The sequence below is a fragment of the Triticum aestivum genome, chromosome 5A, assembly GCF_018294505.1.
Source record: "Triticum aestivum cultivar Chinese Spring chromosome 5A, IWGSC CS RefSeq v2.1, whole genome shotgun sequence".
Lineage (NCBI taxonomy): Eukaryota > Viridiplantae > Streptophyta > Magnoliopsida > Poales > Poaceae > Triticum > Triticum aestivum.
Window position 1 is genome coordinate 96,460,195 of NC_057806.1, and position 72,089 is coordinate 96,532,283.

General features: G+C 45.5%; 4 protein-coding genes across 4 annotated transcripts; 2 read left to right on the top strand and 2 right to left on the bottom strand.

Annotated features, from left to right (window-relative positions):
* The first annotated feature begins 5,759 nt into the window (after positions 1-5,759).
* On the top strand, positions 5,760-8,727 carry LOC123102470 (uncharacterized). Its single transcript, XM_044523840.1, has 3 exons — positions 5,760-5,965; positions 7,521-8,375; positions 8,478-8,727. Exons 1-3 carry the CDS (start codon positions 5,947-5,949, stop codon positions 8,522-8,524), a joined length of 921 nt encoding a protein of 306 aa, XP_044379775.1. The 5' UTR covers positions 5,760-5,946; the 3' UTR covers positions 8,525-8,727.
* Positions 8,728-10,131: 1,404 nt separating this feature from the next.
* LOC123106655 (osmotin-like protein) lies at positions 10,132-12,300 on the top strand. The gene is made up of 2 exons (XM_044528755.1): positions 10,132-10,266; positions 11,182-12,300. Exon 2 carries the CDS (start codon positions 11,349-11,351, stop codon positions 12,054-12,056), a length of 708 nt encoding a protein of 235 aa, XP_044384690.1. The 5' UTR covers positions 10,132-10,266; positions 11,182-11,348; the 3' UTR covers positions 12,057-12,300.
* Positions 12,301-13,850: 1,550 nt separating this feature from the next.
* Positions 13,851-17,141, bottom strand: LOC123102471 (ubiquitin-related modifier 1 homolog). Its single transcript, XM_044523841.1, has 5 exons — positions 16,791-17,141; positions 15,816-16,105; positions 15,646-15,724; positions 15,462-15,544; positions 13,851-14,122 (listed from the first exon to the last, which is right to left on the bottom strand). The coding sequence occupies exons 2-5, from the start codon at positions 15,836-15,838 to the stop codon at positions 14,005-14,007; spliced, it is 303 nt and encodes a 100-aa protein (XP_044379776.1). The 5' UTR covers positions 15,839-16,105; positions 16,791-17,141; the 3' UTR covers positions 13,851-14,004.
* Positions 17,142-66,894: 49,753 nt separating this feature from the next.
* LOC123102472 (rubredoxin) lies at positions 66,895-67,874 on the bottom strand. The gene has a single exon (XM_044523842.1). It carries the CDS (start codon positions 67,771-67,773, stop codon positions 67,153-67,155), a length of 621 nt encoding a protein of 206 aa, XP_044379777.1. The 5' UTR covers positions 67,774-67,874; the 3' UTR covers positions 66,895-67,152.
* Positions 67,875-72,089: the final 4,215 nt, after the last annotated feature.

The window sequence follows — 72,089 nt, forward strand, 5'->3', positions numbered from 1 at the left end:
ATACATCAAACACAAATAAGGCACATTAATAGCATAATCCAGTAACACAATTAAATTCAGCACAATCACAATTTCAGTACAAATGTCTTCCAATTTTAATGCTACAAATAGCAGATAGTACTACAACAACATTAAATCATTCATCAACTATCTCCTTGATCTTCCCGATCTTCTCCTTGGTGGCCTCCTTCTCTTTGAACAGAGCACCCATGGTATACTCTAGGTGCCTTTTCTCTTGCTTGAAGTTCTCCCTCTCCTCCAACAACATGTCCCTCTCATGCTTGATCCGGTCCATCTCTTGCACCAGCTTCACCTTCTCTTGCTTCTCTTGGTCTCTCTCTTTCTCTGCTTTGGCCCTTAGCACCTGATGGATGTTAGTGTCTGCTTTGTCAGCCAAGTTCTTTTTCTCAAGATCTTCCTTCAGGTCACAAAGAGCTAGTGGTGCATTGCCTAACTGGGTAATTGCATGCTCCTTGTCAGCCACCGTTTTGGCAAAGTCAACTTTTAAAAAACCTCAGGTTATTTTCCATCTTCCTCTTATTTTGTAGGACCTTGCAGACTTCTTTGGCATTAACTATGTTCCATCTCAACCTCATCGTCACCTCCTCCTCATACATAGTCCAGATGTTATTGCTTCAATGGGATTGGCCACTCAGGGTCAATCCACTCCACATAGTTGCACTTGGGTCCATCCTATGAATGTGTGAAAAAAGAAAATAACATTCAAACTAATATAGAACCAATTTACTAAAAACAATATAAAACCACTTAACCTATTTAATTCTTCTAATGTTCTACTTGTACAAATATACTATAGAGCTAAAATACTATTGTTGTAATATCAGACATATAAAAATAGAGAGCAACATTACTAATAAAAATATACAGCAACAATAATGATAAATAAAAGCAAAAAGAAGACTGCATTGGCTACTACTGATAAAAAATATAGAGCTAAAATACTTATAGAGAAGAGTTATGGACATAGACAAATACTTTCATATCAAGACTAATGGCCAGAGCATAAAAAACTAACAACTCATACACTCCATCGGCTACTTATGCATTTGGTACTATTGTTATATCAAGAATTATGGCTGGAGCATTATACTTTTAACATCCTAATTGCAGAGCATCAGAAAATCACTAAAACAACTAATTGCACTGCTCACTTACCTTTTTTGCACAGCCTAGAAACCTCCTGCCGCTATCAGTGGATTCAAATGCCACCAACTCTTCACACGGGGCTCGATGCTCACAATGAGCAACATGATTCAGAGCTAGGGTGCTCCATTTCGTGCACTCCATGGTCGTAGGTGGCTAAACATAAGCAAAACGACTTCAATTTTGATCGGGAACAGAAATTCCCCTTTATCCCTAGAACCCTAACCCTAGATTTGGTTCAAAGGAGCATATGCTAACCTGACTTGTCATAGATTCATTGTTAGATGACATTGGCAGATTATCCCAAGACATCGTGTCTCCCTTCCGTCGGTAGTGCAAAGCCCGTCGTGGCATCGGATGGCGGCAGCTGCGGTGCGAGAGGGAGGGGAACGGGCAGAGGGGAGAGCGGTTGGATGAAATGCCCTCCGGCCTGCGACGAAGACTTAATGAGCAGTGGTAACGGCTGCCTGGCCTCGGCCGTTTTCCCTAGCCATGTGGTTTCGACAAGTGGGCCCAAAATGTCAGATTTTCACTTAGTCGTGGCTCAGAGCTTGTTTAGTGCATTTTGTTATTTACTTGCCACGGAAGTTGCGGTCTTTCATGATTTTTGGCAAAAAATAGTAGTTTTGCTATACACTAGCCACAAATGTAGTGGTTTTTAGCAATTTACTCCATGGGCAACGCTGGACATGGGTGGGGTTTGACGTTGCCACATAGGAGCGGTGCCTCCATGTCGCCCCCGTCTTGGGCGACTCGGGTGGTGCTCCAAACCCTAGCTGTCAGGCCACCCACTTCACCCTCTTCTCCCTTAGTCGCCGTCGGAGGACACCAAGGGACTAATTCCGGTGGCCGATGGCGGGGCACTACTTCTTTAGCTAGCGTTGGTTTTTTCCTTGAAGAGGAAAGGATGATGCAGCAAAATAAAGATAAGTATTTCCCCCAGTTAAGAACCAAGGTATCAATCTAGTAGGAGGAACACACAAGTCTCCAATAATTACACCTGCGCAAACAAACAAATACTTGCACCCAACGCGATAAAGGGGTTGTCAATCCCTTCCCGGTTACTTGCAAGGATAAGATCTGGTAGTGATAGATATAAAAGATAAGTAAAAATGCAAAATAAAATAAAAGTAAATAAATTGCAGCAAGGTATTTTTGTGTTCTTGATTTTGTAGATCTGAAAATAATATGATAAAAGATAGATCTGAGGGCCATAATTTTCAATAGAGGCTTCTCTCTTTAAAGAAAGCATATGTTGGGTAAACAAATTATTGTTGAGCAATTTATAGAAAAGCGCATAGTTATGATGATATCCAAGACAATGATCATGTATATAGGCATCATGTCCGAGACAAGTAGACCGACTCCTGCCAGCATCTACTACTATTACTCCACACATCAACCACTATCCAGCATGCATATAGTGTATTAAGTTAACAAGAACGGAGTGATACCCATCTCGATCATCTTTTGATTCACATTTTGCCATGTATAGTTTTAACATTTCAGTATGTAAAACACAACATTTCAATGTTTCAGCATGTATATTTAGTATTTCAGCACATATATACCACATTTCAGCACATATATTTCAGCATTTAAACATATATATATTAGCATTTCAGCACATATAAACAACATTTCAGCATTTCAACACATATGTTTCATCATTTGAGCACATAAACATGTCGCATTTCATCATTTGAACATAAATTTCAGCATGTCAGCGCGCGCACTCACACAGTCATTTTAGCCACTTAAAGTTCGAGACACAAATAAGTTCAACAAACATATAAGTTCAAGACCACAAATAGGTTCAACACTCAAATGACTAATTGGTTCAACATCTAAAAGCCACTCAAACATAAGTTTGAGACCAAAAATAGGTTCAACATCTAAAAGGCACTTCAACATCTCCAAAATAACACCAAATGGTCCAAAGCAACTTGATTAGCTTTCATCTTCTCTCCACTTCATGAGCCTTGACATCTCAAAGCGCCGAATCCTAGTAAATCGGCACTAGGGTTTTCATTTTTTTAGTGAATGACATAAGGGGCCTACTTGTTAGAATGAATAAGGATATGGGTATGCGGGTACGTGGGTATGGTATTTCCTTCCCTTACCTGTGCCCGACTTCACGATGGGTATATTTATTTCTCATTTATAAACCGATGGGTAATTATTTTTCCAAAGTCCTTATCCTAATAGGGTTTTTACCCGTCGGGTTCGCGGGCAATGGGTACCCATTGCCATGTTGAAGCCATCGGGGCATACATCTTCATTGCTTATAGCGGGCCTCCCTAATAGAGGCGAATGTCTTCTTTGAACCAGAGTCAACTATAGCGGGACACTCGACCATTGAGAGGACGTGCATGCTTCAAGAAGAAGAATGATGGCAGCTGTCCAGAAAAATTAGAAGTGCAACCATTCCTCTTCGGAGATGGACGAGGATGAAGATGATGATGGTGATGGAGAGGAAAGGGTGCCTAGAAGTCCCACTCCGACGTCTAGCAGGTCAGCCCGACAAGAGTGAGAGAGGAAATGAGGAGTTAAAGACAGATGGAGAGGTGGAGGCGATGAAAGAAAAACATTGATGTGTTGCTGAGGATAAGGAATGAGTATATAGAGAGAGGGAGCAATAAAAGATGGAGATGGAGGAGAAGAACTAAAGAAGATCCAAGATAAGAGAGTGAGATGAGATGCTATGCAAGAGAGCAGGCAACGTCAGGAAGAGATGGAGGCACGGCTCGAAATTCAAGTGCGTTGGGCGACAATTAAACGACTCAGGGGAATCGTTTCATCATGTTGGATGCGAACTCTACGGATCCATAGGCGTGAGAATTTTGGAAGAAAATGTGAATGCCGATCATACGGTGTAGGGACCTTAGACGAGGGGACAACGCACATGTCGGAGAAGTTGATGGTGCACATGCTGACAACATGTGATTTGTACATATTGCTGGTTAATGCTTCATTTATGCAACTTTCTAAAACTTATGTGCATGTTTTCTTGATGTGTTAAATGTTTAAATTTGAAGGCAATCGAAGTGTTTGAACGAGAAAAATAATAATTGATGGCGACTCTGAGTTTACGCGTCGTCCGGCTAGTCTCCAAATGCATATGGATCACATATGCATTGTTGTGACTACAAATAATATGGCAACTCTGCGAGAATTTCTCTTTTTTTGACCGGATGCAAGAGTTGCTCTTAGAATTGGTACCATGCATTATATAGTTCGTGGCGATCTGTTTGGGCCTCCAAACTATTATCTTTTGTGGAATTGGTTGCCATTTATTGATATACTATTATAGACGGGTTGCTTCCTTCTTCGCAATTGCTTTCGGTGTTTTTCTTGCTGTCACAGATATAGATAATGACTTGGCTTCTTATTACTGTATTTGAACTAAACAAATTAATTATGTGTACAATATCCGTGTCCTTCAGCCATTTTTAAAGGGGAATTTTGCTTCCAACTTTAAGATGAACTCAACTATGAAGCATCATGCATTCTGTTAGGATGCACTAATAATCGTCGTAAGGCATGGAACTGTCTTATACCAACTGAATATCGATTAATTGTATGTTCCTAAAATTTCTACCCTTGAGCAAAGAACCAAGAGCGAAAGCAACGAATATGATCAACATGATATTATGAAATAATATGGTGGTTCTGACTAATCCATTGTTCACTTGACATACTCAGATATGCAACATGCACTCCATTTTATTTTTGGTTAGTGAGAACGCTAGTACGCCACTTCCGAAAGAAGCTAATGTAACCGCCTGGAAGAAGAAGATAATGAATCTGCTCGACAAGGAAGCACGCAATCTCCAAAACAGAAGCCACTCACCGTGATTCAGGCTCTCCTTTCCTTGTAATCTCCAGAATAGATGGGTTGCTTCCCTTGTTGTAATTGCTTTCAGTGTTTTTGGTCACTATATTCGTACATTGCAACGGAACATAAATATACTGGCATTGCAACAGGATAAAAATATTCTATTATGTTAGCTTTTGATTTATCAGTCCATATTAATGTGATTGTGTAAATATTTCTTTTGCCAAATCCTGTCCGTGATCTACCTTACAGTTTGATGAGAAATTCAATAAGTAAATTAAAGTAAAATTGAATAAAAGTGAACTTGGTTCAGAAAGTAAGTAAATTAAAGTGATTGATTATCGTAGATGGAAATTCAGTAAGTAAATTAAAGTGAACTTGGACGAATGGATGGTAAGAAAAAAAGTGAAAGATGAAACTTTACATTCTTTTTAAGCAGTAGAGATAGATATAGACCAATGAATTGTTCTCTTAGCTTTGAGCTGTATTTGAACAAGACAAATTAATTATGTGTACAAGTTCAGTGTCGTTCAGCCATGTTCAAAGGGAATTTTATATCCAACTTTAAGATGAATTCATCTATGAAGCATCATGCTGTTACAATTATAATGTGATCAAATGGTCAAAATGTTAATTACCACAAGTTAATATGGGCCCATTAATCAATTTCAGGATTAATACCAATTAAATGGCAATTAACAAATCGGGCCCGTGATTGGGGGGGCTGAATTAACGCTAATATGGTTAAGGTCCCACGGTCAAAGCCAACGCATTATATGAGCAGACTTGCACATACGCATCAGTCCATCGCATTAGCCATCGTCTACTCCGAAAATCACTCCTTTTCCAATCAGGAGAGCACGGTTCATTGACGTGAATACTTTCCATTACTCCGGCGAGGTGCCGGAGACGTTGTTGAGTTCTTTGTCCTCTCTAGACCCGAGATGGCATCACCAAACAGAGGTATAATCAATCTACTGCTCCTAATTTCCGCATCAGATCAAATTGTGTAAATGCATATTAGGTACGATCCGATTAGCAGTTGAATAATCTCAGTAATTATTTCTAACATTTGGTATCAGAGGCCGGTTGGATCTAATTACATGAACCGATTTGATATTCCGCAGTAGACTAATCCTACTGAGCAAACGAATTGATCTTGTCAACTTGCCTGAAAATCGTGCATTTAGGCATCGCCAGCGCACCTCAGGGTGGTGGGTGGTGCTCCTGCCGCTGTGTGCCTCAGGGTGGTGCTGCTGTCGTTGAGCACATCAGGTCGTGCTCGCGCCGTCACGCATCAGGAGCCGCTGCGCACCTCAGGCCCCGCCGCCGCCGCGCGCCTAAGATCGGTGCTCCCGCAGCAGCGCACCTCGGGGTGGAGCTCCCGCCGCCGCCGCGCGCGCGATGCCTTAGCGCCGAACCCCGGCGCATCAGTGCCGTTCCCGCATGGATAACTCACTCCCTTAACTGCCGCTTATCAGATCCTGTTTTCTCCTGCGAGTAGCGGCGGCGCTGTAGGAAAGCTAACTCGGTTAGGGATTCAGTATTATGCGTATGTCATGGGCTTTGCATATAACTGGGCCGCACGGGGCATAATTTCTGTTTACGACTTGGCGATGGCAGTAGGCAGCGAAATGACAAAGTTGACTAGTATAGCCCAGTAACCCTGTACTAGTATGCGCAACTCATTTAGTGCAGAGCCTTTTTGAATTCTGTTTATTACTTATGAAACAGTAGGTGGGTGTTTAGTTATTTGTATGATTCAGTATATTTTATGAATACTTTTTCCCCTCCTGGATGCTGCTTCATACAATTACTTCCTTAGCATGTGCACTGCTGTACTTTTGATAGGTTGCACATGAATCAGTTCTGTTTGCTGTTGGTCATTAGTTAATTGCTACTGCTTTAGTTAGGCAGCAGTGCATGATTCATGGGCTACACTGACGTCTCCTCCGCTGCACAAGTTACGCTGCCATTTAACCAGCCAATGTTTATTCTTTTGTTATAATTAAATATGCTGATTAAATGCACGGTTGATTGTTTTTAGTGTGTGCATTCAGAAATTATTTATGAGCATCAGTGTTGAATTAGAATGGAACCAACGAGAAATTTTGATTTAACACCGCTGTATATTCTCACGATAATTGTGATGATTAATTTAGTACTGCATGGTTACATACTGACCAACGTTGTATGTGGTCATGATTATTTTCCGACCTTTTATCTAAGGCTACTACATATCTTGGGATAATCACAATAATTAATTTGTATGACATGTGATTATATTCTAACAAAAGTTGATTATGATCATGATTTCTAGAATTAATTTCCCAATAAAGATATTTCATTTTGTTCCTTTTCGTTACTGCCCAACGGTGTTGCGAATAAGGATTCTATTAAATTTGACATGTTATTAATCAGACCAACGTAGGATTAATATCATGCATTAAGTTTCCTTATATATGGATATTTTCATAATTTGTATTTTTGATATCCATGTTATTTATGTTTTATTCAGCTTTGAACCCATCAGTTATTTCTGGGCTCCTGAACTCAATTGAGCACCTCAATGGGACTAACTTTCCTACCTGGAAGGAGCAGATTTTGATTAACCTTGGTGTCATGGACCTTGATTATGCACTTAGGGAAAAAGCTCCAGTTCCTTTGTCCTCTGATGATGAAAACCTTGCTGAGAGAACTAAGGTTTATGAGGCTAATAAGGAGAAGTGGGAGCGCTCCAATCGCTTGTCTATCATGATCATGAAAAGCACAATTACTCTTGGGATTAGGGGAGCAATCCCTGATTCTGAATGTGCTAAGACTTATCTAGCGTCGATGGAGGAGCAATTTAAAGGCTCAACAAAAGTCTACGCTAGTACGTTGATCATGAAAATGCTCACCACTAAGTATGATGGTAAAAGCGGCGTGAGAGAACATATCATGACTATGAATGATATGGCCGCAAAATTAAAGGGCATGGACATGGAGATTTCTGAGGGCTTTCTGGTTCACTTCATTATGACTTCTCTTCCTATGGAGTATGGTCCCTTCAAGATTAATTATAATACTCAGAAGGAGAAGTGGACCATGAGTGAGCTCACATCTATGTGCGTTCAAGAAGAAGAGCGGCTTAAGGTTGAAAGGATAGATTATGCTCATCTTACTTCCATAAACTTAGGGAAAAGAAAGTCTCAGGGTGATGGGAAAACTAAGAAGAAGATGAACTTCTCTAATATTGATGCAAGCAAGCTAGGGAACTCTGGCACCAAGGACATCGCTACAGAGCCTAAGGGTCCTAAGTGTCGTTTCTGCAAGGAAGATGGGCATGTCATGAAAGAATGTGATGGCTTTAAGGCATGGCTTGCTAAGAAGGGTAATGAATCAATTTCCTAAGTTTCGGAATACTTTATTTATTTTCCCCTAAATAAAGATGAGTTGACTCAAGTGCCACTTGCACATTTCGAACTCATTTCAGGGATTCCATTTCGTGAGGACGCTGAAAAAGATGGATCAAAGCCTTAGATTTCCAAGTGGCAAGGAGACTGATGAACAAGGATTAGTATTTCTCCTTAAGTATTGGTGATTGTTCATCCTCCGTCTTAATAATACTCTTATGTTCCTAGCATGAGGGACCTTATTTTGTTTCTCTATGATATGATGGATTTGTTATTTTGCGAACAAATATTGTGTTATTAAGAGTTGTCATGATGGTTCTGGTTGTGTTATCTCTTGTGAATCCTTGATGCATATTATGAGTGCTCATCGAAATGATGACACTATTATTTAAGCCATATTTCGAAGGGGGGAATTAAATACTCTCATTAAGAGACACCTTCATCTACTTGCCTTACCTGATTTAGGCCACACTATTGGTTATATTAAAGTAAATAAGTAAAGAAAACTAATAAATGAGTTCTTTACGGTACTTAGGATTTGGAATTAATACGCCAAAATGAGTTCTATTCCCTATTGGTTATATTACTCTTTTATTACCTTCGTCGCTAATTATTTGCATCAGCCCATGTTCTAGAAGAACAACGTTTTCAATATTTGTTACCCGATGTTGTTCACCACTGTCAAACACTCTTAATCTTTATAGAATGTTTGCACCAGTGGGAGCTATATACAAAAGGGCAATGGAAAACTAAATTTGTTGGGTTCATAGAGGAAATAAGAAGGGAATTACATTTTATGCTAAGATGAGTGGGAGCTAGTACATCACGTTATGTACTTTATGGTACGATACATATAAAATTAGTTTTCCACTACTAAGCCTACTATCTAAGTTGACAACAATGCAATTTTGAATTTTAGCTATGTTGTATACAACCAGGCAAGCCTTGTGGCTTAACAATTTTACCTGGACTTATACTGGTACACTACATAACTAATATTTTTGTGCGATAAGTAATCCACACATTAGTTCACTAGTAGCAACAATTAAGTGAGTATCATGTTGTGAAATATATTGTCGAAGACCAAATATTAAAATTCAGCATATATGTACTAAGTGCATGATAGCTGATCCCCTAACTAAAGGCTTACCACTAATTTTGCTAGCATAAGTATAACTCAAGGCCTCTAATTGTCGCGATAATTATATAAATGAGATCTCAAATTTTGATCTGGACAATAAGAAAGTTTGTTTCGCTAAACAAGTGCACATGATGATTAATAAAGAAACAAACTACTAGGACCATAAGTAGGGAGTATGCCTGCATGCACATACAAACTCCCAACCATGAATAATTATCCGTGTCAAGATGGAGTATTGTGCTTAAGATAATGGGGTTCTAGTAATAACTATTCGATTACTATGAATACATTACCTTGGTATGGTATTTTGTCGAGACATGGACTAATGATGATTAACCATTTGATCAAGTGGGAGAATGTTACAATTATAATGTGATCAAATGGTCAAAATGTTAATTACCACAAGTTAATATGGGCCCATTAATCAATTTCGGGATTAATACCAATTAAATGGCAATTAACAAATCGGGCCCGTGATTGGGGGGGCTGAATTAACGCTAATATAGTTAAGGTCCCACGGTCAAAGCCAACGCATTATATAAGGAGCAGACTTGCACATACGCATCAGTCCATCGCATTAGCCATCGTCTACTCCGAAAATCACTCCTTTTCCAATCAGGAGAGCACGGCTCATTGACGTGAAGACTTTCCATTATTCCGGCGAGGTGCCGGAGACGTTGTTGAGTTCTTCGTCCTCTCTAGACCCGAGATGGTATCACCAAACGGAGGTATAATCAATCTACTGCTCCTAATTTCCGCATCAGATCAAATTGTGTTCATGCATATTAGGTACGATCCCATCAGCAGTTGAATAATCTCAGTAATTATTTCTAACACATGCATGCTGTTAGGATGCATTAATATACATCATAAGGCATGGAACTGTCTTATCTACCAACTTAATATCGATTCATTGCATGTTCCTGAAATTTCTACCTTGAGCAAAGAACCAAGGGGGAAAGTACAGAATATGGTAGTAGTTCTGAATAATCCACTGTCCACTTGACAATGCCCAGAGATGCACCGGGCTCGTACGCCATTGCATTTTTGGTTAGTGATGAACGCCAGTACGCCACTTCCGAAAGAAGCTAATGTAACCGCCAGGAAGAAGAAGATAATGTATCTTCTCGGCAAGGAAGCACGCATTCTCCAGAATGGAAGCCACTCACCGTGATTCAGGCTCTTCTTTCCTTGCAGCGTAACAGCTGCGTGATTCTATTACACATACGACAGCTCGCACCGGGTCATGCTACTGCAAATAGGAACACTGCATCGCATGTACGCAACTGAAGCCTCTCAGCAGTTATGAACTCATGGACAGAATGAAGCAATTCCACTCAGTGAGTCCGATGCCAACCAAATCAACCGCACAAGTCCTCTCAGATAGATTAGTGGAATGAACAGTACTAGCATTGTGAGTTTTGTTTCAGAAATTCACTGCAAAAACAACTGGCTGATAAAGTGACAGGCTTGGTGAATTGAACCGATGCATTCTTTTCCCGTGAGTTTGGCATTCAACCGTGTGCTTGTTCGTTCGATCAGGTGCTTAATGGTAGCAAACCGTGAGCAATATGAAAAGACACGGTGCGGTGCCTCTGTTTTGAAATTAGCGGTGGGTGGACTCACTTTGCTTTCTCGTTTAGGAACAGAACAGTAGGCATCAAAGCTAAGTAACGCTGACCAACTTCAGCACTCACGACGAGACGAGTCAGACGACGTCGCCTATATAAACAAGCTAGCCTGCACGTCCGTTGAACGTCAAAGTAGCGCCCTGCAGTGCAAAAGCCAAGAAACAAGTAGCGCAGAGACTATGGCTGGCATGGGCGAGCGCCTCGTGATCGGCGCCCTGCTGGCCGCCGCCTTCCTGGCGGCACCGGCGGCGGGCACCACGCTGACCCTGCACAACCTGTGCCCGTACCCCGTGTGGCCGCTGGTGACCCCGAACACGGGCTTCCCCTCCATCTGCGGCAACGACATCCGCCTCGAGGGCAACGGCCACGGGCTCGTCTCCTTCCCCTTCCCGGCGACCTTCTGGTCCGGGCAGTTGGTGGCGCGCACCGGCTGCGCGCCCCCGCCGCGCTGCGAGACGGGGAGCAAGCGGCCCGCGGGCGTGGTGCAGCTGACCGTGCACTCGGCCGAGGGCGCGCCGCGGCCGGACCTGGCGGTGTACAGCGTGAGCCTGGTGGGCGGGTTCAACGTCCCGGTGGTGGTGAGCCCGCAGGTCATCGGCGGCGACGGGCCGTGCCCGGCCCTGGGGTGCGCGGCGGACCTCAACGCCGGGTGCCCGCCGGCGCAGCGCGTGGTGGGCGCGGGCGGCCGCGTCGTCGCGTGCAATGGGCCGCCCGGGTACTTCAAGCAGCGGTGCCCGCTGACGCGAACGACGCCAGTCGACAGGGAGCCCGTGGAGCAGCACTGCTACGCGCCCGGCGAGCTCAAGGTCGTCTTCTGCCAGCCAGCAATGGTCGACGTCGACGCCGACGCGGCCGCACAGCCGGATGTTGTCGTCGCCGAGAACTAGGTAGCCGGCCATTAACGAGTGATGTTGAGACACGTATAAGGTGTAGTGAAAATAAGGATGGCACGTATCATGTGTGCCGCCCGGACGTGTGCCCCTGAGATGCATATGATATCGTCGTAATGGAATCGTCAATGATCCGTTATTATCGTACACACCCGTTCTTCGCGTGCATGTTTGTGGACAAGTAGCGCTGCGCTCCACCGTTGTACACTTGTGAGCGTTCGAGCTACTATGTGGAGTGAAATACGTTTTTCTTTTTTCTTTGAGAAGAATAACGAGTCGAGTACAACAAGACAGACGCCCCGCAGAAGAAAGGAAGAAAGAAAAACGAGAGAGAGGCGTGAAAAAAAAATCGAGTTAAAGAGAAGCATGGCCCGTTCGTTCGTTCTCCACGGGGGCTGCACGGTAATGAAATGCTGGGCTGGCATGGCAACGAAAATCTGGGCCTACTACAACCTCGCGATGGGTGGCTTAATCAGCAGGCCCACTGCTAAGATCGACAAAACAAATGTGATTTTTTTTTGAAGTTCACAAATGTGATTTCTTTGTCTCAAAAAAATACTCCTATGTGATATCTTCTTCTCTTCCCCAAAAAACAAAACTGTGACTATAGAAATTTTTCAAAAAAATGTGTAACTGGAGACGCAGGGAATCGAACCCCGTGCCTCTCGCATGCGCTCTACCATATGAGCTACGTCCCCGTTCTGCATTTAAATTATATTTTATGTTTTAATAAGAATAGGAATGTGCCCTGAAAGGCCGCTGCAGAGGAAAAGAGCAACGCGTTCCATTCGTGTGTGGGTATAGACGATCTTTCATTATTCTTCGTGATATTGACCAAATTGGTCCTCATTTGCATTTCATGAGAATCATCTTAGTAAAGCAGTAGCTTCAGGTGCTCGATGCGCTTTACTTATCCTGGACTCCTGCTCCAGAAAATGATTGCCTGAATCATGCTCCTTATTGCGGTTCTAACCACCTGTGCTTTGCATGTTTGACCACTTCATACTAGTATTTCGAGACGAAAAAATGCAGAGTGCCGTACTCCTTTCGACCAGAAATACAACACCTACACAACTTTCAAAATCAACAATTTTCCCAATTATATGTGGATTATCTGATACGGAATCGATACAATTGACAAGCGCTTAAACAGATCATATTTATTTGTATCACACAACCGACATAGGTTTACACATACTGTTGGACAGAGGGAACTAGCGAGTCTTTTTCTCTATGAAAGGATACATCCAGAAATCTTATCCTGATCTTCGAAATTTGGCATGATATTCGTAACTGACACAAACATGGAAAGCATACTTCTGCAGAAAAATAGAATCGTCCAATTTAACTGAGAAACAGGATGACCAGTACAGACCATGGCTCTGAATCTCATCTCTGAATTAATAGGCATCACTCATCTGAATTTCAAGCGATATTTACATACATCACCAAACTTTGCTCAAGAATCTTCAAGAGTTGTGGAATGCAATGCAATGGCAAAATAAGTAAGAGGAAAGATAAGATTCGTAATTTAGTAACGAACTTCAAACATTGATTTCGACTTGAATCCTAGATCTTATAATGATGGTATCAAACACACTACTGCACTGAACTTGCTATTGCGATGGACAATATAATGGTACTGCCCATTTTACAGTACCGCCAGTTTGCCCATATGAGATTTTCTAATCAGTTTCATCGTCCAAATAGTTTTCCCACTGATGGTATTTTACACATCTTCAGGTACCTTAACTGTTCCAAAACCATCACAAAGGGGGAGGAGCATCCTGGTTATAGTAGTAATGAGTAGGTCCATAATAACCAGTTGATCCTTCACTTAGATAGTGAAACAAGGAGAAGGTTACAGTGACATTGAAAATTACAGTGCATTTAGTTTCTTTTCCACAGATCGCAATACCATCGGTAGCCTACAGTAGAAGTAAAATTAACCACCGTGCAGTGTGGAGATGAAGACAACCACGTCCTTATCTTCCAACTCTGCATCAAGGCCTCCACACAACTCCCAGTCGCAGTCATTTATAAGGACAAGAACCCCAGGCCTCCTGCAAGCATAAAGGTTTCAAACCGTGAATCTAATTAAACGGGCTATTACACCGACAAAGCACGCACTGTTCAATAAGAAAAATAACTAAGCAACCTATTCCCAATTTTCCTTAGTGATGATGTACTCCCTCCATTTCTAAATATAATCCCTTTTACAGATTTCAATATGAACTATATACGGGTGTATATAGACGTATTTTAGAGTGTAGATTCACTCATTTTGTTCCGTATGTAGTCCATATTGAAATCTCTAAAAAGCCTTATATTTAGGAACGGAGGGAGTAACATGTAACCCCTTTAGCGGTGGTCGAAGTAACCTATATAGCCCTTCCAAAACATTAGCAAGTAAAAATAACTACGCCATCGTTGAAAAAGGTTTCAGTTTTCGTGAATATTAGATTGATAAATAGCTTAGTCATGTTATCAAAAAGTACAGAAAGGACATGATATTTTTCAACTCCATAGAAATGGTTGAAGCTTCTGCCATGAAGTAGTTGAATCAGCGTGTGTTTGGTTTGTGCCCAAAACGACCACCATAGTGTTTTCGTAATGAGCAGGAATTTAACAATTGGTTGGATTTTTGACCTTTTTTTGTGATAGCTATTGCCGATTGAACTTAGGTCACTTCCTACGTATTACCAAACTTGAGCAACCAAAACACTGCAAACCTCCTAAAGAATCAAAACTTCCACCAAATTATGGCTTCGGTGTCAACGGTTTGGCTCCTACAAACTAGAATCACCACATGCAGTGCAAGTTGCGGTTCCAGATATCATGGCTGGTTTAGGCTGTGTTAGGCATTACAGTGGAATACGATAATCTCACTTTCTCAAACAATTTCTATCTATTTCAGATTTTTTTGCTGACAAACATTTCTCTGCTTTCATGGCTATTCTAGTATTCTTCCACAGCAAAGTACTGTATTAATTAAGTTAAGCACAACACTCGTCATCAGCCATAAGCTGAGCCTTAAGAGTCTCCATCTCCACCAATGAAAGTACTCACTAGTTATCGGCATATATTCATTTCCATTTCTTTTTTGAAGTACTCACACTAGTTATTAGTTCTCACGGTTTTCTGTTGGATTTCATCTCCAGCCTACCCCAACTTGCTTGGGACAAAAGGCTTTGTGCTGCTTCTTGACTCACACTAGTTATTACATAGGCACCAGGCTGAAGTGATCAACTAGAGAAGCTGATAGCACAAATCCTGGACAGCAACAAGGTCTCCAGACACTTCTGCCAAAAGGAAAGGCTCCAGCACCTTTGTGCAACAGTACTAACTGAATCATCATGTCGTCTGCACAAGCAAATGAAAAAAGAAGAAGAGAAACCATACACAGAGTCATCCTTGATGAACATCTCTGGCCGCTCCTTGATCAAATTGGACTTCACCCAAGAGAGCAATCCCTTCATAGTGGCCTACAAAAGTACCAAAATTCGACACAACAATGTAAGGTTATAAGGTACCAAACTGAAAGTACGATAAGCAGTCTCTCCTGAGGCATTTGATCAAGCAGCACCTTGTCTTCACCGTCCCTGGGCTGGACATCCACCTTGTGTACCTTGGTGGATTTCTCTAGGAGAAGCTCCAGACCGCCCCTGAAACATCACATCAACCTCGTAAAAACGACAAATGGCAGACTAATAAACACAAAGAGAAAAGCAATCGAATGAAAGAGAGAAGGATTACCCGAATTCAAGAGTGAGATGCATGGCTGAAGGATCAGAAGCGATGCAGATTGATTAGGTTTTAGAATTTCCTTGTTGGAATCAGGCCAAGAGAAGAGTGAAGATAAAAAGGCGGAAGGGGAGAGGGTTGCGGAAAAGGGCAGCCGGTAGTTAAGTTGTTTGAAGCGTCGGAGGCGTGCAAGATTGCAGGATGTGGTTGGCAGCGGAGAGCGGTGTTGTAGTGGAGGGCTTCGGCGGTGGAGGAGGAGGAGCGTATGACGATGTGTGGGCGGCGGCGGCGTGCTCGAGTGCCTGTTCGATTTGGGATTAGGGTAGCTTTATTTTTCAAGAGAAATTAGATTATTATCTAGTACAGCGGCGGGTCCAGGATTAAAGCAAAGCCTGGGCCCAATTTTTTCAACATGTAATAACTTTGGCACTTATAACTACCCCAAAACATATCATGACATATAAAAAAAGACCATATGTGATAACATACAAAATAAATCTCAATTGTTCAATAATTCTAGAATTTAACCTCAGTGCTTAACGATCCAACAAAAGAGATAAAACATGATAAAACTGAAACCCCAGGTGTAGACTCTTCCATTGCCGATGACAATGAAAAATATCTCTTCATCTTCTATTTTTGCAACATGAAATGAATTGACATCAAAATGCTCCAGTTACAAATCAACAATACATATAGCATATAGGCACAGTTGGTTCAAGTTTCTGCTACAACGTGAGATGACTGAATAGTTGGTTCAAGTTTCAATTTAACTTTCTTCATACATAGACAGGGGCTATATATAGATACATGCTCATTGAAAGATTGATTCTTGGAGTCTTGGTTGGTTCGAGTTTCTGCTACAATTCGAATCAGGGGAATAGTCGATTCAAGTTTCAATTAAACACAAAGAAACAGAGCAGGTATTGAAATCTTGAATTGTCTCATAGCTGACAAATCGTAGCATTATATATCTGAGAAAATTACCCTGTCCTTTGGACGGACGGACTGCTGGTTGCGCTGGGAGACGGGGAGTCGAGGAGAGGCCGGAGTAGAGGCTGTAGAGCTGCGGCGGCGTCCGCCTAGAGCAGCACCGGCTGTCCTGAGCAGCGGGGAGGCGGGAGGCGGGGACTGCCGGCTGTCTGGGAACTTGGGGGCCCGGGGGTGGGGGGAAGTCGAGCGACAGGGGGCGGAGCAGTCCCTGGCAGGAGCGTGGGGGCAGTCGCCGGCAGCCGGCGGCGCGGCGCACTGGCAGGTGTCGCGGTCGCCCTCCCTCCGTCCCTCGCTTGCGGGCCAACTGCTGCTAGGTGCCTAGGTCATTCGTCCGTCGTGAGCTCTCGTGGCTTTTTTTTTCCTGAGAAGTCGTGGGCTCTCGTGGTTGAGTGGGCGCCTGGCTATGTCATGGGCTAATCCGTGGCCCATAAGGAAAAAGGCGCACCAGGGCCTGGGGTGTAGCTCCGGACCGCATCTTTGTCTCGCTTATAGCGAGCGTAAGGAAGCGGTAGCGACTAACTTTTTTTTAACATAGTACAATTGAAATTGCTCACATACACAAGCCCCTACGGACGCACGCACACTCTACCCCGACGAGCACCTCTGAGAGACTGAGCCGACATAGCATCTTGAGATTTTATGAAGTCACCACAAGCGCCTCGCGGTCGATAGAAACGTCTGCTCCCACTGAACGAACATCGCTGAAAAGCTGAAATAAATTCAGGAATAATACAAGCATCTATGTCAAGTCAAGGACTTAAACCCTAGTGTTGTGGGATACCGTTGTGCTCCTAATCATCCAATCACATGTTAGTTCGCCGGAGCAACTAACTAAGGGGTACCCCTTGCGAGAGCCTCTCGAGGGTCACTTTTAGTGGGTTGAGAGTGCGTCACTTGGCGCGGTCTCAGCCGTCATCACGTGTCGCGTCCTGTGCACTCCCTTGATTTTTTTGTTTTTTGTATGCATTTTCAGGGTTTACATGGGATTTTTTTCCGGGTTATTTTGGCTTTTCGGTTTTTGTTTGGGTTTTCCTAGGTTTTGAACGAAACAAAGTTCAAAAAATTGCGCGAAAAATATGTTTTTGTCATGGAAGGCACAATTTTTCTTCTCATGACGGCATATATTTGCTTCCTCGAGTTGTGTCTCTCGGAAAGAGAAAAAAAAGTGTTTTTTCATTCTAAAAAGGCACAAATTTGCTTTTCATGGCGACACAGTGTTCCTCCTGTGAAAGGCATAGTTGTGTCTTGGAAAGGGAAAAACGTATTTTTTTTCTTTCGTGAGAGGCACATGTTTGCTTCCATGAGTGGCATAATTGTGCCTCACGAAAAAATGAAATAACATGTTTTCTTCTTCCATGAGAGGCATAGATTTGCTTCCGCAAAAGGCGCTCAAAAAGGGAAAAAAGAGGGGGGGGGGATTTATGCTTCCGGCTCGGGTTTTTATCTTAGTTTTTTTGTGAAAAAGGTTTGTCAAAACCTATTAACATGTGATCTATTTTTAAAGTTTTCGATGTGGCAAATCCAATTGTGAAAACGGTTCGTGATTTGGACATAAGGTTTAAAAGATAAAATGTTTTGAATAAATGAATATAGAAAAAAAACTATGATACTGCGACAAGTGGCGATAGTGCGCCACTTGTCATAACCTGAAAGGTGGGAATGACCTTTGCCACGTGTATCCTTTTTTTTGAAGGGAAAGCCTCATGGCACTTTATTCATCTCTTGGCAAGGTTACATCAGATAGTACATGCGATAACAAAAAGTTTGGTGCTTCATCCACCCACTCAAAACTACTACCTTGCTCATAGCTATATCTAGCTAAAAATGTGCCAGATTGTTGGCTTCCCGCGGGCAATGCTGGAAAGAAATCGAAGGAATTCCATATGCTAAATCAAAGCAATCGATCAGAATAGGCGTGTAGGAGCTCCAGATGTCCGACTCACCCTTGAACGCCTCAACGAGCTCCAGGCAATCTGATTCCACAACGACTCTAGAGCAGCCTCGATCAAATAGCATCTTGAGACCTTGTTTGACAGCAAGAGCCTCCGCTGTTTGTGCATTCATCACATTCTGGAAGGGTTCAGCTACACCAGATAATGCCTCACCCTTGCAGTTTCTAAGAACAGCCGCGATTGCTCCACTCTCATCCTCAAAAAAAGAAGCATCAGTGTTGAGTTTGTAGTTTCCCGGTGAAGGTTTCTCCCACCTTGCTGTGGGTAACACTACTTTGGCCGGTTTCTCATGATTGATAGTAATCTCCTGGATAGCAAAAGCAGTGTGTACCGCGCTCTTTATATGAGTCCCCTTCACCGCTTCCCCTCGTTCGTACCAGATATACCAAGCTGCCACGGCGATCGTCTCCTGCAGTCCTAGCTGACCGAGAACTGGGGACTTCTTTAACGGGTTCGTGAGCAGTTCTTCTAACACCACCGAGCCCGATCGATCCACACAAAGCGCCAAGTTAATATCCTCTAACAGACCAAGTTTTCCCCACACATCTTTTGCACGTGTACAAGTGAAGATCAGGTGGCGAATGTCCTCCGGCCCCGACTTACAAACAGGACACTGAGGGTTAACCTTTATGTGTCTGTTGTTAAGGATACACATGCCCGGGACAGTGCCATGGAGGGCGCGCCAGACAAATTTTTTAACCTTGCTTGGTACTTGCAGCTTCCATAAGATGTCCCGCACAGGGTTCGTTCCTGCCGTACTAGCAGCTTCACCTCTCACTCTAGCACCATACTGGTGCTCCCACTCAATGTAATATGCAGATCTGACTGAAAAAGTATGTGATTTGGTTCCATTCCAGGCCACAAAGTCTTCCAACAATGGAGAAAGAGGAATTCTGAGAATTCTTTCAACATCAACAAGAAGAAAAATATGGCTTAGAAGGTCCTCATCCCATCCTTCTGTGTATCCTTAATTAGTGATTTCGCAGGGAAGCCTTGAGTCAAGGAAGCCCCACATGCGCCGGCTCAGGCGCAAGGGAGGCCACGACCTCGTTTCTTTGTTGTTTTTACCTTTTTGTTTTTTCTCCTTTTTCTTTCATTTATACTTTCAAATATTCTAAATAAATGTACTACACTACAAAAATTATTTTACATAAAACATTTGAAAAAAATGCTAACCAAGATTTTGAAAAAACTTAAATGTATAGAAATATATAAATTATGTGTGAAAAATTGCTCATATATTTAAAAAATGTTAATCAAGCATTTGAAAAGAATTGTTAAACAAGCTTTTGCAAAATGTCAATCAACCATTTGAAAAATGTTACCATGTACAGAAAACATATTGAACATTTATTCCAAAAATATTTAACGTGTATTTGAAAAATATTAATCAAGCATTTGAAAATGTTAAATGTGTATACAAAATGTTGATCATGTATTAAAAAAGTAGTTAATCTTGCATTGTATTCAAAAAATGTTAAACTTGCTTTGCAAATTGTTAATCATACATTTGAAAAATGTTAAATGTATATAGAAAAAATGTTGACCATGTATTAAATATTTTTAATCTTGCATTTATAAAATGTTAATCAAGCATATGAAAATTACTAAATGTGTGTAAAAATAAATGTTGACCACGCATTAAAAATATTAATCAACTATTAGTGTTTGAAAAATGTTAATCAAGCATTTGTAATTCCAGAGTGAAACTAATTCGAGGTGACAGTACTGGCCTTCATCCCTGAGAACCCTTAGTGTGGCCACATCCACAGGAAACCTTAATTACCATAGTTGTAACCTGCAGGGGACTATGGTGGTGGCGTGGGTGGCACAGAGTCTATCTAGAGTAGAACGTGTCTTGTACTCGGTTCTGCTTAGTGTAAACTTCAAGAGTGGCTCAAGTATTCAGATAACTAGATAACTCCCCCACGCGTTGCTGCGGAAATTCGTAGTTGGGTCAATGTTCATATAGCGAAGAAGAGTAGCTACTCTTCTTCTTGAAGCGGGGCGAAAGCCTGTTTCGAAAAGAAGAGTAGCTCGACTCAAAATATGAGAGATGAAAAATAAAACATGGATAAGTGATTACATATGATTCAAATGTTTGCAGGGAAGGGAGAAATCTTATTTCCGAAGAAAGTTGTTAAGTAGTCGAGGCATTTGGTCAAGCATCTAAGGCAATCTAGCAAGCTTGGAATAAAAAGAATTGTACTACAACAGAATACATTAGTTGCTATTTACAGTACACCCCCTTCTCTAAGAAGTTTTAAGAGAATCCATCTACATCAATTAAAAGATTAATCACCTAGTTAGATAATTAATTAGGGGCTAGTTAATCCCTCGGCTTCTCTCCAAAAGAGAACGCCCCGTACATCCAAGTAGCTGTTGTTGCGGCCTCGTCGGTAGCTTGCGTCCCCAGCGCACCCATGCGCCATCCATGCCCATTCACACAGAAGAGAGAATCCCTATAGTAGACAGAGAAGAAATCATAAGCACGTATGATGAAATCCCAACCTTTTCAATTAGGAACCTTCTCGTTCTATAGCGAGCATAGAAAATACACTACTATGTTTAACTAACAGGCACTCCTAGTTGCCATCTATTTTATGTAGAAGAGAGGGGACCTGTCAGTCCTAAGAGAGATAGCAGGGAGGGGGAGAAAGGCAGTGCTGCCGTGCGCCTTGTGCTCTCGGCTCGCCCCTTGCAACATTAGATGGAGAGGAGTTAGTTCAGCCACGACAGCTTGCATCTATTGCATGGATCAGAAACACGAACACATTGATCATAACCATGGACGCATCCATCAGGTCAGGTATTAACACCAGGCACGCATCCATCACGTCATCACGTACAGAGAACAGCGGGATTGCGGAAAATGCAATGAACAAATCTGTGGGGGGCAGGCTGATGAGTTTTACCGAGGGCCGAGAGTTTTCCCTTATTGACCGATCTGCACACATGCATATGGAATATAATATCATAAAAACAGCATAGAAAAAGTTACATGTCCTGCACACAGATATTGGTGGAGAAGAACCATCCCCGATGGCATGGTGGAGGGATGAGGAAGAGGGCATTATACATGGGGTTCATCCTGCTGCAGCAGCGTAGATGAATACATGATGATTGCGTGGGGGCATTGTGACGCCCCCGATTCAATCATACACTAATCATGCACGCAAACGTGTACGATCAAGATCAGAGACTCACGGGAAGATATCACAACACAACTCAGAAAAACATAAGTAAGTCATACAAGCATCATAATACAAGCAAGAGGCCTCGAGGGCTCGAATACAATTGCTCGATCATAGACGAGTCAGTGGAAGCAACAATATCTGAGTACATACATAAATTAAACAAGTTGCCATAAGATGGCTAGCACAAACTGGAATACAGATCGAAAGAGGCGCATGCCTCCTGCCTGGGATCCTCCTAAACTACTCCTGGTTGTCGGCGGCGGCCTGCACGTAGTAGGCACCCTCGGTGTAGTAGGAGTCATCGAAGGTGGCGTCTGACTCCTGGGCTCCAGCATCTAGTTGCGATAACCGAGAAGAACGGAAAGGGGGAAAAGAGGGAAAAAAGCAACCGTGAGTACTCATCCAAAGTACTCGCAAGCAAGGATCTACAGTACATATGCATTGGTATCAATGAAATGGGTAGTATCTGTGGACTGAACTGCAGAATGCCAGAATAAGAGGGGGATAGCTAGTCCTATCGAAGACTATGCTTCTGGCCGCCTCCATCTTGAAGCATGTAGAAGAGAGTAGATGGTAAGTTCACCAAGTATCATCGCATAGCATAATCCTACCCAGCGATCCTCTCCTCGTCGCCCTATTAGAGAACGATCACCGGGTTGTATCTAGCACTTGAAAGGGTATGTTTTATTAAGTATCCAATTCTAGTTGTCATAAGGTCAAGGTACAACTCCGGGTCGTCCTTTTACCGAGGGACATGACTATTCAAATAGATAAACTTCCCTGCAGGGGTGCACCACATTTCCCAACACGCTCGATCCCCTTTGGCCGGACACACTTTCCTGGGTCATGACCGGCCTCGGAAGATCAACACGTCGCAACCCTACCTAAGCAAAACAGAGAGGTCAGCACGCCGGTCTAAATCCTATGCACGTAGGGGTCTGGGCCCATCACCCATTGCACACCTGCACGTTGCAAGGGCGGCCGGTGAGCAGACCTAGCAACCTCCATTACAAAGGAAGTTGCGTTACGCGGTCCAACCCGGCACGCGCCTGTAACACCCCGGATGTAACTTTCCCAATTTGTACTCCAACTCTTGCCATTTCCGGCGCTAAGTTATATTTATTTCCTCGGGTTCGGGTTTTGTCTCCGTGTGTTGTTGTCGTTGTCATGCTTCTCATATCATGTCATCATGTGCATTGCATTTGCATACGTGTTCGTCTCATGCATTCGAGCATTTTCCCCGTTGTCCGTTTTGCATTCCGGCGCTTCGTTCTCCTCCGGTGGTCATTTCTAGCTTTCTTTCGTGTGTGGGGATTGAAAATTTCCGGAATGGACCAAGACTTGCCAAGCGGCCTTGGTTTACTACCGGTAGACCGCCTGTCAAGTTTCGTATCATTTGGACTTCGTTTGATACTCCAACGGTTAACCGAGGGACCGAAAAGGCTTCGTGTGTGTTGCAGCCCAACACTCCTCCAATTTGCCCCAAAACCCACCTAACTCTGCTCCATCATCTAGAGCATTCGATCACGATCGCGTGGCCGAAAACCGCACCTCATTTGGACTCTCCTAGCTCCCTCCATGCCTATTTAAACTCCCCCCGAAATCCGGATCTTCCTCTCCCCCCGAAACCCTAAAAATTCCCTCGCGCGCCGCCGGACAAGATCGGCACCGACGGACACGTCCGGTTCCTCCCCCGCCGCCGCCACGTGTCTCCATCCTACTGGCCCGCCGCCGCCGCCCCACTTCGCCGCGTCGCCTCCCGCGCCGGCCCGCGAGGGCCCGAGGCCGGCCCTCCCCGCCGATCGCTCGGGCCAGAGCGCAGCGCTGCCGCCCGCCTTGTCTTCCTCCCGCGCGACAACCTCGCCTGCGCCGGCCATCGCCCCGCCGCGCCGGCCGTCGCCGTTCGCCGTCTCGACGCCGGCATCCTCCTCCTTGTCGCCGGCCTCGCCTCTCCGCTCGGATCCGGTCGCCCTGACGCCTCCGGCGAGCTCCTCCTCCGTCGCCGACGAGAATTCCGGCCAACCTCGGTTCCCGTGCGCGAGATCCAGATCCGTAAACAGTAACCCTAGAGGTTGATTTTTTTTCACCAAGTCCCGAAGAATTTTAGTCCATGTGCACATGTTCGCGGCTCCGTAACTTTGCATCCGTAGCTCCGATTCATGCATATAGCATATCAAAATGTTCATCTCAGAGAGTACACCATTTCATTCCATTGCATCATTTTCATTTGAGTTCATCTTGATGCCCGAAATGCTGTTAGAAGAGGGCTACTTGAGTTAATTGTTAGATCTGTTACTCCATTTAGGTTTTTGTCATTTTTGCCATGATTATTGTGTGCATGCTATGCCCGTGAGTTCTACATGTGTTTTGTTAAGGGTTTTGTCATCTTTCCAGAGGTGCAACCCATGTATTTTTAGGATGTGTGTGGTGTCTTGTGCAAGCTTGCAAAGTGGTGCACTTGCTAATTCTGTTTTCAGGGACTTAGTATTTTCACTAAGTCCTGGAGTTGTTTATCTCATGATGCCATATGTTCTTGTTGTTTCCTAGTGATCCGTGCCTCTTTTGAGGATGATCAGTAAGGATGTTTTGTTAATATTGTAGTGCTCTATCCATCCATGCCTTTGTTTGCAATTATGGAGCACCCTAGCTTGAGTCAATCGAGCTCTACTTTTGCTACTTTGTGAATCTGGGCAGATTGTCATCTTGTTTGCAATTTTGCCGGTGATGTTGTAGTTGATCCGTGCATGCTATGCTATTGTTCTTGCCATGTCTAGCTTGCATTTTGTGCCTTCTTGATGGATGTATGCTTGTCTTGCCATGACTTGCACCGTAGTGAGTGCATCGAGCTTATAAACATGCCTACTTGAGTTATATTTCAGCATGTGTCAGTTTTCACAAGTCTGAAAACTGATTATGTTTTTGCTATGTTCACATGCTTGCAATTGTATTTTCTGATCCCTTTTGGCTCAAGGTCACTAAGGGACTTTTGTTAAGATCTTTGAGTAGTTCCATGCCATGCTTTACTTTGCCATGTTCAGGTCCTGTAGCATGTAGTTTTGTTGCTCCGAAGAGGGATACCTGATCTGAAATTCCAGACAAGTGTTGATTTCATTAAGTCTGAGATCTGTTTGCCATATGCATTTTTGCCATGCTTGTTTGAACCCGTTAATGGATGAATTGGCCGTAGATCGGTGCTAGACTTTTGTTAAGCATCTTGTGTGCATCCCTTCCATGTATTTTTTTGTCATGTTTGGGTGCTATAGCATGTTCATTTCGTTGCATTTAGATGCCTACTTGCTGTAAATCGCAGACCGGTGTCATTTTTGAATCGCTTGCCCTTTCCAAACCGTAACTCCGATTCCAGTGTTCCTTATATCGTTTTCAAGCGATTTCATCTCATCTTTCCAGTGGCACACTTGGTTTTTCAAGTTGATGCCAGGTTCATGCATTCCCTGTCATATCTTGCATTTTGCATCCCGCATCGCATCCCGCATAGCATATCATCATTGCATCATATTGCTTGATCCTTGCATGTGGTTGATTGTATCCTTGTTGCTTGTTTGTCTTGTTTGGGTAGAGCCGGGAGACGAGTTCACTAACGAGGAGCCCGTTGAGTTTGCTTTCGAGGATCCAGTCAACTCTGACAACTGTGCAGGCAAGATGATCACACCCTCGAAATCACTACTATCTTTGCTATGCTAGTTTGCTCGCTCTTTTGCTATGCCATTGCTACGATGCCTACCACTTGCTTTCAAGCCTCCCAAATTGCCATGTCAAACCTCTAACCCACCATTTCCTAGCAAACCGTTGATTGGCTATGTTACCGCTTTGCTCAGCCCCTCTTATAGCGTTGCTAGTTGCAGGTGAAGATTGGAGGCCGTTCCTTGTTGGAACATTTATTTACTTGTTGGGATATCATTATATTGCTATGTTATCTTAATGCATCTATATACTTGGTAAAGGGTGGAAGGCTCGGCCTCTCGCCTAGTGTTTTGTTCCACTCTTGCCGCCCTAGTTTCCGTCATATCGGTGTTATGTTCCCGGATTTTGCGTTCCTTACGCGGTTGGGTTATAATGGGAACCCCTTGATAGTTCGCCTTGATTAAAGCTTTTCCAGCAATGCCCAACATTGGTCTTACCATTTGCCACCTAGCCCTTTTCTTTCCCTTGGGTTCTGTAGACTCAAGGGTCATCTTATTTAACCCCCCCGGGCCAGTGCTCCTCTGAGTGTTGGTCCAAACTAGAGCCCCTTGCAGCGCCACCTCGGGGAAACTCGAGGGCTGGTTTTAGTTGTACGGATTGCTTATCTGAGTGTGCCCTGAGAAAGAGATATGTGCAGCTCCTATCGGGATTTGTCGACACATTCGGGCGGTGTTGCTGGTCTTGTTTTAACCCGTCGAAGTGTCTTGAATTACCGAGATACCGAGTCTGATCGGAACATCTTGGGAGGAGGTCTATTCCTTCGTTGACCGTGAGAGCTTGTCATGGGCTAAGTTGGGACTCCCCTGCAGGGATTGAACTTTCGAAAGCCGTGCCCGCGGTTATGGGCAGATGGGAATTTGTTAATGTCCGGTTGTAGATAACTTGAACCTTAACTTAATTAAAATGAATCAACTGAGTGTGTTACCGTGATGGCCTCTTCTCGGCGGAGTCTGGGAAGTGGACACGGTGTTGGAGTAATGTTTGCGCAGGTTGCTCTCTAGTTTCTCACTCGCGCTTTGCCTCCTCTTCTCGCTCTCCTTTGCAAATAAGTTAGCCACCATACTTGCTAGTCGCTTGCTGCAGCTCCACTTATATTTACCTTGCCATACCTATAAGCTTAAATAGTCTTGATCGTGAGGGTGCGAGATTGCTGAGTCCCTGTGGCTCACAGATTACTATTACACCAGATGCAGGGCCTGATGATTCCGCTCCAGGAGACGCGTATGAGCTCAAGTGGGAGTTCGACGAAGACTCTCAATGTTACTATGTTTCCTTTCCCGATGATCAGTAGTGGTGCCCAGTTGGGGGTGATTGGGACCGTGTCGCATGTTGGGTTCTCTTTTATTTTGGCGCCGTAGTCGAGCCATGAGTGCTTGGATGATGTAATGTTATTTATGTACTTGATTGACGTGGCGAGTGTAAGCCAACTATGTTATCTCCACTTTTATTATCATACTACATGGGATGTTGTGAAGATTGCCTAACTTGCGACATATGCCTTCAATGTGATTATGTCTCTAAGTCGTGCCTTGACACGTGGGAGCTATAGTCGCATCGAGGGTGTTACAGCGCCGCTCAGTCGCTGACACCAAGAAGGCTTCGGCTGATACCACGACGTCGAGTGCCCATAACTGTCCCCGCGTAGTTGGTTAGTGCATATAGGCCAGTGGCCAGACTCAGATCAAATACCAAGATCTCGTTAAGCGTGTTAATTGAAGTATTCGCGGACGCCGACCAGGGACAGGCCCACCTCTCTCCTAGGTGGTCTCAACCTGCCCTGTCCCTCCACCACAAAGTAACAGTCGGGGGCCGTCGGGAACTCGGGCCCACCACTACCTGGATGGAGCCACCTGTCTTTTCAGCCCCCACATCGGAATCACTTGCGGGTACTCTACAAGCCGATCCGACTTTAGTCACCACCATGTATCATGTATAATAGTGTAGTATGTATAGAGAAGTGCATGGATGAACCCGGGTACATATGAACCCACTTTGAAAAACACATTTCTAAATTCTAAAAAAAATCTGGAAAAAATTACACGGGTACGTCTCCATGCTCTATGTGCATGCATAAAGTTTCACGGAAAAATAACTTTTTTTGTGGCATGTGCAAAAAAGACAAAAAATTATGTCGTGAAACACTATTTAGAAGCACTAAAATTTGTCTTTTTACGGAGGCAAAACAAAAAAACATTTTTTCATAAAACTTTGTGCCACGTACACACATTTGCTAACATGTATGCATGATATTTTTCTTTTGATTTTTTGACATTTTAAAACTTGCTTAAAATGCATTTTATGAAAAGTGGGTGCATATGCCCATGGGTTCAAATGGTGCCCTCTCGGTATGTATATACCCGTGATCACCTCCCGAAGTGACCACAGCCCGATAATATTGCATAGCAGACGGACAAGAATGCAGGTCCACTGATGGAATACTAGCATCCTATACTAAGCATTAGGATAGCAGGTAAAGGTATCAACAATTGTAGTAACAGTGACAGGCTATGCAACATAATATGAGCTATCAAATCAACAACAGTAGCAAACCTAATGCAAGAATAAGAGAGAAGAGAGTGGGACATATCTGGTTGATCAAAGGGGGGCTTGCTTGGTTGCTCTGGCAAGGAGGGGTCGTCAACAACGTAGTCGAACTCGATGGCATCAGCGTCGGTCTCGGGGTCTACCGGAGAAGAAGAGGGGGGAAGAAATAGTAAATACAAAGTAAACAAAGCATCACAAAGTGTAACATGGCAATATGCGGTGCTAGGGGGTGACCTATCGCAGGGATAGGTGATACCGACGAAGGGGGGAAACATCCGGGAAAATATTCCCGGTGTTCGGTGTTTTTGGACAGACGGACCGGAGGGGGGCAGTTGCAGGTTCGCTATGTTAGGAACGTGTGGCGGACGAACGGACCGCGTATTCGGATTCATCTCGTCTTTCTGAGCAACTTTCATGTAGAAAACATTTTCATCCGAGCTACGGATAATTTTATATGATTTTTCAAAGTTTAAACAATATTCTAAAAATCCCTGAAATTTTGCCAAGTCTGAGAATTTGTCAGTTTTAAACATCTTTTTGCTGTTTTCAAAAGGCTACAACTATGGATATGTACCTCCTATGATTTTGTGTCTTATATCAATTTTGAGCATTTTTCTGTGATCTACATGTTAGTACCAATTACATCCATATTAGAGTTCATTTGCTTGATCATCAACAACTCTAAAGTAGCTATGAAAATAAAGCTGTTTTTCGGTTTTTCTGTTAACAGAACATTGAACTTTGTGATTTTCATAGGAATTAATCCACCATTATCTGAAGCAGGTCCAATGGAACAAAATGAAGCTTGTTACGTCTACTTCCCTTCATATAATTTTTACCCATGTTAGGACTTGTCTTAACGCTGTTTAGGGGCTGTTTAGAGGGCTAGTCCATGTAATATCAGTAAAGCAAACTAGCAGCTACAATACCTAGTAGTACAGGCAGAGCAATGATGGAAAGAGCCGAGCATGGGCTGTCGGGCGTAGCAAGCACTAGCGCAGCCGCAACAACATGCAGGCAAGCGGGAGCAGCGCTGGGCGTGGCAGCCACCGCAGTAGTGTGACTCCCCCGATTTGACCGTACACTAATCATACACGGAAACGTGTATGATCTAGATCAAGGACTCACGGGAAGATATCACAAGACAACTCTACAAATAAAATAAGTCATACAAGCATCATATTACAAGACAGGGGCCTCGAGGGCTCGAATACAAGAGCTCGATGATAGACAAGTTAGCGGAAGCAATAATATCTGAGTACATACATAAGTTAAACAAGTTTGCCTTAAGAAGGCTAGCACAAACTGGGATACATGTCGAAAGAGGCGCAGGCCTCCTGCCTGGGATCCTCCTAAACTACTCCTGGTCGTCGTCAGCGGCCTGCACGTAGTAGTAGGCACCTCCCGAGTAGTAGCAGTCGTCATCGACAGTGGTGTCTGGCTCCTGGACTCCATCGTCTGGTCGCAGCAATCGGGTATAGAAAGGGGGAAAAGGGGGAGCAAAGCAACTGTGAGTACTCATCCAAAGTACTCGCAAGCAAGGAGCTACACAACATATGCATGCATTGGTATCAAATGAAAAAGGGATAGCATATGTGGACTGAACTGCAGAATGCCGGAATAAGAGGGGGATAGCTAGTCCTATCGAAGACTACAATTCTGGCAACCTCCATATTACAGCATGTAGAAGAGAGTAGATGGTAAGTTCACCAAGTATCATCGCATAGCATAATCCTACCCGGTGATCCTCCCCTCGTCGCCCTGTGAGAGAGCGATCACCGGTTGTATCTGGCACTTGGAAGGGTGTGTTTTATTAAGTATCCGATTCTAATTGTCATAAGGTCAAGGTACAACTCCGGGTCGTCCTTTTACCGAGGGGCACGGCTATTCGAATAGATAAACTTCCCTGCAGGGGTGCACCACATTTCCCAACACGCTCGATCCCCTTTGTCCGGACACACTTTCCTGGGTCATGCCCAGCCTAGGAAGATCAACACGTCGCAGCCCTACCTAGGCACAACAAAGAGGTCAGCATGCCGGTCTAAATCCTATGGCACAGGGGTTTGGGCCCATCACCCATTGAACACCTGCACATTGCGTACGTGGCCGGTGAGCAGACCTAGCCTCCCTTATACAAGAGCAGGCGTTCCAGTCCAACCCGGTGCGCGCCGCTCAGTCGCTGACGTCACAAAGGCTTCGGCTGATACCACGTCGTCGAGTGCCCATAACTGTTCCCGCGTAGTTGGTTAGTGCGTATAGGCCAGTGGCTAGACTCAGATCAAATACCTAGATCTTGTTAAGTGTGTTATTTTGAAGTAACCGCGAACGTCGACCAGGGCCAGGCCCACCTCTCTCCTAGGTGGTCTCAACCTGCCCTATCGCTCCGCCACAAAGTAACAGTCAAGGGCCGTCGGGAACCCAGGCCCACCACTACCTGGGTGGAACCACCTGCCCCTTCAGCCCCCAACATCGGAATCACTTGTGGGTACTCAACGAGCCGACCCGACTTTAGTCACAACATGTATAGTATGTATGTATAGTATATACCCGTGATCAACAGCCGACATGATCACGGCCCGATAGTATAGCATGGCAGACTGACAAGAATGTAGGGTCATTGATGATAATCTAGCATCCTATACTAAGCATTTAGGATTGCAGGTAAGGTATCAATAGTTGTAGCAACAATGACAGGGTTTGCATCAAAATAGGATTAACGGAAAGCAGTAACATGATACACTACTCTAATGCAAGCAGTAGAGAGAGAACATGCGATATCTGGTGATCAAGGGGGGGGGGGGCTTGCCTGGTTGCCTTGGCAAGAAGGAGGGGTCATCTTCGATGTAGTCGAACACACGAACTTCGGCAGCGGTCTCGGAGTCTACCGGAAATAAGTAACGGAGGGGGAACACAATAAATAACGGAGCAATCAATGTAATAAAAAGCAAGATGCGACATTACGTTATGCTAGGGGTGACCTAACGTAGGGACAGGTGATACCGGTGAAGGGGGGAAACATCCGGGAAAGTATCCCCGGTGTTTTGCGCTTTCAGATAGATGAACTGGAGGGGGGAAGTTGCGTGTTCGCTATGCTAGGGATGTGTGGCGGACGAACGAGATGCGTATCCGGATTCATCTCGTCGTTCTGAGAAACTTTCATGTACAAAGTTTTTCCATCCGAGCTACAGTTTATTTTATATTAATTTCTAAACGATTTAAATCATTGTTAGGATTTATTTAATTATTTTAAATCAACATTATCTAGAATACTGATTGCTGACATCAGCATGACTTCAACAGTCAATAGAGGTGTTGACTGGGTCAAGCTGACTTGTGGGTCCCATCTGTCATTGACACAACGCCCTAACTAACAGATTAATTAGTTTAATTAGATATTTAGGTTAATCAAGTTTAATTAGTTTAACTAAACATGATTAATTAATTTAATTATTATTATTATTATCTTTTAATTCTTTTTAAATACGTTCTACGGGTGGGCCCCCACTGTCAGTGGCACAGAGGCCATAGCGGGCGTGGGCGTTATCGGGTGCGGGCGCACGCGCACCCGCACGAAGGCGACGGAGGGCGCAGGCGGGGCCGTGCTCATGGCGCGGCCAGGAGAGGGTGCCGGCCGCGGCGAGGAGGCCGGCCGGCGAGCGGAGGGGGAGAGCGGGTCGCGGGTCGCGGCCGCGGACGAGGCCGTGGACGCTCGATGGGCGGGAGCGTCGGGTGCAGCGGGGTGCCGGAGTTGGCCGTGGGCGCGGTGGTCCGGGGTCGGCAGCGGCACGTGGAGGCGTGGCATAGGTGAGGCAACAACGAGATGGACGGTGCGTGCAGCAGGGGGCGACGGGCGCGACGAGCAGTGGCGGTGCGGGGGGTGAGTACGGCGCCCGACGACAGCAGCAGGCGCGTGCACGAGCGAGGGAGGAGCGGGGGCTGCGGTGTGGACAGCAAGTGCAGGGGGCGCAGGAGAGCGCGCGCTGCGGGTGGAAGGGAGCGGCGGGTGCGGGGGCGTGCGCACACGGGCGCACGGGGATGGCGTGGGTGAGGCGCCAGTGAGCGTGGCCGGAGCGTGAGCTCTGTCGCTCGGCCACGGCGATCGGCAGAGAGAAGTGGGGGAGGAAGTCGAGGCTCACGGTTTTTTTTTGCAGGGCACGGGGCAGTGGGGGTCGAGGAGGAGACGGCGAGGTCCGGTGGGGAGGCTCAGAAGATGGCGTGGTGGCTCCAGGGCGAGGTGCGACGGCGGCGGGGCCGGGCGAAGTGCGGCGTCAGGCAACAGCGGTGACAAGCGGTGGGCGACGAGGTGAGGGGACAGAGGAGCACGACGGTGGCAGTGGCTCCGGCGAGGAGGGGGGCGGTATCGAGCGTCGGGGTCGGGGCACCGCGCCTCAATCCAGAACGGGGGAGGAGACAAGGGAGAGAGGGGAACGTGGGAGGAGCGAGTGGGGAGTGGGGTGTCACTCGATTTATATCACGGGGACCAGGAGATAAGGAGAGGGAGAGGTGGCCCGGCGGCTTGGTTGGCCCATGGGGGGGTACGGTGGCCAGCTGGGCCGACCAGTGGGGGTGTTTTCCCTTTTTTAATTTGTTTTCTTTTACCTTTTCTTATTTTTCTTTTAATTTTAATTTGTTTTAGTTTTATATAGTATAAAAATAGTTCACAATTTAGTACTAATAATTATGCTACTGCCCCATTAACTTTTGGGCAACTAAATGAATAGTTTGTTATTTTACAAAATACAAAAGACATTTATTTAATTCTTTTACCTGTTGTTTTAATTACTATAGTGCATTTAAACCTTTTATAAAAATGTGGTTTCATCACCATAATTACCTATGCATTATCACTTATCTCACGAATATTTTAGTGTTAATTTTTGAAAACTTTTGTCGTTTGCCTTTAATTAAATTTTAGATTTGTTTCGTTTTCGAACTAACGCAAGATTCGCAACAGTAATCAAAGTGACGTGGCATCATTAGCAGAGAGTTACTGTAGCTTAATTACCTGGGCGTCACAATTCTCCTCCACTATAAGAAATCTCGTCCCGAGATTTAAGAGGGGAGTAAGGGGGAAAGTTCTGGTTACGATATTCTAACGGATCTTCTCGAAGAAGTTAATCACTTTTGTTGATGTCTTCAATTCTTTATTCCAATGCATCATGATGAAGTTGTCTTCCTTCGGGAACTCCATCGTACTTACGAAAGGATAAGGGGGTATTACGGAAGATCGGACCGCTACAATGTTTGCTTATCTAGCAGATAACATGAGGGAAGGTGGCGGAAAGTAACTCTCGAATTGAAACTTTAGACATTATCGAGAGCAAAGTGAGGAGGTATCATGAGAAGTTTTCGAGTTGATAGACAATCATTCATTGCCTGAAACAGAATGTGAAAGGGGTTCAAGGCAACGGGAATAAGTATTGCGTCTAATACCATAATTGTTGATCGCAGGGAAGGTGGCTCGTGAATTATATATGAAGCCAAGCATGAGAAACAACTTTGGAAACATGTGGTGTATAGGAGAGTCAGGTTTCGATCCTGTGGAACTATGGGTTATGAGCCCACCATGTGGGTTAAAAGTAGGAGGAGCGGTGACATCTTGCATGGTCATGATAGCAAGGCATGTCAGAGGGTAGCCTGCTAGTTATGTTGGCAACAACGTCGGTACCAAGGGCGAGGGATGAAGAGAACCATTTTCCTGCTCGTTGAACGAGGCAGACCAATAGGCAAAGTTCTTGTCCATCGGTGGCTACTGGAATGTCATCAACAATAGTAACAGGGTCTTGTTGACAGGATTGTACACCGAGATGTTTACATAAGCAGGGGAATATTACTGGTTAGATCATATAAACCTCAAGAAGGTTAAACAAAACAATGGAAAGGAAAATGTGATTATCAGATTAAACAAAACAATGGAAAGGAAAAATGTGTTTAAACACATATTTCAAGGGTATTTCCTCCCCAACAACAAGCAGAGCAAGATATCCATGACAGGATATAAAGTAGAAAACCATTTAGGTAAGGGGAGATAAATTTCATGACATTACCCATACAACGGTGTTTGGATAATTGAGCAAGAAACATTTAGCATTGGGCTCCAAATGTTCTTGTTGAAAATCGGAGTACCACAGACATGCTTCCAGATAGCATTGACATGGTCTTCAAGCAAAGGTCGAACTTGGATACACAAAGGATTCATCAGGAACAACATATAGAATAAGTCTTACAATTTCGTCACGGAAGAATGACTAACCTTGCCAAAAAGGAAACTATAACAATAGGTCCTCCGGCCAGGAGTGCTAGGCGTGACATCACCTTACCGGGTCATACAAAGACCAATGTTATAACTCTTGGAAATATGTTCCAGCCATCATATCTGACCGAGATTTAGATCTTATTGGTGTCAAGATACCTCAGACTTGGGATGCCTGAGTAGAAGAGGTGCAACACAATTGATGAGATGACAATGTAAGATTCTCGGTAATGAACTATGGAAGTGAGTCCCGAAACAAGAGTACATCATTAAATCAAGGAGAGGGTGAGGAGGTGGTTGATGGACTCAGCGAAAATTCATCGAGATTTCCATAAAGGTGGATTTCCATAGTTATGTGAACAAGGAGATAACATTTGTCAGATCAATTGATAAAATGATGTATGCTCGAGGAAAACATACACAATTAAACAATGGTTGAAAAGTTCACCCAAAATATGGTCTTAGGTAGCATGATCAATGTTTAGAATGGTGATTCAATAACCAACACACCAAGAATGAAACTATCATTCATTATCTTACAAGCAATAAGGTTGCTAGTAATCTTGAATTTACCCCATCACAGTTCAATCGTCGGTATTCTGGTTGGAAACAACACGGGGACCAAGAGATGAATGTAGATGGAGGGATGTATCACCTGTACCAAGAACTCTCAAGAGGTGGTGAAATTTCCACGACATTCTTGACATAAAAGGTGGTAATATTCCAAGGTAAAGAAGAACAAATGCTGGGTAGCAATGAACTCAAGGTATAACACAAAGCACGATCAAGTTTGTGTTTAACGGAAGGCAATAAAATGGTCGATGATAACACAAATCATCGAGGCAAGGATGGTATTTCTCACCATGAATTTGATCGATATCTTGGAAGACCTCAGAATGTTGATGATGATCACAACATACTTGTCGAGGGGTTTCATGAGGTTACAATCGATCATCGATGACATCAAGCAAAAGGAAGGGTGAAGCGAAAGTTATCAGAACCATGGGTATGAAACAAACTCGAAATCAAGTTTGCTATTCAAGGAGAAATGATATGACAAGGAAGATCGACGTAAGGTTAGCTCACTGTCGAAATTTGTGCTCCGTGAAGAAGGACCAGGTAGCACAGTTAAAAATTAGCCCAATAATGGTATAGCCGATCAGGCTAGGAATGACGTGAAGGATTATTAAACTCATAAGCAACGAAAATTAATTAGGTTTATCGAACCGGAATGCGGAATCGGTTTCACATATCGGTGTTCTTGGTTGACGACAACCCAGAACCCAGAAAAATTGGAATCGGTGAGAAATTAACAGTTGATGAAGAACCCATAAGAAGTTATGCAGTTCCATGACATTATCCAGATATCATAGTGTAATACTCGACGGTAGATCAAAGTAAAGGTTGGACAGGTGCAATGATCTGCACAATACAAGTACTTCAACTTGTATGATAAACGGTATTAATGAGAAAATATGGTCGGAACCATGATTGCAAAGGACCAAACATAGATACAGGACAAACTTATAACAAGGGGATCATTATCATTTACAAGAAGCTTCGATGATAAGTTCCACATCGGGTCCATGGGCATGAACGCAAAGGCTCAAGGTCGACTCCCACTTCTTCCATGCATAATCTTTCATTTTACTTCTCGCTTTTGATGAAGCTGTAGTGTAGAAATTTTATCTAGCGAAACAACAGAAGAGTATGACTCGAGAAAAATTTCTGGTTCATACAGTTTGGGGAAGGCATAGGTTCAACCCATCGGGGCATCTTAGGAGCATATACCACAATTTTCATGAATAAATAACACAAGCTCGATAGTAGAGCATGATTGAGAAAGCAGAGGATACAATTTACCAAAGGCATTATGTATCCAAGGAAAGGCTCACAAGGTTATAGAATATGAAGGACGCTGTCGGATAAAATCCAACAAAGGATCTAGTGGATGACAAGGGATCTGATGTGAGCATCGGTACTCAACCAGAGGAAGAAAGAATGCAAGGAGATCATATTATAGAAACAACTTACTAACTCAAAGCTTAAATGCAAAGGAATTATGATTTCCAAATCAAGGGATCAGAAGCAAGCACTCTGATTAAGGATGGATAAGTTGAATAGTCTTAGGGGTACAATCGATGGCAATTTGATTGGTCAAGATCCAACTCATGTTTAAAATGTGTCCAAGCCAGAAGGATAATTTTCAGGGAATAACTGATGATTGTATGCATTCACACACATGTTGAATCAACATGATCAGGATGTCGATCATAAAGTATTGTAATGAATATTGCTAGACATATGGAGGTAACCATTATGCAAGTAGGTAAAGAAGATCAAGAGCAACAAGCTACTGCGGATTTCGGAAGAGTGCATGGCATTTCGAAGAATTTTGTGAAACACCTAAACAACTGGGGATGAACGAATCCCTGGTAAGTGTGAGGAATTATTCATACATGTATTCATGAGGAAAAGGAGCCGCAAGGCAGCAGACGCAAAGGATTCTCGGAACATCCGAAGTATTTCAGGGTATCTTGTACAACAGGATTGAATTGGAAATGAAGTTATGGACGACAAGTGTATGTAGTTTTTCATAGGGATTTATCGATGGTATGGAATTGCAACGGCGGAGGGCACAAGGGTCGGGGAAACATCGAAGAGTATCTTCAAAATTTTCTGGTGCAGCAGGCGGTCATCTGCACTGAAGGGGCTTTCCGGGAGAAGTATTCTCAAGAACCTAAAGTTAGATTTTAGAAAAATCATTTAACCCGAATAGAAGAGAGATTAGAGTCCCAGAGTATAGGCGAGGATTAAAAGATCCTAATACCACCCAATGGCGACGTGGGCCCGTAAGGCACACAACCATGTTAGTAAAAGTTTTGCAATGACTAGACTCAACTTTGGCCAAGGAGTTTGGAAGGGGGATTCCTACAGGCAGTCGGCTCTGATACGAACTTGTGACTCCCCCGATTTGACCGTACACTAATCATACACGCAAACGTGTACGATCAAGATCAGGGACTCACGGGAAGATATCACAAGACAACTCTACAAATAAAATAAGTCATACAAGCATCATATTACAAGCCAGGGGCCTCGAGGGCTCGAATACAAGAGCTCAATCATAGACGAGTAAGCGGAAGCAATAATATCTGAGTACAGACATAAATTAAACAATTTTGCCTTAAGAAGGCTAGCACAAACTGGGATACATATCGAAAGAGGCGCATGCCTCCTGCCTGGGATCCTCCTAAACTACTCCTGGTCGCCGTCAGCGGCTTGCACGTAGTAGTAGGCACCTCCCGAGTAGTAGCAGTCTTCATCGACAATGGCATCTGGATCCTGGACTCCATCGTCTGGTCGCAGCAATCGGGTATAGAAAGGGGGAAAAGGGGGAGCAAAGCAACCGTGAGTACTCATCCAAAGTACTCGCAAGCAAGGAGCTACACAACATATGCATGCACTGGTATCAAATGAAAAAGGGATAGCATATGTGGACTGAACTGCAGAATGCCAGAATAAGGGGGATAGCTAGTCCTATCGAAGACTACAATTTTGGCAACCTCCATATTGCAGCATGTAGAAGAGAGTAGATGGTAAGTTCACCAAGTATCATCGCATAGCATAATCCTAGCCGGTGATCCTCCCCTCGTTGCCCTGTGAGAGAGAGATCACCGGTTGTATCTGGCACTTGGAAGGGTGTGTTTTATTAATTATCCGGTTCTAATTGTCATAAGGTCAAGGTAAAACTCTGGGTCGTCCTTTTACCGAGGGGCGCGGCTATTCGAATAGATCAACTTCCCTGTAGGGGTGCACCACATTTCCCAACACGCTCGATCCCCTTTGTCCGGACACACTTTCCTAGGTCATGCCCGGCCTCGGAAGATCAACACGGCGCAGCCCTACCTAGGCACAACAAAGAGGTCAGCACGCCGGTCTAAATCCTATTGCGTAGGGGTCTGGGCCCATCGCCCATTGAACACCTGCACGTTGCATACACGGCCGTGTGCAGACCTTGTTGTGGAACGTAGCAGAAATTCAAAATTTTCCTACGTGTCACCAAGATCTATCTATGGAGAAACCAGCTACAAGTAGAAGGAGTGTGCATCTACATACCCTTGTAGATCGCTAAGCGGAAGCATTCAAGTGAACGGGGTTGATGGAGTCGTACTCGTCGTGATTCAAATCACCGATGATCAAGTGCCGAACGGACGGCACCTCCGCGTTCAACACACGTACAGCCCGGTGACGTCTCCCACGCCTTGATCCAGCAAGGAGAGAGGGAGAGGTTGAGGAAGACTCCATCCAACAGCAGCACAACGGCGTGGTGGTGGTGGAGGAGCGTGGCAATCCCGCAGGGCTTCGCCAAGCACCATGGGAGAGGAGGAGGAGGAGAGGCAGGGCTGCACCAACGAGAGGAGAAGTTCTCATGTGTATGGCAGCCCCAAACCTCATCTATATATAGGGGGAAGGGGGGGCTGCGCCCCCTTTAGGGTTTCCCACCCCCAAGGGGTGCGGCCAGCCCTAGATGGCAAAGGGGGTGGCGGCCAAGAGGGGAGAGGAGAGGGAGGCGCACCAATATGGGCCTTAAGGCCCATCTGGACTAGGGTTTGCCCCCTCCCACTCTCCCTTGCGCCTTGCACCCTTGTGGGGGGCGCACCAGCCCTCCTAGGGGCTGGTCCCCTCCCACACTTGGCCCACGCAACCTGCTGGGGCAGGTGGCCCCACTTGGTGGACCCCCGGGACCCTCCCGGTGGTCCCGGTACAATACCGATATCGCCCGAAACTTTTCCGGTGACCAAAACAGGACTTCCCATATATAAATCTTTACCTCCGGACCATTCCGGAACTCCTCATGACGTCCGAGATCTCATCCGGGACTCCGAACAACATTCGGTAACCACATACAAGCTTCCTTTATAACCCTAGCGTCATCGAACCTTAAGTGTGTAGACCCTACGGGTTCGGGAGACATGCAGACATGACCGAGACGTTCTCCGGTCAATAACCAACAGCGGGATCTGGATACCCATGTTGGCTCCCACATGTTCCACGATGATCTCATCGGATGAACCACGATGTCAAGGACTTGATCAATCCCGTATACAATTCCCTTTGTCTAGCGGTATTTTACTTGCCCGAGATTCGATCGTCGGTATACCGATACCTTGTTCAATCTCGTTACCGGCAAGTCTCTTTACTCGTTCCGTAACACATCATCCCGTGATCAACCCCTTGGTCACATTGTGCACATTATGATGATGCCCTACCGAGTGGGCCCAGAGATACCTCTCCGTTTACACGGAGTGACAAATCCCAGTCTCGATTCGTGCCAACCCAACAGATACTTTCGGAGATACCTGTAATGCACCTTTATAGCCACCCAGTTACGTTGTGACGTTTGGTACACCCAAAGCATTCCTACGGTATCCGGGAGTTGCACAATCTCATGGTCTAAGGAAAAGATACTTGACATTAGAAAAGCTTTAGCATACGAACTACACGATCTTTGTGCTAGGCTTAGGATTGGGTCTTGTCCATCACATCATTCTCCTAATGATGTGATCCCGTTATCAACGACATCCAATGTCCATAGCCAGGAAACCATGACTATCTGTTGATCACAACGAGCTAGTCAACTAGAGGCTCACTAGGGACATATTGTGGTCTATGTATTCACACGTGTATTACGATTTCCGGATAATACATTTATAGCATGAATAAAAGACTATTATCATGAACAAAGAAATATAATAATAACACTTTTATTATTGCCTCTAGGGCATATTTCCAACAGTCTCCCACTTGCACTAGAGTCAATAATCTAGTTCACATCGCCATGTGATTAACACTCACAGGTCACATCACCATGTGACTAATACCCAAGAGTTTACTAGAGTCAGTAGTCTAGTTCACATCACAATGTGATTAACACTCAATGAGTTTTATGTTTGATCATGTTGCTTGTGAGAGAGGTTTTAGTCAACGGGTCTGAACCTTTCAGATCCGTGTGTGCTTTACAAATCTCTATGTCATCTCCTAGATGCAGCTACCACGCTCTATTTGGAGCTGTTCCAAATAACTGTTCTACTTGGAGCTATTCTAAATTGTTGCTTCATTATATGTATCCGGTATCTCTACTTAGAGCTATCTGGATAGGTGTTAAGCTTGCATCGACGTAACCTTTACGACGAACTCTTTTACCACCTCCATAATCGAGAAAATTCCTTAGTCCACTAGTTACTAAGGATAACTTTGACCGCTGTCCTATGATCCATTCATGGATCACTCTTGTACCCCTTGACTGACTCATGGCAAGGCACACTTTCGGTGCGGTACACATCATAGCATACTGTAGAGCCTACGTCTAAAGCATAGGGGACGACCTTCGTCCTTTCTCTCTTTTCTGCCGTGGTCGAGCTTTAAGTCTTAACTTCGTACCTTACAACTCAGGCAAGAACTCCTTCTTTGACTGGTCCATCTTGAACACCTTCAAGATCATGTCAAGGTATGTGCTCATTTGAAAGTATTATTAAGCATTTTGATCTATCCTTATAGATCTTGATGCTCAATGTTCAAGTAGCTTAATCCAGGTTTTCTATTGAAAAACACCTTTCAAATAACCCTATATGCTTTCTAGAAATTCTACATCATCTCTGATCATCAATATGTCAACAACATATACTCATCAGAAATTCTATAGTGCTCCCACTCACTTCTTTGGAAATACAAGTTTCTCATAAACTTTGTATACACCAAAATCTTTGATCATCTCATCAAAGTGTACATTCCAACTCCGAGATGCTTACTCCAGTCCTTAGAAGGATCGCTGGAGCTTTGCATACTTATTAGCATCTTTCGGGATTGACAAAACCTTCCAGTTGTATCACATACAACCTTTCCTCATTAAAATCGTCGAGGAAACAATGTTTTGACATCCTATCTGCAAGATTTCATAAATAATGCAGTATTCGCTAATATAATTCCAACAGACTCTTAGCATCGCTACGAGTGAGAAAATCTCATCGTAGTCAACTCCTTGAACTTGTCGGAAAACTTAACGACAAGTCGAGCTTTCTTAATGGTGACATTTACCATCATTGTCCGTCTTCCTTTTGAAATCCATATGTACTCATTAGCCTTACGACCATCGAGCCGTTCTGCCAAAGTCTACACATACATGGATCCACTCTCGGATTTTATGGCCTCAAGCCATTTATCGGAATCCGGGCCCACCATCGCTTCTCCATAGCTCGTAGGTTCATTGTTGTCCAGCAACATGACTTCCAAGACAGGATTACGTACCACTCTGAAGTAGTATGTATCCTTGTCATCCCACGAGGTTTGGTAGTGACTTGATCCGAAGTTTCATGATCAATATCATAAGCTTCCACTTCAATTGGTGTAGGTGCCACGGGAACAACTTCCTGTGCCCTACTACACACTGGTTGAAGTGATGGTTCAATAACCTCATCAAGTCTCCACCATCCTCCCACTCAACTCTTTTGAGAGAAACCTTTCCTCGAGAAAGGACCCGATTCTAGAAACAATTCATATTGCTTTCGGATCTGAATTAGGAGGTATACCCAACTGTTTTGGGTGTCCTATGAAGATGCATTTTGTCCGCTTTGGGTTCGAGCTTATCAAGCTGAAACTTTTTCACATAAGCGTCGCAGCCCCAAACCTTTAAGAAACGACAACTTAGGTTTCTCTAAACCATAATTCATACGGTGTCATCTCAACGGAATTATGTGGTGCCCTATTTAAAGTGAATGTGGTTGTCTCTAATGCCTAACCCATGGACAATAGTGGTAATTCGATAAGAGACATCATGGTACGCACCATATCCAATAGGGTGTAACTATGATGTTCGGACACACCATCAAACTATGGTGTTCCAGGCGGTATTTAATTGTGAAACAATTTCCACAATGTCTTAATTGTGTGCCAAAACTTGTAACTCAGATATTCATCTCTATGATCATATCATAGACATTTTATCCTCTTGTCACAATGATCTTCTACTTCACTCTGAAATTACTTGAACCATTCAATAATTCAGACTTGTGTTTCATCAAGTAAATATATTCAACATCTACTCGAATCATCTGTGAAGTAAGAACATAACGATATTCACTGCATGCCTCAGCACTCATTGGACTACACACATCAAAATGTGTTACTTCCAACAAGTTGCTATCTTGTTCCATATTATTGAAAACCGAGGCTTTTCAGTCATCTTGCCTATGTGGTATGATTTGCATATCTCAAGTGATTCAAAATTAGTTGAGTCCAAACGGTCCATTTGCATGGAGTTTCTTCATGCATATACACCAATAGACATGGTTCGCATGTCTCACACTTTTCAAAAACGAGTGAGTCCAAAGATCCATCAACATGGAGCTTCTTCATGCGTTTTATACCAATATGACTTACATGGCAGTGCCACAAGCAAGTGGTACTATCATTACTATCTTATATCTTTTGGCATGAAAATGTGTATCACTACGATCAAGATTCAATAAACCATTCCTATAGGTGCAAGAGCACTTATTCAGGTTTAATACCAATCTTGATGGTAGAGGGAGCGTGCGATGTTAGATCACATCAAACTTGGAAACACTTCCAACACATATCGTCAGCTCACCTTTAGCTAGTCTCCGTTTCATTCTGTAGCTTTTATTTCGAGTTACTAACACTTAGCAACCGAACCGGTATCTAATACCCTGGTGCTACTAGGAGTACTAGTAAAGTACACATTAACATAATGTATATCCAATATACTTCTATCGACCTTGCCAGCCTTCTCATCCACCAAGTATCTAGGGTAATCTTGCTCCAGTGGTTGTTCCCCTTATTACAGAAGCACTTAGTCTCGGGTTTGGGTTCAACCTCGGGTTTCTTCATTGGTGCAGCAGCTGATTTGCCGTTTCATGAAGTATCCCTTCGTTCCCTTGCCCTTCTTGAAACTAGTGGTTTCATCAACCATCAACAATTGATGCTCCTTCTTGATTTCTACTTTCGCGATGTCAAACAACGTGAATACCTCAAGGATCATCATCTCTATCCTTGATATGTTATAGTTCATCACGAAGCTCTAGCAGCTTGGTGGCAATGACTTTTGGGGAAACATCACTATCTCATCTGGAAGATCAACTCCCACTCGATTCAAGTGATTGTTGCACTCAGACAATTTGAGCACAAGCTCAACGATTGAGCTTTTCTCCCTTAGTTTGCAGGCTAAGAAAATCGTCGGAGGTTTTATACCTCTTGACATGGGCACGAGCCTGAAATCCCAATTTCAGCCCTCGAAACATCTCATATGTTCCGTGACGTTTCAAAAACGTCTTTGGTGCCTCTACTTAAACCATTTAACTGAACTATCACGTAGTTATCAAAACGTGTATGTCCGATGTTCGCAACATCCACAAACGACGTTTGGGGTTCAGCACACTAAGCGGTGCATTAAGGACATAAGCTTTCTACTGATCGCATAATCGCTACTGTCAACTTTCAACTATATTTTCTCTAGGAACATATCTAAAACAGTAGAACTAAAGTGCGAGCTACGACATAATTTGCAAAAAGGTCTTTTGACTATGTTCAAGATAATTAAGTTCATCTTATGAACTCCCACTTAGATAGACATCCCTCTGGTCATCTAAGTGATCACATGATCCGAGTCAACTAGGCCGTGTCCGATCATCACGTGAGACGGACTAGTCATCATCGGTGAACATCTTTATGTTGATCGTATCTACCATACGACTCATGCTCGACCTTTCGGTCTCCGTGTTCCGAGGCCATGTCTGTACATGCTAGGCTCGTCAAGTTAACCCTAAGTGTTTTCGCTGTGTAAAACTGTCTTACACCCGTTGTATGTGAACGTAAGAATCCATCACACCCGATCATCACGTGGTGCTTAGAAGCGACGAACTGTAGCAACGGTGCACAGTTAGGGGAGAACACTTCTTGAAATTTTGTAAGGGATCATCTTATTTACTACCGTCGTCCTAAGTAAACAAGATGCATAATCATAATAAACATCACATGCAATTATATAGTTGTGACATGATATGGCCAATATCATATAGCTCCATTGATCTCCATCTTCGGGGCTCCATGATCATCTTGTCACCGGCTTGACACCATGATCTCCATCATCATGATCTCCATCATCGTGTCTTCATGAAGTTGTCACGCCAACGACTACTTCTACTTCTATGACTAACGCGTTTAGCAATAAAGTAAAGTAGTTTACATGGCGTTCTTCAATGACACGCAGGTCATACAATAAATAAAGACAACTCCTATGGCTCCTGCCGGTTGTCATACTCATCGACATGCAAGTCGTGAATCCTATTACAAGAACATGATCAATCTCATACATCACATATATCATTCATCACATCCTTTTGGCCATATCACATCACATAGCATACCCTGCAAAAACAAGTTAGACGTCCTCTAATTGTTGTTTGCATGTTTTATGTGGCTGCTATGGGTTTCTAGCAAGAACGTTTCTTACCTACGCAAAACCACAACGTGATATGTCAATTGCTATTTACCCTTCATAAGGACCCTTTTCATCGAATCCGTTCCGACTAAAGTGGGAGAGACTGGCACCCGCTAGCCACCTTATGCACCAAGTGCATGTCAATCGGTGGAACCTGTCTCACGTAAGAGTACGTGTAAGGTCGGTCCGGGCCGCTTCATCCCACAATACCGTCGAAACAAGATTGGACTAGTAACGGTAAGCATATTGAACAACATCAATGCCCACAACTACTTTGTGTTCTACTCGTGCAAAGAATCTACGCAATAGACCTAGCTCTGATACCACTGTTGGGGAACGTAGCAGAAATTCAAAATTTTCCTACGTGTCACCAAGATCTATCTATGGAGAAACCAGCTACAAGTAGAAGGAGAGTGCATCTACATACCCTTGTAGATCGCTAAGCGGAAGCGTTCAAGTGAACGGGGTTGATGGAGTCGTACTCGTCGTGATTCAAATCACCGATGATCAAGTGCCGAACGGACGGCACCTCCGCGTTCAACACACGTACAGCCCGATGACGTCTCCCACGCCTTGATCCAGCAAGGAGAGAGGGAGAGGTTGAGGAAGACTCCATCCAACAGCAGCACAATGGCGTGGTGGTGGTGGAGGAGCGTGGCAATCCCGCAGGGCTTCGCCAAGCACCATGGGAGAGGAGGAGGAGGAGAGGCAGGGCTGCACCAACGAGAGGAGAAGTTCTCATGTGTATGGCAGCCCCAAACCTCATCTATATATAGGGGGAAGGGGGGGCTGCACCCCCTTTAGGGTTTCCCACCCCCAAGGGGTGCGGCCAGCCCTAGATGGCAAAGGGGGTGGCGGCCAAGAGGGGAGAGGAGAGGGAGGCGCACCAATATGGGCCTTAAGGCCCATCTGGACTAGGGTTTGCCCCCTCCCACTCTCCCTTGCGCCTTGCACCCTTGTGGGGGGCGCACCAGCCCTCCTAGGGGCTGGTCCCCTCCCACACTTGGCCCATGCAACCTGCTGGGGCAGGTGGCCCCACTTGGTGGACCCCCGGGACCCTCCCGGTGGTCCCGGTACAATACCGATATCGCCCGAAACTTTTCCGGTGACCAAAACAGGACTTCCCATATATAAATCTTTACCTCCGGACCATTCCGGAACTCCTCGTGACATCCGGGATCTCATCCGGGACTCCGAACAACATTCGGTAACCACATACAAGCTTCCTTTATAACCCTAGCGTCATCGAACCTTAAGTGTGTAGACCCTACGGGTTCGGGAGACATGCAGACATGACCGAGACATTCTCCGGTCAATAACCAACAGCAGGATCTGGATACCCATGTTGGCTCCCACATGTTCCACGATGATCTCATCGGATGAACCACGATGTCAAGGACTTGATCAATCCCGTATACAATTCCCTTTGTCTAGCGGTATTTTACTTGCCCGAGATTCGATCGTCGGTATACCGATACCTTGTTCAATCTCGTTACCGGCAAGTCTCTTTACTCGTTCCGTAACACATCATCCCGTGATCAACCCCTTGGTCACATTGTGCACATTATGATGATGCCTTACCGAGTGGGCCCAGAGATACCTCTCCGTTTACACGGAGTGACAAATCCCAGTCTCGATTCGTGCCAACCCAACAGATACTTTCGGAGATACCTGTAATGCACCTTTATAGCCACCCAGTTACGTTGTGACGTTTGGTACACCCAAAGCATTCCTACGGTATCCGGGAGTTGCTCAATCTCATGGTATAAGGAAAAGATACTTGACATTAGAAAAGCTTTAGCATACGAACTACACAATCTTTGTGCTAGGCTTAGGATTGGGTCTTGTCCATAACATCATTCTCCTAATGATGTGATCCCGTTATCAACGACATCCAATGTCCATAGCCAGGAAACCATGACTATCTGTTGATCACAACGAGCTAGTCAACTAGAGGCTCACTAGGGACATATTGTGGTCTATGTATTCACACGTGTATTACGATTTCCAGATAATACAGTTATAGCATGAATAAAAGACTATTATCATGAACAAAGAAATATAATAATAACACTTTTATTATTGCCTCTAGGGCATATTTCCAACAGACCTAGCCTCCCTTATACAAGAGCAGGCATTCCAGTCCAACCGGTGCGTGCCGATCAGTCGCTGACGACACGAAGGCTTCGGCTGATACCACGTCGTCGAGTGCCCATAACTGTTCCCGCGTAGTTGGTTAGTGCGTATAGGCCAGTGGCCAGACTCAGATCAAATACCCAGATCTCGTTAAGCGTGTTATTTTGAAGTAACCGCGAACGCCGACTAGGGCCAGGCCCACCTCTCTCCTAGGTGGTCTCAACCTGCCCTGTCGCTCTGCCCCAAATTAACAGTCGGGGGCCGTCGGGAACCCAGGCCCACCACTACCTGGGTGGAACCACCAGCCCCTTCAGCCCCCAACATCGGATTCACTTGCGGGTACTCAACGAGCCCACCCCACTTTAGTCACAACATGTATAGTATGTATGTATAGTATATACCCGTGATCAACACCCGACATGACCACGACCCGATAGTATAGCATGGCAGACTGACAAGAATGTAGGGTCACTGATGATAATCTAGCATCCTATACTAAGCATTTAGGATTGCAGGTAAGGTATCAACAGTTGTAGCAACAATGACATGCTATGCATCAGAATAGGATTAACGGAAAGCAGTAACATGATACACTACTCTAATGCAAGCAGTAGAGAGAGAATAGGCGATATCTGGTGATCAAGGGGGGGCTTGCCTGGTTGCCTTGGCAAGAAGGAGGGGTCATCTTTGATGTAGTCAAACACACGGACTTCGGCAGCGGCCTCGAAGTCTACCGGAAATAAGTAACGGAGGGGAAACACAATAAATAACGGAGCAATCAATGTAATAAAAAGTAAGATGCAGCATTCTGTTGTGCTAGGGGTGACCTAACATAGGGACAGGTGATACCGGTGAAGGGAGAAAACATCCGGGAAAGTATCCCCGGTGTTTTGCGCTTTCGGACAAATGAACCGGAGGGGGAAAGTTGTGTGTTCGCTATGCTAGGGATGTGTGGCGGACGAATGAGATGCGTATCCGAATTCGTCTCGTCGTTCTGAGCAACTTTCATGTACAAAGTTTTTCCATCCGAACTACGGTTTATTTTATATTAATTTCTAAAAGATTTAAATCATTTTTAGGATTTATTTAATTATTTTAAATCAACATTATCCAGGATAGTGATTGCTGACGTCATCATGACGTCAGCAGTCAACAAAGGTGTTGAATGGGTCAAGCTGACGTGTGGGTCCCATCTGTCATTGACACAACGCCCTAACTAACAGATTAGTTAGTTTAATTAGATATTTAGGTTAATCAAGTTTAATTAGTTTAACTAAACATGATTAATTAATTTAATCAATTAGCTAATTAATTAATTTAAATTAATTTTATTATTATTATTTTTATCTTTTTAATTATTTTTTAAATACGTTCTGCGGGTGGGCCCCCACTGTCAGTGGCACAGGGGCCATAGCCGGCGTGGGCGTTATCGGGTGCGGGCGCACGCGCACCCGCAAGGAGGCGGCGGAGGGCGCAGGCGGGGCCGTGCACATGGCGCGGCTAGGGGAGGGCGCCGGGCGCGGCGAGGAGGCCAGCCGGCGAGCGGAGGGGGGTCGCGGGTCGTGGGTCGCGGCCGCCGGCGACGAGCACGGCTATGACGGACGAGACCGTGGGCGCTCGATGGGTGGGAGCGTCGGGTGCAGCGGGGTGCCGGAGTGTTGGCCGTGAGCGCGGTGGTCCGGGTCGGCAGTGGCACGGGGAGGCGTGGCGTAGGCGAGGGAACAACGAGACGGTCCGGTGCGTGCAGCAGGTGCGACGGGCGAGGGCGAGCAGTGGCGGTGCGGGAGGGGGGCGGTGAGTGCGGCACCCGACAACAGCAGCAGGCGCGTGCGCGAGCGAGGGTGGAGCGGGGCCGCAGTGTGGATGGCGAGTGCAGGGGCGCGTGGGCGAGCGCGCGCTGCGGGTGGAAGGGAGCGGCGGTGCGGGGGCGTGCGTGTGCGGGCACGCGGGGATTGCGTGGGTGAGGCGCCGGCGAGCATGGCCGGAGCGTGAGCTCTGTCGCTCGGCCACGGCGATCGGCAGAGAGAAGTGGGGGGAGGAAGTCGAGGCTCACGGGGGTTTCTGTAGGGCACGGGGCAGTGGGGGGTCGAGGAGGAGACGACGAGGTCCAGTGGGGAGGCTCCGGCGATGGCGTGGTGGCTCCAGGGCGAGGTGCGACGGCGGCGGGGGCCGGGCGACGTGCGGCGTCGGGCAGCAGCGGCGATGAGAGGTGGGCGACGAGGCGAGGGGACGGAGGAGCACGGCGGCGGCAGTGGCTCCGGCGAGGGGGGTGGAATCGGGCGTCGGGGTCGGGGCACCGCGCCTCAATATAGAACGAGGGAGGAGACGAGGGAGAGAGGGAAACGTGGGAGGAGCGAGTGGGGAGTGGGGTGTCACTCGATTTAGGTCACGGGGACCAGGGGATAAGGAGAGGGAGAGGTGGGCCGGTGGCTTGGTTGGCCCATGGGGTGGGGGTACGGTGGCCAGCTGGGCCGGCCAGTGGGGGTGTTTTCCTTTTTTTAGTTTGTCTTCTTTTACCTTTTCTTATTTTTCTTTTAGTTTTAATTTGTTTTAGTTTTATATAGTATAAAAATAGTTCATCATTTAGTACTAATAATTATGCTACTACCCTATTAACTTTTGGGCAACTAAATGAATAGTTTGTTATTTTACAAAATACAAAAGACATTTATTTAATTGTTTTACCTGTTGTTTTAATAACTTTAGTGCATTTAAACCTTTTATAAAATTGTGGTTTCATCACCATAATTACCTATGCATTATCTCTTATCTCACGAACATTTTAGTGTTATTTTTTGAAAACTTTTGTTGGTTGCCTTTAATTAAATTTTAAATTTGTTTTGTTTTCGAACTAATGCAAGATTGGCAACAGTAATGAAAGTGACGTGGCATCATTAGTAGAGAGTTCATGTAGCTTAATTACCCGGGCGTCACAAGTAGGCGTAGGCGGCGAGTAGGACAGGGCTCGTGCGTGGCCGGAGCACGCGGACGCGCGTTCTGGAGCAGGGCAGCGGCGTCGGTAGCGGCTACAGCAGCGCAACAGTCAGGCAGCAGCTACAGCGGAGCAGAGGGCAGCAGAGGTGAGCGAGCAGCAGGCAGGCGCCGAGGCAGCACCGCGGCAGCGAACGGCGACAGATGCGGGCGGCGCAGGGGCGCGGCTCGGGCGCGCGTGGAAGCGCATCACGCCTAGACGGGCGCTGCCAGGGGCTCGCGGGCGCACGCGTGGAGGTGGGCGCAGCCGCGGTGAGCGCGAACTCGCACAAGCCGGGGTGGCGGTAGTGCACGGCGGCAAACAACAACGGGGGGAAGGGGGAAAGCGCTGGAATCCAAAGAGGAGCTCACTGCGAGGCCGATGGAGAGCTCGGGGAGGCCGGAGGTTGCCGAGATGATGCGGATTGAACGACGGTGTCGGACGGCCATGGTGGAGGAAGAAGGCATGAGCGTCGCGGATGATGCTCCCCGGCCTTGATCCGGTAGAGTAGAAGACGCAGACGACCGTGATGGAGCTGCCGCACAAGCTCCAAGCCGGTAGGGACCGCGGTGGTCGTGGCTAAGACGACGACCATGGCGGTTGGGTAATCGGGCGCGTCCAAATCGAAGATGGTGAGCGAGAGAGCGAGGGGAATGGAGCTAGGGTTCGAGTACGGGGTGGGGAGGGTCTTATACAGCTTGGCGGCATGCGGGATAGGCGACGCATGCGGTAGCCGCGCCATGGACGACGCACAGGTGTCCACCACGCTCCTGTGAGCAGTAGGAAGGAGAGAACTGGGGGGTTTTGCTGGGCTGGGCTGCACTGCCCATTTTGCCAGATGGGCCAAGTGCCCAGTAGCTTAGTTTTTTTATATTTTACATTCTGTTTACTGTTTCCTTTTATAGCTATTGTTTTGTATTTAGTTTAGATATTAAATGGTTTTAGTTACAGTCTAAACTTCCCACATAATTACCTGCTGATATTTTGGTGTTGTCCAAGAAAATTGAGGTTATTTGGAAATGTTTGAAAATAGGTTTATATTTAAATGGGCATAATAAGTGTTGCTTGTCCAATTAAATTATGCCTAGGGCAATTTAAAAATCCATTTAAGGTTGGTTCCTACATGTTAAATACTTAGTGAATATTTTCAAACCCTAGAACATTTTTATTTGACAGTTTGAAGAAATAAGAATTTGACTTGTTATTTGAAATTTGAATTTGAGGTCGGTTTGGAACAACGTGAGGATTAGCAAAATTTAATTATGATGACGTGGCACCATTAACAGGAGTTTATTGTAGCATGACGCCCGGGGTGTTACAAATCTCCTGCACTACTAGAAATCTCGTCTCGAGATTTAAGAGGTGGTGTAAGGGGGGATGTTCTGGTTACGAAATTCTAACGAGTCTTCTTGGTCTTTGTTGCTCTTCTTGGAGAGTTCGATCCATTGCGTTGATGTCTTCATTTCTTTGCTTCATGTCATCATGATGAAGTCGGTATCCTTTCTTCGGAAACTCCAATGTACTTACGAAAGAATAAAGGGGTAGCTCCGGAAGAATGAAACTCTACAAGGTGGCTATCTGGTTTATAAATCGGGAAATGTGATCGATAGTAACTCTCAAGTTGAAACTTAAGAAAATATCGAGAGAAAAGTAACAAGGTAAATAAGAAGTTTCAAGCAGGTAGGCAATTGTTCGATGCCTGAAACAGGGCGTGAAAGGGGTATAGAGCAACACAAGAAAGTATTGCGTCTGATATCAGAATAGATCACTAGGAGGTGGCTCGTGAATTACATACGAGGCCACGCATGAGGAATAAGTTTGGAAACAGGGTGTACAGGAGAGTCAGGTTTCGATCCTGTGGAACTGTGGGTCATGGGGCCACCATGTGGGTTAGAAATAGGAGGAGCGGTGATATCTTGCACGGTTATGATAGCAATGCATGCCCGAGAATAGCATGTTGGTTATGTCGGCAACAACATCGATACCAAGGGCGGGAGACGAAGAGAACCATTCTCTTGCTCGTTGAACGAGGCGGACCAACAGGCAAGGTTCTCATCCATCCGCAGTTAACGAAATGTCATCAACAGTAGAAACGGGGTCTCATTGATAGAGTTGTACACCGAGGTGTTTACATAAGCAGTGAATTATTACTGCTTAGATTATATAGATCACAAGAAAGGTCAAACAAACCAATGGAAAAGAAAATGTGATCATCAGGTTTAACAGAACAATGGAAAGGAAAAATGTGTTTAAACACATATTTTAGGGGTATATCCTTCCCACAGACAAACAGAGCATGATATCCATGACAGGATATAACATAGAAAACCCTTTAGGAAAGGGGAGAGAAATATCATGACATTACCCATACAACGGTGTTTGGGGTAATTAATAAAGAAAATTTAGCATTGTGCTTCAAATGTTCTTATTGAAAATCGGAGTACCACATACATGCTTCGAGATAGCGTTGACATGGTCTTTAAGCAAAGGTCATACTTTGGATACTCAAAGGATCCATTAGGAACAACCCATAGAATAAGTGTTACAATTTCCTCATGAAAGAACGGATAACCTTGCTAAAAGGAAAACTATAACAATGGGTCCTCTGGCCCGGTGCGCTTGGGATGACATCACCTTACTGGGCTATACAAAGTCCAATGTTACGACTTTTGGAAAATGTCCCAACCATCATATCTGACCGAGATTCAGTTCTAATTGGTGTCACGATACCTCATACTCAGGATACCTGAGAAGAAAAGGTGCAACACAAATTGACGAGACGACATTGTAAGATTCTCGATAAATGAACTATGGAAGCAAGTTTCGAATCATGAGTTCATTATTAAATCAAGGAGAGAACGAGGAGGTGGCTGGTGAACTCAGCGATAATTCATCGAGATTTCCAAAATATGGATTTCCACAATTATGTGAACAAGGAAATAGATTTTGTCACATCAAATGATATAATGAGGTATGCTCGAGGAAAACATACACGATTAAACATTGGTTGACGGTGCACCCGAAATACGGACTTAGGTAGCATAATCAATGTTAGAATGATGATTCGGTAACCAATGGTCTAAGAATGAAATGTCGACCATTAACTTCAAAGCAATAAGGTTGCTAGAAGTTTTAAAATTACTAGTCCATCTGTCGGTATTCCTGTTAGGAACAACATGGGGACCAAGAAAAGAATGGTGATGGTGAAGTATCACTGATATCAAGAATTCTCAAGAGGTGGTGAAATTCTCACAACATCCTTGACAAAAAGGCAGTAATACTTCAAGGTAGATCATAATACAAACTGGATAGCAAGTTGCATCCATAACAAGAACAAGTTTGTGATGAAAGGAAGGTAAGGATGTTGTCGATGGTACCTCAAATTAACAAGGGACGAGGATGGCACTTATCATCATGAATTCGATTGATATTCTAGAAGGAGTCAAAACGTTGATGATGATCACGACAGATTTTGTCGAGAGGCTCCATGAAGAAGCAATCGAATAGCGACTGCATCAAGCAAAAGGACTGATGTAGCGGAAGATTATTGGAACCATGGATATGACATCAACTCGGAATCAAGCTTGTTGTTCGAGGTGAACGATAAGACGAGGAAGATCGACGTAAGCTTAGCTCATCGTCAAAAATTGTGCTCCGAGAATAAGGACAAGGTAGCACAGTTAAAATCAGCATGATAATGATATAGCCGATCGGCCTAGGAATGACTAGAAGGATTATTAAACTCGTAAGCAACAAAAATTACTTAGAGTTATGGAATCGGAGTGTGGAATTGATTCACTTATCGGTGTTCTCGAGTGAATAATAACTCATAACTTGGGGGGAAATTGGAATCGGTGAGAAATAACAAGTGATGAAGAACTCATAAGGGGAGATGTAGTTTTGTGATATTCTCGAGATACCAGAGGGTAAAACTCGAAGGTAGAGCAGAGTAGAGGTCGGACAAGTGAAATGATCTGCAGAAGACAAGTACTTTAACTTGTCCGAGAAATGGAATCAAAGGAGAACAATCATGGTTGGAACCACGGTTGCAAAGGACCAAACATAGATACCAAATGAACTTATAACAAGGGGATAATTAATTATTTAAGAGAAGCTTCCATGATAAGATCTACATCGTGTCCATGGGCATGAACGCAAAGTTCAAGGTCGACTCCCACTTCTTCAATGCATAACCTTCCATTCACTTCTTGCTTTCAATGAAGTTGTAGTGTTGAAATTATATCTGGCAAAACACCAGAATAGTATGACTCGTGAAAACTCTCGGGTTCACACGGATTAGGGAAGGCATAGGTTCAACCCATAGGGGCATCATAGGAACATATACCACAAACTTAAAGAGTAAATAACACAAGCTCGAAGGTAGAACATGGTTGACAAAAGGAGAGGATACAATTTACTAAAGGCATTATGTATCAGGGAAGAACTCACAAGGTGATTACATATGAGTGCACTGTCGGATAATAATCCAACAAAGGGATCTGGTGGTTCAGAAGGGATCTGACGTGAGTATCAATGCTCAACCACAAGAAGTAATGCAAGGGCATTAGATTATAGAAATATCTGGATAATTTCAATGCTTAGATACAAAGGAATTATTATTTCCAAATCGGGGAATCATAAGCAGAGGTTCTAATCAAAAGATAAGTAAGTTGAATAGTCATAGATCGACAATCAATCAAGGTTTGATTTTTCGAGAACCAACTCATGTTCGGAGTGACGTCTGAGGCCGGAAGAACAAATTCTAGGTATCAACTGTTGATTGAGTGTGTTCGCACACATGATGAATTAATAGGGTCAGAATGTCAATGACAAATGTTGTCAACGAAGGTTACATGTCATATGGAATTAACCATAATGCAGGAAGTCAAGAATTTCAAGAGCCATAGGATGCAGAGGATTCTCGAAAGATTGGATAGTATTTCGAAGAATTTTGTGAAGCACCTGGACAAATGGGGATGGGCGGATACCCGGTAAGTGCGAGGAATTGTTCGTGTGGATGTTAATGCGGAAAAGAGCTGCAAAAGTAGTAGGCACAAAGGATTCTCGGAATATCGGAGAAATTTTCAGGGTATGAAGTAATAACAAGGGCAACTGGGAACGAAAGTATGAGACGACAAGAGTAAGTAGTTATCCATAAGGATTTATCGATGGTCGGGATAGCAAAAGCGATGGGCACAAAGTCTCGAGAGAACATCGGAGAGTATCTTTGGAATCTTCTGGTGCACGAAGTAATCACCTAGAGCGAGGGGCTCTCCGGGAGGAAGTAGTTATGAGAACCTAGAGTCAGAGTTAGTAAAATCATTTAACCCGAATAGAAGAGAGATCAGAGTCCCAGAGTATAGGCGAGTAATAAAAGATCCTAATGCCACCCAATGGCGACATGGGCCCGAGCCGCACAGCCATGTTAGTAAAAGTTTTGCAATGTATAGACTCGACTTCGGCCAAGGAGTTTGGAAGGGGGATTCCTACAGGCAATCGGCTCTGATACCAACTTGTGACGCCCCTGATTCAATCATACACTAATCATGCACACAAACGTGTACGACCAAGATCAGGGACTCACGGGAAGATATCACAATAGAACTCTAAAAACATAAATAAGTCATACAAGCATCATAATACAAGCCAGGGACCTCGAGGGCTCGAATACAATTGCTTGATCATAGACGAGTCAGCGGAGGCAAAAATATCTGAGTACAGACATAAGTTAAACAAGTTGCCATAAGATGGCTAGCACAAACTGGGATACAGATCGAAAGAGGCGCATGCCTCCTGCCTGGGATCCTCCTAAACTACTCCTAGTCGTCGGGGGCGACCTGCACGTAGTAGGCACCCTCGGTGTAGTAGGAGTCGTCGAAGGTGGCGTCTGACTCCTGGGCTCCAACATCTGGTTGCGACAACTGAGAAGAATGGAAAGGGGGAAAAGAGGGAGAAAAGCAACCGTGAGTACTCATCCAAAGTACTCGCAAGCAAGGAGCTACACTACATATGCATCGGTATCAATGAAATGGGTAGTATCTGTGGACTGAACTGCAACATGCCAGAATAAGAGGGGGGTAGCTAGTCCTATCGAAGACTACGCTTCTGGCCGCCTCCATCTTGAAGCATGTAGAAGAGAGTAGATGGTAAGTTCACCAAGTATCATCGCATAGCATAATCCTACCCGGCGATCCTCTCCTCGTCGCCCTGTTAGAGAATGATCACCCGATTGTATCTGGCACTTGAAAGGGTGTGTTTTATTAAGTAGCCGGTTCTAGTTGTCATAAGGTCAAGGTACAACTCCGAGTCGTCCTTTTACCGAGGGACACGACTATTCGAATAGATAAACTTCCCTGCAGGGGTGCACCACATTTTCCAACACACTCAATCCCCTTTGGCCGGACACACTTTCCTGGGTCATGTCCGGCCTTGGAAGATCAACACGTCGCAGCCCTACATAAGCAAAACAGAGAGGTCAGCACGCCAGTCTAAATCCTATGCGCGCAGGGGTCTGGGTCCATCGCCCATTGCACACCTGCACGTTGCGAGGGCGAGTGATGAGCAGACCTAGCAACCTCCATTACAAAAGGAAGTTGCGTTACGCGGTCCAACCCGACGCGCGCCGCTCAGTCGCTAACGTCAAGAAGGCTTCGGCTGATACCACGACGTCGAGTGCCCGTAACTGTTCCCGCGTAGTTGGTTAGTGCGTATAGGCCAGTGGCCAGACTCAGATCAAATACCAAGATCTCGTTAAGCATGTTAATTGAAGTATTCACGGACACCGACCAGGGCCAGGCCCACCTCTCTCCTAGGTGGTCTCAACCTGCCCTGTCCCTCCACACAAAGTAATAGTCGGGGGCCGTCGGAAACTCAGGCCCACCACTACCTGGATGGAGCCATGTAGCGCCCCGAGACCGATGTGCCAGGTGTCCTCCATTTATTCGCTGTTGTTGCCTTGTCATATTGCATTTGTGCTTTTGTCTGTTTGCATTCTCATAATCATCATGTGCATTGTCATATTCATGCATGTTGTGTTGTTGCATGCTCCATGTGTGGCTCTTGCACCATCACTCCTCTTTCCTTCCCTTTCTTCCATTTTTGCAAGTGCCATTTTCCCTTCTCTTTTGATGTTTATCTCTTCTCCAATATTCTAACACCATGTGCCTAGCCTCTCTGTCAAATTTCTTCTTAATTGGAATTGTTTTAGTTAGGGTTTAAAATGGTTCAAGTTTGAATTTAATTCAAACTTGAATTATTTCTACTTCCTTTAAAAATCTCCAAACCAATTTTGTTAAATAGAGCACATTTTCGGGATCATGAGTATATTTTTATATTTCTCTAGCTCCTCTCCTATTTCCCCTGCTCTTTCCTTTTTGTATTTCTGTCTAAAGAAATAGAAAAGAAAAGAAAGCAGCAGTGAGTAGAGCAGCAACCCACTAGTGCCAGTCCTTCCCTGGGCTTCCTCTCGCCAAACAGGCCCAACCTTGGCCTCTCTACAGCCTAAGACCGGTCGGCCCATCCATCACCAAGGCCCAGCCTTGTGCCCTCATAACCCTAGCCGCCAGGGAGCCCGTTCCCTCGATCCCCTCTCTTTCCCTTGCGCCGCCAGACTCCTGCTCGATCCCCATCCCTTCTCTCCCTCGATCCCATCTCCCTCTCCCTTCGTTCTCCTCCTGCGCCGCCAGAGTACACGCACGCATGCGCGGCCCTCTCCCCGACTTCCCCTACTCGATCCCCATCGCCCTCCTCCGGCCTTCGACCCCTGCGCCTCGACCCGACCTCGCCTCCTCCACACCGTTGCCTCGCAAGGACGCCGCGCCGGACCTCCCGCGCCGCCTCTCCTCTGGCTTCTCCTCGTCGCCATCTTCTGCACCCCCCCTCGGCATCGCTTCGCCCGTCACCCGCCATCGGTGCCCTCGCGCCGTCTCGCCATCCCTGCTCAAGCTCCGTCGCCGCTCACCCTTGGCGCCATGGCCCCTGCCTCCTTTGGATGACCTCCAGCTGTCGTGCACATCTTCTCCCGTGCCCTGTTGTGCGCGATCTCCGCTGCCTAGCACTGTTGCCGTCAACCCGTGGGTGCAAAATTCATCTTCCAGAGTCGTCAAAATGCACGAGGACCTCAAGTACCGTCGTCAAGTACCCCTTCAGATCGCCAAGTTCATTTTCCGCCGTCTTCGAAATCGCCAAGTACCGTCATCAAGTACCCCTACGCGCGAAGACGCTAAGACTGGTTCGGGATTCATCAAGTACCGCTACCGATGACTTGAACCCCTACGAAAACGCGTTCCACTACCGTCGACCCTCGAAGCCTCTGTGGACGTCAAGTTTCTCGTCATGACCCTGAACATCTACAAAAACATTGTACGACTATGACCGTGGCCGAAGAACCGTGTACAACTACCGTCGCCGTGTACCCCTACTTCCACTTTCGTCGCTGAGGATCGATAGTACCACTACTACCCACTGCGCCCGTGTATGACTTCTTCCACTACGAACGTCCCGAGAACATCTACTTCCCCTACACTGCATCGAACTCGAACCCCTCTGATAACGCACGCTTCGAAGGTATAACCCCGAGACGACCGTCCGAGAACGTTTGCATGTGTTGTATGAGTTGCACCCTATGTTTGCACCGTGTCCGAGTTGTCACTTGCTCGGTCCTCCTCGTTGCCATGCCATCCATCCATGGGAACCCGGTAACCGGGATCACCCCACCATCTTTTGCCCGCTCCCGCCACCCTTCCTTTACACCGGTATCTCCGTGATCTACCGGAACCGATATGTTGTCGTGGCATCATTTTCGGATTCGTCGCCGTGGCACCTTTTCTTTGCACCACGGTGACAAATGCTTCTTAATGCTCTTGTTAACTTTTAATAAACCTTGTATAAACTTGTTCATGTCATCCGCATCATGATAACAACAATTAAAATGTTTAAATTGTTGTTGCTATAAATTACTAATGCATATGGGGATTTACCGGATTCGTTATTTGTTATATCCGGCCCCATTTAAATTGTTTAGATGGTGTAGTTTTGTTTTGTTTCACCTCTTGACATGCTTAACAACATTTAATATTGTTGGGTACATAAACGAGATCGAACTAAATAACTTGAATGTGGTGTTTCGTCAATATGCAACGGAGTTGCATGTTCAGCTCCACTTAATTTGTAGGATTGTTTGTGCATTTTTCCATGCCATGCTTCATTAAACCGGACATGCATCATAATTGGTTGTGCATCATGTCATGTTTATGTGATGGTTGTTTACTATGTTGTTTGCTTCTTTCCGGTGATGCTTCTTCGGGTTAGTTCCGATAACATCGCGTTTGTGAGGACCCGTTCGTCTACGTCCGTTTGTCTTCTTCATGGACTCGTTCTTCTTCCTTGCGGGATTTCAGGCAAGATGACCATACCCTCGAAATCACTTCTATCTTTGCTTGCTAGTTGCTTGCTCTTTTGCTATGCCTATGCTGCGATACCTACCGCTTGCTTATCATGCCTCCCATATTGTTTTGCCAAGCCTCTAACCCACCTTGTCCTAGCAAACCATTGTTTGGCTATGTTACCGCTTTGCTCAGCCCCTCTTATAGCGTTGTTAGTTGCAGGTAAAGATTGGAGTTTGTTCCTTGTTAGAGCATGGATATTTTGTTGGGATATCACAATATCTCTTATTTAATTAATGCATCTATATACTTGGTAAAGGGTGGAAGGCTCGGCCTTATGCCTGGTGTTTTGTTCCACTCTTGCCGCCCTAATTTCCGTCATATCGGTGTTATGTTCCCGGATTTTGCGTTCCTTACACGGTTGGGTTATAATGGGAACCCCTTGACAGTTCGCTTTGAATAAAACTCCTCCAGCAAGGCCCAACCTTGGTTTTACCATTTGCCTCACCACCACCTACTTTTCCCTTGGGAGTCGCTCTCTCGAGGGTCATCTTTATTTTAACCCCCCCGGGCCAGTGCTTGTCTAAGTGTTGGTCTGAACCGGGCATTCTGCGGGGCCACCTCGGGGAAACTCAAGGGCTGGTTTTACTCGTAGCTTGACCTATCCGAGTGTGCCCTGAGAACGAGATATGTGCAGCTCCTATCGAGATTTGTCGGCACATTCGGGCGGCTTTGCTGGACTTGTTTTACCATTGTCGAGGATGTCTTGTAACCGGGATGCCGAGTCTGATCGGATTGTCTTGGGAGAAGGAATATCCTTCATTGACCGTGAGAGCTTGTGATGGGCTAAGTTGGGACACCCTGCAGGGATTTGAACTTTCGAAAGTCGTGCCCGCGGTTATGGCAGATGGGAATTTGTTAATGTCCGGTTGTAGAAAACCTGAAGTTTATCTTAATTAAAATACATCAACTGCGTGTGTAGCCGTGATGATCTCTTTCCGGCGGAGTCCGGGAAGTGAACACGGTGTTGGAGTAATGCTTGACGTAGGTTGTTCTAGGATCACTTCTTGATCATAGTTGTTCAACCGTGCTTTGCCTCCTCTTCTCGCTCTCTTTTTGCGTATGTTAGCCACCATATATGCTAGTCGCTTGCTGCAGCTCCACCTCATACCTTTTACCCTTCCTATAAGCTTAAATAATCTTGATCGCGAGGGTGTGAGATTGCTGAGTCCCCGTGACTCACAGTTTACTTCCAAAACCAGTTTGCAGGTGCCGATGTTACCGAGCAGGTGGCGCAACCAAGATCAAGGAGGAGCTCGATGAAGATCTTGTCCTTTGTGTTGTTTCGTTCTAGTTGATCAGTAGTGGAGCCCAGTTGGGGTCGATCGGGGATCTGTGTAGCTTTTGGGGTAGTCTTTTTTTATTTTGGGTTCCGTAGTCGGACCTTGATTGTATCTGGTTGATGTAATGCTTTATTCATGCATTGTGTGAAGTGGCGATTGTAAGCCAACTATGTATCTTTCTCCTTAATGTATTATATGGGTTGTTCTGAAGATTACCTCATTTGTCACATTGCTTTCAATGCGGTTATGCCTCTAAGTCGTGCTTCGACACGTGGGAGATATAGCTGCATCGAGGGTGTTACAAGCCACCTGTCTTTTCAGCCCCCACATCGGAATCACTTGTGGGCACTCTACGAGCTGAACCGACTTTAGTCACCACCATGTATCATGTATAATAGTGTAGTATGTATATACTCATGATCACCTCCCGAAGTGACCATGACCCGATAATATAGCATAGCAGACGGACAAGAATGAAGGGCCACTGATGGAATACTAGCATCCTATACTAAGCATTAGGATAGCAGGTAAAGGTATCAACAATTCTAGCAACAATGACAGGCTATGCAACTTAATAGGAGCTACCGAATCAACAACAGTAGCAAACCTAATGCAAGAATAAGAGAGAAGAGAGTGGGAGATATCTGATTGATCAAAGGGGGGGGGGCTTGCCTGGTTGCTCTGGCAAGGAGGGGTCGTCAACAACGTAGTCGAACTCGATGGCATCACAGCCGGTCTCAGGGTCTACCGAAGAAGAAGAAGGGGGAAGAAATAGTAAATACAAAGTAAACAAAGCATCACAAAGTGTAACATGGCAATATGCGGTGCTAGGGGTGATCTATCGCAGGGATAGGTGATACCGGCGAAGGGGGAAAACATTCGAGAAAATATTCTCGGTGTTTGGTGTTTTTGACAGACGGACCGGAGGAGGACGGTTGCAAGTTCGCTATGCTAGGGACATGTGGCGGACGAACGGACCGCGTATTCGGATTCGTCTCGTCTTTCTGAGCAATTTTCATGTAGAAAACATTTTCATCCGAGCTACGTATAATTTTATATGATTTTTTAAAGTTTAAACAATATTCTAAAAATCCCTGAAATTTTACGAAGTCTGAGAATTCGTCAGTTTTAAACATCTTTTAGCTGTTTTCAGAAGGCTACAACTATGGATCTGTACCTCCTATGATTTTGTGTCTTATATCAATTTTGAGCATTTTTCTGTGATCTACATGTTAGTACCAATTACATCCATATTAGAGTTCATTTGCTTGATCATCAACAACTCTAAAGTAGCTATGAAAATAAAGCTGTTTTTCAGTTTTTCTATTAATAGAACATTGAACTTTGTGATTTTTGTAGGAATTAATTCACGCATTATCTGAAGCAGGTCCAATGGAACAAAATGAAGCTTGTTACATCTACTTTCCGTTCTTATTATTTTTACCCATTTAGGACTTGTCTTAACGTTCTTATTATTTTTACCCATGTTAGGACTTGTCTTAACGCTGTTTAGGGGCTGTTTAGAGTTCTAGTCCGTGTAATATCAGTAAAGCTAACTAGCAGCTACAGTACCTAGCAGTATAGGCAGAGCAGCGATGGAAAGAGCCGAGCGTGGGCGGTCGGGCGTAGCAAGCAGTATCGCAGCTGCAATAACGTGCAGGCAAGCGGGAGCAGCGCCGGGCGTGGCAGCCACGGCAGTAGGCGTAGGCGGCGAGTAGGACGGGGCTCGGGCGTGGCCGGAGCACGCGGACGCGCGTTGGGGAGCAGGGCAGCGGCGTCGGTAGCGGCTACGGCAGCGCAACAGTCAGGCAGCAGCTACGGCGGAGCAGAGGGCAGCAGAGGTCAGCGAGCAGCAGGCAGGCGCCGACGCAGCACCGCGCCAGCGAACGGCGGCAGATGCGCGCGGCGCAGGGGCGTGGCCCGGGCGCGCGTGGAAGCGCATCACGCCTAGACGAGCGCTGCTAGGGGCTCGCGGGCGCACGCGTGGAGGTGGGTGCAGCCACGGTGAGCGCGAACTCACACAAGCCGGGGTGGCGACGGTGCACGGCGGCAAACAACAACGGGAGGAAGGGGGGAAAGCGGGGGAATCCAAAGAGGAGCTCACTGTGAGACCGATGGAGAGCTCGGGGAGACCGGAGGTCGCCGGGATGATGCGGATCGAACGACGGCGTTGGACGGCCATGGCGGAGGAAGAAGGCGCGAGCGTCGCGGATGATGCTCCCCGGCCTTGATCCGGTAGAGTAGAATATGCAGACGACCACTATGGAGCTGCTGCACAAGCTCCAAGCCGGCGGGGACCACGGTGGCCATGGCTAAGACGACGACCATGGCGGTTGGGTAATCGGGCGCGTCCAAATCGAAGATGGTGAGCGAGAGAGCGAGGGGAATGGAGCTAGGGTTCGAGTACGGGGTGGGGAGGGTCTTATACAGCTTGGCGGCATGCGGGATAGGCGACGCGTGCGGTAGCCGCGCCATGGACGACGCACAGGTGTCCACCACGCTCCTGTGAGCAGTAGGAAGGAGAGAACTGGGGGGTTTTGCTGGGCTGGGCTGCACTGCCCATTTTGCCAGATGGGCCAAGTGCCCAGTAGCTTAGTTTTTTTATATTTTACATTCTGTTTACTGTTTTCTTTTATAGCTATTGTTTTGTATTTAGTTTAGATATTAAATGGTTTTAGTTACAGTCTAAACTTCCCACATAATTACCTGCTGATATTTTGGTGTTGTCCAAGAAAATTGAGGTTATTTGGAAATGTTTGAAAATAGGTTTATATTTAAATGGGCATAATAAGTGTTGCTTGTCCAATTAAATTATGCCTAGGGCAATTTAAAAATCCATTTAAGGTTGGTTCCTACATGTTAAATACTTAGTGAATAGTTTCAAACCCTAGAACATTTTTATTTGACAGTTTGAAGAAATAAGAATTTGACTTGTTATTTGAAATTTGAATTTGAGGTCGGTTTGGAACAACGTGAGGATTAGCAATTTTTAATTATGATGACATGGCACCATTAACAGGAGTTTATTGTAGCATGACACCCGAGGTGTTACAGGCATCGAGTGCCAACGCTCAAAGGAGAGCAAGATCCCCGACATCCCTACAATCAGGTTGAGGCGTCATCAATCATAAGAATCATGATCAGGAGGCAATGACCAGGTGTGAGAGGAGGCGAGGGAGCGATGTGCAGATGAGGTGAACATATATACATATGAAAAGGAAGTGGGTCGAGAACTGAAGGGGAGAAGGCGTGAAACAAAGATAGTTATACAGGAAGGGGAAGCGGAGGAGGCCAGCCTTTGGCCGTGCTTTGGAATTCCAACTCGTGGGTGCCTTTACTGTAGAGATTTTTTTAAGAAAGATTAAGACGTGCCCTTCATTAAGGTCCACAACTGATCAAGTGCGCTAGCCTCAGTAGCAGGGAAAACGATGATGTGAATGCATGAGAGGCCGGTCTATTAATAATTTGATTGAAAAAAAGCTGATGTGGCAGATTAATGAGGTGGATAGCTTGCATGTCAAGAGCAATATAGTAGTGGGGATAAACTATTTAGGTATTATAAATACTATGTTGTTGTATAGATAGCGCTAGAAACATACTAATAAAAATTTCCGACACCCTGAGAACGCCTTACACATCTTTCAGTTCACATGTCACTTTCTCTACTATTTTTTCTGTTTATATTACTGACTCAAAGTCAAAGTCCACACTTCACCAAAACCAATATTCATTCTCTGCCTTTACTTTGCTTTGAGTCTACAATTACTTGCAGGTACAATTTCATAAGTCACTACGAGAGACAAAATACCATTTCATGTGCTCCCTGTGGATCGATACTCTTATTTTAAAAAAGCTACAATTAAATCATGTGCACTTTTAGGCCATCACCCAGGAAGGCGGGTCCACCGCATGACGATCTTAGTCCACCCGTCATGGACATGTGCCGACTGTAGCGATTGCGCGCCCTCGCTTCACACGTCGTCAACCTACTGGCCGGCTGTAGCGATCACGCACCCTCGATCCACCCGTCATCAACCTACGAGTCGAGTCGCTAGGGCACGAGCCGTCCGGGGAGATTGGACGGCTCGCACTGGCCCCTAGAGCCTCCGGCCGCAAGCCACCTGACAATGGACGCTGGGAGGCTCTCTTCGCCCTCGAAGAGCCCAAGAAGATGGGTACTCCACCATTCTTTATAGAAGTAATATGTTACTTCGTCTCTCCCAACGTGAGTGCCTTCCGATTTCAAGCCTTGCGCCGCCTAACGTTCTCCCATCTTACTTTTCGGTGTGCATCGAGGAGTGAGATAGTAGGCCTTCTAAATCCCACTTCTTATGGTCTGCTACATGAGAGTGGCGATCAATTTTTGGGGAGCGCCTCCGTATAACTGGTGGATTTTCTTCACCGTGGCAATGGACGACGAGTTTCCCAACAATGATTTCTTCCCGACGTTGACGATCTTCTTCACAACATGACGCTGTGAAACAAACACTTCCTCTGTTGCGCCGTATTCTTTTTAAGAAAAGGAGGATGGCCCCCGTTCTCTGCATCTGGACGATGCATACAGTCACTTTATTAATTATTTTCACAAGACTTTACAAAGTGATATAACAGTAAGACTAAAGTCGCCGTCTAAGCAACAAACTGTCGCTACACCTATCCAGTTGATGAAGGGGCGCAGATAGACTGGGCCTAATACCAAACAGATATCGCAGCCAAGCCTAACATCTACGACTTGAGACCCCAACCTAGCCACTTGCCGGGGCTGGGGCACACACTGATCCGGCGTGCTCTCAGAGGCCGCCGCTGCCAACTGCCACCGCTCCATCTTCAGAATTGTACTAATGCATCAACCTTGCTCGGTCTAGCTATCGTCGACGCCACCACGGCGCCCAACGGCACCCCCTCCCTGCGCGCAAACAGCGGTCACCACTGATACACCTCAGCGCCATGCTGCCAAGTACCACCAGCCGACACAACTTAAAGTTCTTGGAAGATCTGTCGTGCGTAGCACCTGGCGACCAGGCATGACAAAGCATAGCACCTGTCGGTCAGGCATGACTTGACATCTCCACCGAAGCTCCATGCAAGACGAAGCCGCTCCACCTTTCGCCTCTGACTTCCAACGCTACTCCACAAACGATGCTCCCAAGAAAGAAACGACACCGTAGTGCCGCCATCTTCCGATCTGAAACACCAGATCCTAGGGTTTCCTCCGGAGCAGTACGAGTGGGTCGACAGTAGTTACAGGGCGATGCCTTCATCAAGGTAACGACGTAGAACGCCGCCATCGCCTACCATCGGCTCGGTTTTCACCGGCAACCATGTCTCCCCAACTCGCAGCCGAGACTAGATGATGGATCTCGAAATCCAATCACCAAGCTTCTGGCCGGCCACCGCCGACGAAGAAGATGGCCACCACTACTGGCTACACCGGCCAGAACAGATCTGCCATGGGTGCCGCCAAGCAGTCCACCAGGCCCTCGACGCCGCCGCCGATCTAAAGCCAATTGACATGCCGCCGAAGACCGCATCGCGCCGCCGCCTGATCCAGGCCCGCCACCGCAGCAGTCGCCCGTGGTCCGAGGCAGGGCCGACCGCCGCCGCCGTCGAATCCAACGCTGTCGCTTCTAGATCGGTCGCACCTCCACGCATGTTGGGGCCCCGCCACCCCTGAGACGCGGAAGGGGGGAAGAGCCCCCGCCCCCGCCGTCGGCCTCTGGGCGCAAGCCGGCGGCTGCCTCCGGCGGCGGCGGGAGGAGGGGAGAAAGATGGGCTAGGCCCCGGCGGCGGCTAGGGTTGAAGAGCCATCGGAGTCGCCCGAGCGGGGGGCGACGCGGGGACCTGATCTGTATGCTTTTTTATCCGTTTGTTTTAGGGTTTGCTTTTTACTAGCAGAATCGATGTGGATATGATATTTATTCTTTTGGTTTTCGATTGCAAGACTAGTTCCATGAATCTGTTTCTTGATTCGATTATCATCTGTGTTTTGATTATCATGTTTTATTTACCATTTTTCTGAATTAAACTTTATGAAAAAATGCTCAAATATTCAACAGTGGCCTTGCGAGAGGGGATTCAGGCCTAACCACTCGAAGCAATTCTAGTCCAAATTTGTCCGCGAACTGCATTCACAAGAAAATTATAGCCAGCACCTCAAAACAAATGTCCCATTTCCCCTCTGCTATACATCGCCCCTCGCTGGGCGCTTGGTAGCAGAAGCAATAGGTATCTATACACACAAATTTAGTACAGTACTTATCAAGATTAACCCGGTAACAGCCTTACTTAGTTTCTCCTCTTCACTAATTGCAAGAAGCCTCCTGGAATGGATCAAAGGATGGCGCCTAGCTCGGTAATCATTGCAAGAAGTAGCCGGAGAGGAAGAAGGCGAAGCCGACAAGGAGGCTTCCGTAGATGAGTAGCGTCTTCTGGCCAGATGTGAGCGAGTTGCCGCCGAGCCCGAACTGCTGGTTCTGCGCGAACCCGGCGATCTCGACGCTCTTGCTGTCGAAGAAGGACTGCGCCGCGCCGCACGTCGGGCACCGCCAGTCGTCCGGCAGCTTGTTGAACGGCAGCCCCGAGGGCACCGGGTAGGACGGGTCTCCCTTCGCCTGGTCGTACAGGTAGCCGCAGGACCGGCACTCGTGCACCCCCGTGTTCAGCACCGCGAACTGCTCCTCAAACCGGCGGGGGTCAAGCTTCGGCCTGTCCTCCTCCGCGTCCAACTCCCCCGGCAGTGGCGTCGCCAGGTCGCCGGCGGCGGCGGCGGTTGCATCTTCTTGTTTGGTCTCGAGCGCCGCGTCCAGCGGCTTGTCGTCCTTGGAGACGTCGACGGAGTGGAGCGTGAAGTGAAACGATGAGCTCAGTGCGGTGGTCAGCGGCTTATTGGTGTGGAGGAGGAAGGGTGCTGGTGGCGTTCTTGGGCTCTTGGACACCACCATGCATGGGTGGATTAGCCTTGCTGTGGCCATTGCCATTTTAGCTAACCCCTTATTTTCTCTTTCCCCTCTCTCTCTCCGGTCCAAGGTAATGGAGGTGAGGGGAGGGAATCCATCCCGGAGGATATGCTTTGGTGTGTTGATGCTAAGGCAAAGCGGGGAGTGGGAGGATAAGGTATGTGTGCACCAGGGCTGGACCCGTCACATGCACTTTGGAGAAACATTTCGGGACTGCCCTCAAAATTGCTAGACTGAAATAAGTTACAAGCTGGACCAACCGACCAATATTCCCGTGAATTTCAAATTAAACACCCCTAAGGGTGTGTTTGTTTGCCATGTATTTTCTTAAGTTTTTCAGGATACTGTGGTATTCTTGAAAAACTATGGTTCCAAATATTTTTGAGGTGTTTGGCTCTGGTTAAAATTTTAGAATTATATTATAAACATGGCATCCGTTTGAAAAAAATAGTACGTTTATAGTATTAAAAAAAGTCCAGACCTCTTTTTTAGACTGCCCATAGTAGGACTAACTTCAGTATTAACATAGAGTCCAGCTCAGCAAATTTGTTGATGTGGCAATGATTTAATGAAAGAGATGATTTGAGTAACATAGCTAGTTACTCATACTATGGGTAACATCACACATATCAAGATAAGATAAGTCTACAAGCTAATAAATTAAGTGTTGCATGACACCAACATATGTTACTCCCCACTATAGAGGTAGTAACATAGACTATTAACATATGCATATTACTAGTCTAAGTTACCCCTCACTATTGGTAGTCTTAAAAACTGAGAAGGGGGAGACAGGATGTTGACCAAATACGAACACACCGTACATCCAAACTGACCCTCGGGGTGCGGATGTTTGGTCCCTAGGTGTATATACCCCTAAGAATTGGAAAAAATACAAGAAAAGACAAAAATGTTCAAAAGTATTTTTGAAATAAACTTGACTTTCTTTTACACCAGTATGTAATTTTTCATCAACCAAAACCTAATGTTGACTTCCATGCAAAAAAATAAACAAAAAATATTGCTATATACAAGACACTATTCACACTATTTTGACCAAATTTTTTGTTTTCTTCGCCCTGAAGTCAATGTTGGGTTTTGGTTGGCGGAAAATTACATACTAGTGCAAAAAAGGTCAAGTTTATTCTAGGAAAACTTATGAACTTTTTTTTGAATTTTTTGTAATTACTATTTTTTTTCAATTTCTGGGTGTATACACACCTAGGAACCAAAGGGTATTTCCCCTGGAGCCCACCTTTATAAATGCAATCATCACGACAAGTCAACCACATACAGGCATTAGAGATAGCAACTTAAAATCCGGCACATGCCAAGTACAGACCACAAAGGTCTAGCCAAAAGGCACAACAACCACCAAAATGACATCCAAGGAAGAATAAGCTATGGTCTAGGAAGTGCAGATGGAGCAGGGGCAAGACTTAGGGCGATGGCAAAAGCATGAGTCATGGAGATGATCATGGAGACGATGTCGAGATTTCCAGCTTAAACGAGAGGACTCCAATGCTGCAGTAGGGCGGACATTTTGAACAAGCAGTCAACAGGGCGAGTCGTCCAAAAAGACCAATAGAAAGCAGCAAAACAAGCCAAAACACACAAGGAAACTCGAACCGTTGATGATGACGATCTCGCGAACTGCCCTCGAACTGCCCTCGAACGACCTCTCGAACGATCCCTCGAACAGAAGATCGAAAGCACGACCTCTCTACTTGGTTGCAAGCATACGGTCTTCATGATTCGGCAGCGCTTCGCCGCCTAGAGCTAATTGTCACCGGAGAATTAGAGAGAGGTGATTAGAACCACAGTGGACTTCTAATTATGAGGATTAGAGAAACTAGGTCAAGTTCTAATTAGTCAACTAGGATCAACTAGAACTAGAACTAGAAGAACTGTAGGAGGCGCCAGCGTATATATAGGTTGGGAGGGGAGGAGGGGGCGCCAGCGTAGGCCCTAGGGGGAGGAGGATTCCTCCCCCAAGTCCAATTCGGCCTGCGTCACCCCTACATGGACCTTGGTGGCCCAATTCTCCTTCCACCACTTGGCCTTTTTAGGCCTCTTGATATTAAATTAAATATACTAGTATGTACGCACATGTGGTGCACGTCAACATAAGTGTTTTTGGTCAAAGGAAAAAGCATTAGGCTACGCTGCAAAAAGGAAATGCAAAATTTTGAGTATGAGGCAAGGTTTAAAGGTATGAGTTTAGCTGCAAGTTTCAAGACCCCAGAGACTCGTTCATCCTTTTATGATGGGGAGCCTATGCCATGGAAGATGGAGGATGAAAGAACATGCGGTGCCCCCATATTTGGTTTTGGTAATTGATGACAGTCTCTATGGACTAATGGTTGCGTTGATTTATATTCGTAGGATTTATCCATAGGCTTGAGTTCATTTGTTGGTTTCAAGGAGTTTATGTGTAGACCAATGTGGTATCCAAGGATCTATCCAAAGATTGGTCTAGTGGGTGTTGAGCTAATTGCTAGCATGTCTTGAAGAAGAAGATTGTGTGAACATTTATGTGTATCTTCAAGACACCATCTTTATGAAGAGAGAAAATTCCACACAAAGCATAGAAGATAGATCGAGTGGGATCAAGTGATCTCACGGTTTGGTAAGCATTGTCCATTGCGCTTTGTGTACTAACCCATGGTCTTTGTGAGAGTTCTATGTGGGGTTAGGTTTGCTTCCATGGGCTTGTGTCAAGAGGAAGATCACATACAACCCATGGAGAATGACATCAAATCAAGGTTGTGTTGTGCAAGTTTAAGAGGGGCATCACGAAGAAATCATGCTTGTAGCTTGCCGTCCATTGTGGTGACAATGGACTTGCGAAGGTGTGCCGAAGATTGACTCACCCATACTGGAGTATGGGGGAGCAATCAACTAGCCTTCATCGAGCCAACGCAATCACGAAAGGTGGTCCAACTTGAAGGAGCCAAGATCATCATCATCTAGCTCAAGTGGCCTTCGTGCAAGGCAAATGTTTTACCTTTATAGGTTTTCTATTTTACCGGTCTCGTGGTGATAGTTTGAAGACTGGGTTATAGGATCGATAGTCGTACTATCAAGGGGGCTCTCAAGTGAGTAGCTTGATCGTATCGTTCATCGAGAGCTCAAACCATTGCATCCTTGCATCCTATTTCTTGATTCTTATTTGTACTTTCTCTTTTTGAGGTTTTAGAGCTTGTGGTTATCTTCGTCACAAGCTCTAGTACATCGAAAACGGAGTTCATATGCTTCCTCTATTGCGTTTTCGGTGTTGGAGGTTTTATCGGTCTTATTCGAGGAAGGGTTCTCACCATTTTCTTATGGGACTTTTATCATTTACTTCTTAGTGTTATTTCTATCAAGATTGTGTTAGCCCATCTCGTTAGCTTTCCAACAAACTTGGTTTCGTTGAATTCAGAGTTCGTTTACAGAAGTTGTGGCTATTTTGGTGTCCTTAAAAGGTTGCGGAGGTACTACCGCGGCTACTACCGCTTGGAGTGGATGTAATTTCTTACTAACGCTCCAGAGCGGTACTACCGCGGCTACTACCATGGCTACTTCCGCTCCGGACCAAAATCTCATTTTAAGTCCAGCGGTGGTAGGCACGGATGTATTTTTTAGTACCGCTCGCAAGCAGTAGTACCACTACCCTTAGCGGTAGTACCGCTACCCCTAGCGGTAGTACCATGAGGACGAGCGGTAGTATCACTCCAGCGGTTCTACTGGCCTTTTGCCTCCTCGCTGTTGTTTTTCAAAGGGCTTCCGCCGCCCTAGCGGTAGTACCGCTCTGTGCGGGCTGTGAGCATAACGATTGGATTTTTGCCCACCTATAAAAGGGGGTCTTCTTCCCCAAGGAACCTTATCCTCTGAGCTCGTATTCTTCCCCCATTTTTGACCTTCTTCGAGCTTGCTATCTCTCAAATCCTCCATGGATTCTTGCTAGTTTGGGGGGGGGGAGGAGATCTAGATCCACATTTCCACCAATCACTTTCTCCTCTATGTGAGGGGAACCCCTTGGATCTAGATGTTGGAGTTCTTGGTGTTCTCCTTCTTGTTCTTCCTCTCATTTTCCTCCATAGCATTAGTTGCTTTTATGGGATTTGGGAGAAAAGGACTTGGGCACTCCGTGTGCCCTTGCCATTGCATTTGGTGCATCGGTTTGAGTTCTCCACGGTGATACGTGGAAGTTACAAGTTGAGAAGCTTATTACTCTTGGGTGCTTAGTACTGATACGTTCATTTTGCATCATGCTTTTATATCGATATTTATTGCATTATGGGCTGTTATTACACATTATGTCACAATACTTATGCCTATTCTCTCTTATTTTA

Coding starts and splice junctions, on each gene's coding strand:
- LOC123102470 (XM_044523840.1), top strand. Junction 8,376..8,477: donor GGCATGGCTTGCTAAGAAGG/GTAATGAATCAA, acceptor AACTCATTTCAG/GGATTCCATTTCGTGAGGAC.
- LOC123106655 (XM_044528755.1), top strand. CDS start 11,349: ATGGCTGGCATGGGCGAGCGCCTCGTGATCGGCGCCCTGCTGGCCGCC.
- LOC123102471 (XM_044523841.1), bottom strand. CDS start 15,838: ATGCATCTCACTCTTGAATTCGG. Junction 15,545..15,645: donor CCAGGGACGGTGAAGACAAG/GTGCTGCTTGAT, acceptor GTACTTTTGTAG/GCCACTATGAAGGGATTGCT. Junction 14,123..15,461: donor TTCATCAAGGATGACTCTGT/GTATGGTTTCTC, acceptor TTATGCTTGCAG/GAGGCCTGGGGTTCTTGTCC.
- LOC123102472 (XM_044523842.1), bottom strand. CDS start 67,773: ATGGCAATGGCCACAGCAAGGCTAATCCACCCATGCATGGTGGTGTCC.